At 42.0% G+C, this 72,089-nt stretch overlaps 1 protein-coding gene across 4 annotated transcripts; it reads right to left on the reverse strand.

Moving 5' to 3' along the window:
• Positions 1–3,174: 3,174 nt before the first annotated feature.
• LOC142741270 (membrane cofactor protein-like) lies at positions 3,175–58,530 on the reverse strand. Of its 4 annotated transcripts, none has more exons than XM_075850662.1 (11): positions 58,249–58,530; positions 43,825–43,915; positions 30,256–30,447; positions 28,817–28,913; positions 25,060–25,139; positions 24,063–24,245; positions 21,773–21,952; positions 16,629–16,685; positions 14,946–15,002; positions 7,755–7,781; positions 3,175–3,575 (listed from the first exon to the last, which is right to left on the reverse strand). In XM_075850662.1, the coding sequence occupies exons 2-11, from the start codon at positions 43,898–43,900 to the stop codon at positions 3,514–3,516; spliced, it is 1,011 nt and encodes a 336-aa protein (XP_075706777.1). In that variant the 5' UTR covers positions 43,901–43,915; positions 58,249–58,530; the 3' UTR covers positions 3,175–3,513. The 4 variants fall into 4 exon arrangements, with proteins under 4 accessions (XP_075706777.1, XP_075706776.1, XP_075706778.1 ...); XM_075850661.1 differs by lacking the exon at positions 58,249–58,530 and adding an exon at positions 58,150–58,242; XM_075850663.1 differs by lacking the exons at positions 14,946–15,002; positions 58,249–58,530 and adding an exon at positions 58,150–58,242.
• Between the last annotated feature and the right edge of the window lie 13,559 nt (positions 58,531–72,089).

Below are 72,089 nucleotides of genomic sequence, written 5' to 3' on the forward strand. Positions count from 1 at the left end.
GAAGAGCATCAACTCTCAAGCACTGACCTGAGCAGATTCATCACCATTAACCCCTTCCTATCCACACCTCTGATGTCTGGTGAGTTCTCAAGAGGGTGAGGGCACTATAGTTGCCAATATATATATATTTTGTCACTGTGGCTGGGGTTGTATAGGAGCACTGTGGTGGCATTGCAGTGGGGTACTGTATCTGTACCATATCGCCTAAATATTACCCATAGGAAATGTACGGTATGCTTTCAATTATGGTCTTATGGTCCAGTGCATCCTTTAGTCTGAAAAATAGAGTACTTACCGTATGGTAGTAATCTTGGTATTCGTGTAGTGTTTTTTATTCAGCAACTGTATAGAGGTATTATTCAGTCATTGTTTGGTGGTGTTATTTAGTCCCTGTATTGTGGTAATATTTAGTAACAATATGGTGGTATTATTCAGCCATGGTATGCTGGTGTTATCCAGACACAGTATTGTGTTATTATCAAGTTACGGTAAGGGGGTATTATTCAGTCACTGTAAGGTGGTAATATTTAGTCACTATATTTAATATTAATTTGGGGTAGGGCTTATCAGTGTATAGAGCACAATGTCAAAGTTTACACTTACTTATGATAGTTTGGTGTTAATGTGGTGTGAAAACCCTTTTAAGTAAAAACAAATCACTAGACTGATATTACCATATAATCGGTGGGTTCAGACTAGTAATCCCTTGTACAACAGGGCTGCAGCGTTAGGTAAAGCAGCAACCCAGCGTTGCGTAGGAGCTGTAGTATCGCTATATTCAAGTAAATTGTGCACAGTTCCTGCAGGTGGGGGTCCCAGGGGGTCTACAAAATTTAAATGAATAACTCTCCCCCTGAAACCTCCCCTTCATAAAATCCTGTGTATGCCCCTGGTGAGTATTGCCTTTGGCGACTCGTTTTCCCAGCCTCATGTGGCAAAAATTCACAACAGAGCCTACTGAGAAAGCGGATCTGCTGCGCGACCGAGTCTCACACTGAAGCGGATTGGTTTAGAATTGCTGACAGCAAGACTGTGAGCAACTTAGTGTCAATGTGAGACTGAGTCAGTATTGCCAACGGCCACACAGCAGGTGGCTGGATTACATGTGACGTCACAGTGAAACAATAAGCGGCAACAAAAAAAGAAAATCTATATATCAATATCTTTTAAACAGTGTAAAGTCTGAACAAAGCCTTGCACGGCGCTGAAATAACCATCAGCATGCGAACACATTTTGCATTAACAGCATGTGGGTTTGTGTACTTCAATATGCCAGGGCTGATTTTAAGTACCAGTATGGCCCTGGGTAACATTCTCTATTTTTCCTTTCTTCTGCGGCTTCTTCTTGTATACGTGCATTTTCTCTCTCCATGCTTGCTGAGTGGGCACTTTCTGGTGTAAATCTCAAGCTGAATGGTGACCAACCAGCACGCACACGCGCGCGTCACTCCCTTCTAATGCGTTCCGCACACAACATGATTCTTACATAGGTCAAGGCAGAGACCGTAAAAGGAATCCCCCATGCTCCCCTTCCTCTAAGTGTCTGTGGGAGACTCCTGATGTGTGAAAACAAGCGCTGCAGCTTTCCTCCGCCTCTGGATCTTCACTTTACGGTTTTATACTAGATGGATCTTTGGTGGCTGGGGAGGACTCAGAACATTTACAGAGAACAATAGCTACACTTTAAAGGTTATGTAAACCTTTGAAGACTTTTTTTTTTCACTAAAACAATGTATTATAGTGTTTAGTGCAACTTTGTAATTGGTTTTGATTAAACATTTTTTTTTACTTTGAGATACAGCTTCTCTGTACCCAGGATACAGAGTAGCTGTATCTTGCGCTGAAACCCGAATCCGTCAGGTCAGCGGGATAGACTGCTTCAGTGACAGCGGGTCCTGAGTGTCTCAGGATCCACCTGTTATCGATCACATCTAAGTTCATAACTTAGATGTGATCGATAACAGCTGGATCCTGAACCGCGGTCACCGAAGAAGTCAATCCCGCTGACCTGACTGATTCGGGTTTCAGCGCAAGAGACAGCTTTTCTGTATCCAGGATACAGAGAAGCTGTATCTCAAAGAGTAAAACATTTTAATAAACATTAATTACATAGTTGCACTAAACACTATTATACATTGTTGTAGTCTAAAAAATAAATATAGAAATAGGTCTTTAAAAAGTTTTCATAATGGGATACACTAGGAGTTAGAATAATCTGTCCATTTTATGTATATTTAGAACTCCAGTGGCTTGCTTCATGAAAGGGGGAGAGAGGAAATTTTTTATGGGGAATGAAAAAGCCAACACACCCACTATTAAGTGGCCTTAAGTATTCTAAATTAAAACCTAATAAACTTAATATCTACTTTTATCTCCTGTTATCAGTTTATGTTAGGGTGGGCAAATTCACCTACAAATTTGCTACTGGCCCCTATATCTTTGGTTTCTAATCTATTGAAGTACTATATCAAGTTCTCACTTCTGTGACTGGCCTTAAAAGTTAACAGTATTTTGTCCATTCCTTGTGTAAGGATGCATAATGTCCTTGTTAATTGTAAGAAATTAATATATTCCCATCAATGTTAATACTTTAGTGTTTCTTAATATTAAAGGGGCTTCCCATCAGAGACATTTATGACATATCCACAGGATATGTCATAAATGTCAGATAGATGCAGGTCCCAGCTCTGGGATCCGCACCTATCTCTAGAACAGGGTTCCCTTAACCCCGTTCTAGCTTTTTGTGCTCACCCTGCCACTTACGGATTGCGTGGTCGGGAGATACGGAAACTGCGTAACTCGCTGAGCTATGTGGTTTCCGTAACTCCTCTAGAACTGAATGGTAGTTACGGAAACAGAGTAGCTCGCATGCTACGCTGCTTCCCTAACTGATATTCACTACTATGGGAGTTCCGGAAACAACGTAGCTCAGCGAGTTCCGACCATGTAATCAGGAAGTGGCTGGGAATTAGCGTGAGCACAAAAAGCTAAAATGGGGTTTTGGTGGCCTCGTTCTAGAGATAGGTGCGGGTCCCAGAGTTGGGACACACATCTATCTGACATTTATGACATATCTTGTGTATAGGTCATAAATGTCCCTCATGGGAAACCCCTTTAAGACCTTATAGAATAAACCTTCAGAAAATGCACACTTTCTTTTTAGAAAAATATATCAGTTTATTATAATAAATACGTATCTTAAACTGATGAACCAAGTGGTGGAGAGCAAAAAAAAAAGCCATTCACAGTCTTCATATTCACCCAATTCAAAGTGCAAAGTTTGCAATAATAAAACTCAAGTTTAGTAATGGAAAGCTGCTGTGGGCATCCGTTTGGCTTTTCTTGCACACCGAAGAATGAGGTCAGACTTTCATGTGTATTTAATACAGCCAGGTTGTGTTAAACTATGCAGTTTAAAAGGCATATTTGGACAAATCTAATGGAGCAATGCTTCACTGCAGCATCTTCAAGCATTCAGGATGACCACGCATATAGATAGATACCTCACTTGTTTCAGAAGAGATTATTTATTACACATGCCATAACGGACATTGTAAGGATAATTATTGCGTTTCCTAAAATAAAAAGACAAAAAAAAACCACATCAGAGACTTGGAAATATTAAAAGTTGAGAGAAACAGTAGAATTTTAGATTCAGGTGTCACTAGAAAAGACGTCGCTCGACATCGGAGCCTGTCAGATCATAAAACAGAAGATATAACTTCTATTAAAGCCACACTAGTTGTGTAATCTAGGTTTAAGCTGTGAAACCATGTTAATGAATTGGTATAGTCTTTGAAATACCAAGTGAAAATTAGTTTAAAGGTCAAAAACAAGCAAAAAGTCAAATAGATACTTCTGGTATTCTCTCAATTGGCGTGGACACATTTGACTTCACACAACCCATTCATTTAATCATATCATAGGGCACATCTAGATCCCAATTGAGTTTAGCTTTATTCTATACATATAATTACCATCCGGACACAGCCAGTCTTTAAATGTGGGAGCCACATGTGATTAATAAAGATAAGTCAAGTACAACAATAGCAAAGAAAAAAAATTTGTTAAGAAATTTATTGTAACAAATCTTAAAACAGATAACATTTAGAACGATTTTAATGTACATGTATTATTCAAAGGGATTTTATTAAAATTTTATGAAATGCCAAGGTTAGATTTACAGACAAAAGGATATAATTTTCATTTGATCATAAAAGACTAAGAAAACAGTCCAAATCAGAGGTGTGTAGTCTATTGGATCTAAGTATTTAGGAAGTTACACTGACAAATGTCTTATTCCAGAAGGAACAAAGAATCTTGTAGACAAACGTGTTCAGCAAGTGACACTGCTAGCACGACTGATAATCGCAGTTGTCTGCAGTCTGTTTTCTCAAACTCTTAATGAACTAACGCTATGACGTATATACGCATAAAGAGCAAGGGCTCACTCTGGTGCCAGTGTTGTCCCGCATTAGGAATACAGTGTGCTCATCAGTTACCACTGCAGTTGGGGGCCTAACAAAGGAATAGCTAGAGGCATAACCTAAAAGAATGTCTGTCAGAAGTTTTACACTGGGTAAACTCAACATAACTAAACAAGACAACAATTAATTTTCCCAATTAGTTTCTTTAGGTATGCAAAATATTTCAAAGCACACATAGTGTAATTGTACATAGCATGGTGGCTTACATTATTCATAGCATAAGTACCTAGTACATACAGAAAAGACACGTGCACAGATGCACGCTGATGTGACGTTTCCCAGGCATGCTCACTACTCACAAAACACACCTTAAATAGTCAACGCCTCATTCGATAAGATAGCCAGATCAGAGAAGGTAAATACCGTGATGTACGACCCATGTTCATTGCTAGATATGACCAGGAGGCCAAATTAATTTAAAGTACTATTGTTAAACATAGGGACATGCTGAAGCAGGGATACCCAAAGATTTGTATACCGATAAGGTAAATCACTGGAAAACGTATTAGTAAGAGCAGATTTAAAGATTAAAAAAAGGTTTGTTTTAATACCTTTTTTTTTTTCAGAGCCAAAAAACGAGTACCGTATTTTCCCGTGTTTGTCTTGTCAGAACTGTTCCTCAATAATTAAATTATAGGAGGCAAAATAAATTACTCCAAGAAGGGAACACATATTGATTCAAGGTTTTTTTTTACATGTGTATCTATGAATGTGGTATAAATGTTGAAATGCCCATACGGTAAAGTTTATGTGGGACTAACTTCTTGCAATGTGAAATTGCGTATCAATGAAGATCAGTCGACCATCAGATTATAATGGTAGACTAACACAAAAAGAACTACTAGGAGAGGAGGTTAAGGTGATAAAATTGAAACAGAAAAAGCATGGGGAGACTACAGAATGTGTAATTTTTTTTATGATCTGGGGTGGTTAATATTGGAAGAAGTGGAAGGTCCCAATAAACAGACCAATATACATTTGTTTGGAGAAGTCGTATTCTGGATTTACACATTAGAACTGGTAGGTCTGAATGGTCTAAATGAAACATACAGATGCAGCACGTTCGTATAGGTTCTGCTCCAGGCAAGTCGGGGCAATATGTTGTGAGTGACTGGCCATGCACATAGAAATTTTCATAGAAATTTTCATATGTAGCGCAATAAAAGAAAAAGTCCATGAATGTTTTCCTATTTATGCATTAAAGGGTTAATATTTTGTGAAGTGTATCTATAATGAGGAGTTGACTATTTAAGGTGTGTTTTGTTAGTAGTGTGCATGTCTGAAAAAAAGGGAGGTCCCATGAAACGTTGCATTATCCTGCACATGTCCCTCCTGCAAGGTCTCCATATTGACTGAGGACTTATGCTATGAATAATGTAAGCCACTATTATACTCACAATTAGAGTCTGTGCGCTTTAAAATATTTTGAATACATAAAAAAAAACTAAAAAACTAAATGGGGTCACTTATTGTGGGGGTTTCCACTATACTGGTACCTTAGGGGCTCTGCAAACACATGGCGCCAAAAAAATATTCCAGAAAAACCTGAGCTCAAAAGCAACATGGTGCTCCTTTCCTTCTGAACCCAGTCGTGTGTCCATACAGCAGTTCACGACCACATATTGGGTATTGCCATATTCAGGTGAAATTTCATAACGAATTGTGGGTTCCTTTTTCTCCTATTAACCCTTGTATAAATGAAAAATTTGGGGCTAAAACAATGTTTAATTGGAAAAAAAATGCAATTTTTCATTTTCACAGACCAATGTTTATAACTTCTATGAAACACCTGTGGAGTCCAAAAGCGGACTTTTCTTGAAATTCCTTGAGGGGTGTAGTTTCCAAAATGGGGTCACTTCTTGGGCTTTTCCCACTGTGTCGATACCTCAGGAGCTCTGCAAACGCAATATGGCACCCGAAAACCCTTCAAGCAAAATCTGTGCTCAAAAAGTCAAATGGCGCTCCTTCTGTTCTGTGCCCTGCCGTGTGCCCAGGCAGCAGATAATGACCACATGTGGGGTTTTGCCATACCCGGGAGAACCAGCCTAACAATTTATGGTGGGAGTATCTTTGATAACACAAGCTGTGCACAACATATTAACCAGTAAAATGTCATAATTGTGAAAACATTTTGCAATTTTTCATGCTTTGCATGAAATTCTGGAGAACTCCTGTGGTAGTCAGGTCAAAATGACCACTACACCTCTAGATAAAATGCCTTAAGGGGTCTAGTTTCTTAAATGGGGTAATTTATTGGGGTTTCCATTGTACTGATACTTTAGAGGTTCTGCAAAAGCGAAACGGTGCCCAAAAAACACCCTAATAATTTCAAGGTCCTAAAATCCATACTGCACTTCTTAATTTCAGAGGACTGTGTTTGAGTCGAGTTTTGCACTAGGGCGACATATGGCATAATTCTACAAACTGCAGAATTAAAGTAATAAATATTGAGGTTCGTTTTGCGGTTAGCATCGTGTTACAGGAAAACAAAAATTAGAATGGAAAATCTTTTACCCAAAAAAAAAAATATGTTACCTTTAATTCCTGCGGAACACTTGAAAGGGTTAAAGTTTGTAAATGCAGTTTTAAATAATGTGAGGGGTGCAGTTTCTAAAATGTGAATTAATCCCCCAAAAAGTAGGTTTTGGAAATTTTCTTGAAAATATGAAAAATTGCTGCTAAGGTTATAATCCTCCTAAAGCCTTAAAAATAAATAAAAGGAAAATAAATTCAGAATCACTTGGATAAAAAGGGAGAATTCCAAAGTTATTGCCACATAAAGTGACACATGGAAGTTTTGTAAAATTGGGCTGTGTACTGAAGGTCAATATAGGCTGCGGAGGGAACGGGTTAATTATAAAAACAAAATGCAGTTAGTAATTCTAAAGAGAAAATGAAAACAAACCCTTTTTACCACAAGTAAAGGGGTATTTTTTTTTAGCAACTATACTAAACAATATATTTTTTTAAATTTTTTTTATTCTTTGTGCAAATGGTAAAATGTCCCTATACGTTGGATATCGCCAAGGGGTAAAAACCAATCAAAAGTAGTTCCCGGCAAGGGGAACACACAGAGTCTAATGCTATAATGTACAGTAAACTTATTTCAACACATTAAATATGCAGTCAGTTTAACAAAGTCAGTTACAATCCTCATGAATAAAATGGTCACAATGTTAAATTAAGCATTTTTGTGAAAGCACCACTAGGATCATCGAAGCACATTTTTACAAGTATACAGATTAGCAAGAACATAAAGTGTCTTACCCAAGACAGCACCATTGTTGTTTCCTTCTAAAACAAAAAACAAAACATAATTTAGTAAATAATATTAAAATATTATCCTCTATATTGCACTAAATACCAATTCACCAAACAAGAGTATAAAATTATGTATTCCTAACAGACAAAAATTCTAAGTAAAATAGTTTTAAAAAAATCTATATCTATCTATACACACACACACACACACTTATTTCCCCCCTCTTCAATATATTACACTTGGGACTCTTTCGCACGGCAGTGTTTTGGTCAGTATTTTGAAGCAAAACCAAGAAGATAAACAAAAAAAGTATGATGGAAAGATTTGCACCTCTTCCGTGTTTTGGAACCACTACTGATTTTGGCCTCCAAATACTGACGCAAAATAACGACTGGAATACTGCAGCGGGAAAGGGACCATACCAACAAATCATTTGTGTTGAAGTTGCTCTGTTTTGCAGTTCTGCGATGTGGCCAGGTGACCGCATCCCGACTGTTTCTACCCCAGATCAGTGACTTTTTGTATTCACATCATGTGGTGCTTCCCTGGTGCCCATATCGTGCCATTTACGGTTCTCTAAACCGCCCCTAAAATGAATATAGTCAGAAGTCATGTTACTTCGCTTCTTTATGCTAATACCCCTTGATGGAAAAAGTCATTGGCCATGTGACGTATCCTACAATCCTAATAGCGCTCTTTTGAATGGACTTACCAAGTGATTTACATACCTGGCTCTGTAAATCCATACAAACTAGTGCCTATTCGAAGATTTATTTGTGCACGTTTCAGCCCTGTCACTTAAGCATACAATAAAGAGCGCTTGGAAGGTTCACAAACGGAGTAGAGATCGCGATATTGGGCTACAGGAGGGGGGAACTTGGCGTGAGGGGGAGGGAAATTTGTACGGAGTCAGAAGGTGACTATAACTCAGAGGGGGGGACTAGAGTACGAGAAAAAGGGGGAATGAAGAATCATGTGAAAGGTAGTTAGGAGTAAAGCAGCGCAGTGGGACCTCTCACGTTGAGATGCAAAGTACGTTTGGCTTTTCTTTTTATAGGCGGATAACCCATTTAATACCCAAATGTAACTTAAAATGTCACTAGGTCATATAAGTTTAACTGGTAGGCTCCCTATATGCTAATTTGCAGTAGTTAGTCAACAGGGTGGAGCTAGCTTCCCTGCAGCGCTGGAATCATAGAATTAGGGAGACACCGCTATTCAGGTCACTGTCTTGACGGCAGGCGGTGCGGGTCCCCATTCTAGAGCAATGTCTTTTGGCGTTGCTGTAGAATAATCTGGTGAGCACTCCTCTAAGCAGGAGCTGTAACCAACAGCTCCTGAACTTAGAGACACCAGCTGTTTAAACCCTTGACCGCCACTGTCTGTGACCGCAGCATGATCAAAGGGGACTCTACCCTTCACCAGAAACCCGTTGACGCGACCAAAGACTAGGGGAAGCCTCTGCGGTCAGCCCTGGGGTCTTAGCAAGGAACCCAGGGCTGTCTGTTCAGTATGTCTGCTGTTGGGGCAACAGATAGTGTGCCCTAACAGCAGCCGGTGTTGTACTGACACAGTGTAATGTATTAGTAAACAGGAGTATGCTATTACATTAAAAAGTAAAAAAATAAAAAGTTGTAAATAAAAAGATTTCCCTTCATGGGTTTAAAAAAAAATAAAAAAATAATTATTTAGCATAAAATATATTTTATTGCCCATACATTAAATAAAAAACCTACACATATTAGGTACCTACATGACCGTAATAACCTAAAAAAAAAATCATTTAACAGGTTATTTAGCTTGAAATGTGAACGGGATAAAAAAAAAAGTTGAATTGCTTTTTCCTATATTCACACTGCAAAAATAAATTTTACACACACGTATGTATGTATATATATATATATATATATAAATATATATATATACACACACACACATACATACACACATATATATACAACGCTCTTTGTATAGTTATAAATTGATTGATTTTTTTTCTGGTTGGTACATAGGGCAATTGTCAATGGCTTTTAATTGAATACTTTATTTTTTAAGTCTAACCAACTGAGGGGATACATAAGCCAATGTACCTAAAATATGATCTACAGTTAGTAAACTATGTTGGAAAGTTTGTTAGGGCTGAATGACCTTTACTGTTTAGAGTCCAAATGTTTCCTGACCTGAAGCTTAGTTTGAACTATGAAATTGTAATGTCCCTAAAAAGGAAAGGAGGCAAAAGGTTATACCCATCAAAGTAACTGTTACAATACTTTAAATGGATCTTCCAAATTCCTTTTACTGTGGCTGTTTTGTGTGAGTATGTGTGTTGTAATAAATTAATGATACTCACTGGTAATTTCGGTACTCTTGGTGTAACATCGATTCTATCCCTGCTCTAAATCCATTCAAGTGCTGATATCCAGATGAGCTTGTGCTCATTCACAGCAGCCAATCTGAATTAGCAGAGCCTCAGTGTAAAGCATGGGTTTGTAGTGAAGTAGCCTGAGCCCCTGAGTTAATCAGAAATCCTTTTCATTACCCCCCCCCCCCCTTCTATGAGAGAGGCCCTTAAGGATTCTTGGGATTGTGGCTCATACCGACCTCTCTCACTCCTTAATTGTGATATTAAAATGTTAGCCAAGATTCTGGCGATGCATATGCAAAACACTAGATCTCATATTATTCATCGGGACAAGTGCCAGGGAAGGCCACTGATGTTAATCTTCGGAGACTCTTCACTAACATATCATCTAATATGGAGTTAGGCGGCACCAGAGTTGTTGACTGTTTGGATCTTGAAAAAGCCTTTGACTCGGTGGAGTGGTCCTACCAGTGGTCGGTGCTAGGCAAATTTGGATTTGGCCCCAGATTTATCTGGTGGATACAGTTGCTATACTCCCAACCTACAGCAAGTATTAAAACTAATTGTCACATTTCTCCTTCCTTTACGCTAGCTCGAGGGACTAGGCAAGGTTGCCCGCTATCTCCTTCCCTTTTAGCGCTGGCCATTGAGCCACTAGCAATTGCTATAAGAGCCTCTCCTGATATAAAGTGATTTAGGAAGGGGGAGAGGGATGAACATGTGTTCCTCTGCGCTGATGATACGCTTTTAGTCCTCAATAATCCGGGTCTATCCCTGCAGGCACTATTGTCTTTGTTCGATTTATTTTCATCCTTCTCTGGGCTCCGCGTGAATTGGTCAAAATCTTTGGTTAAGGCAATAGATGATACAGCTAGGAGTGTCGTGCTTCCTTCCCCCGATACAACGGGCAGACAAAATTACTTATCTGGGTATAGTGATCAGTTCCGCTATTGGTAATTTTATACCTGACAATGTCACTCCTCTGGTACGTCTCAGGATAGACTTTGAGAGGGAGGTGTTTCCATCTATCGGTCACAGGCAGGATTAATCTGTTCAAAATGAAGGCCCTACCTAGATTTTTGTATGTCTTCCACAATTCTCAAATATGGCTAACTTTGTCACTGTACTCCAATATTGACAAAGTTCTCAGATCTTTTACTTGGGCAGGTGGTACTCCTAGAATTGCTCTGGGTACACTGCAATTACCTACTATACAGGGTAGACTGGCCCTCCTTAACCTATATCTCTATTTTCTTGCTAGCCAACTGGCAAAGGTCTGGTGGTGGTTTACCCATAGACATTTTAATGCCTATACTGAACTGGAAGCTTCACTTCTAGGTTCCTATAAAGCCCTGGAGAATTCTATCTATAGACAGGCCCTCCTCCAGGGCACACATTTACAATTACAATGCAGACTACTCTGAAGATCAGGCAGAGATCAATGCTGCTCTTTAACTCAGAGGAGCAGTCCTGGTCGCCTAGGACACCACTCTGGTATAATCCACAGTTACAAACACTTCCTAATCCTGGTGAGTGAGCAGCTATGGGTATACAGACTTTGAAGGATGTAGTGGTGGAAATTAAAGGTAACTACTGTTACACAATTTAAGACTAAACATCAGTTCCCTTGGTCCCAATTTGCAGGATACAATGTTAGATTATGTACATCACAGGTAGAGGATTGGGTGACTCAGAAGACGTTGGCTAAACCATTATCTGTACTTTATAGACCGCTGTTGACAATATCTTCTAATAAGCTTGATAGGGCCCTGAACCGATGGTCTCAGACTCTTTGCTCTGTATCTACAGACTAACATAAATAAATGCTATCTGCTCTAACAGGCCCCTTAATATCTGCAAGAGTTCGCCTTATTCAATAGAATTTTTTTTCACCAAATCTATTACACACCTTCCAAATCATTTAGGATGGGACGTATACCTACTCCGGTCTGTCCATGTTGCCAGGGAGCGGATGGCTCCTTCCTACATATGTTCTAGGAGTGTCCAGTCATTCATACTTTCTGGACTGAAGTACTGGAATTTCTTAAGTCGGACTCCCTCATATACTTGAACCAAGGATTTGTCTTTTATTACTGGTGATAGAACTTGTATCCACTGTGGCCGTTAGGGCTCTAATGATGCTCCTCCTATTTTATGCCAAAAAACCTATACTCCTGAATTGGAAACATCTAAAAGGTTCCTACGTTGTCAGCATGGATTACGTTAGTAAACTCTGCCCTGCCACTTTTTAAGCGCACTTATGAAGCGTGTGGATGTCGTGATAAATTTGTCAAAATATGGAACTCCTAGATAGCCAACCCCCATACTAGCTTATAGACCTGACATGGACTGGGTTTATTAGGGTTCCCTCGTTCCTCCACTGAAAATCTCCCTTTGACGGATCCTATTCAGATTGTATTTTCTATCTACTGCTGATAAAGAAAGGCTGTTTGTTAGAGTTTGTTTTGTTTCGACTCATATGCATATTAACCCGTTAGTGACCGCCATTACGACTTTTCACGGCGGCCACGAATGGGCTTTATTCTGATGCATAAGCCTTTTTACGGCGCTGCATTAGAATAAATAAACAGAGCTGGGAGCTGTCAAATCTCCCTGCTCTCAGCTGCCAGATGTAGCTGGGAGTTGGGTGCGTCCCTGCTCGAACGCACGGGATCGATATCAGTATCGATCTCACCCTTTTAACCCCTCAGATGCGGTGCTCAATAGCGTGCGCCGCATCTGAGTGGTTTTGGAGAGAGGAAGGGAGCTCCCGCTCTCTCTCCCCCACTGACACCCGGTGATAAGATCGCCGAGTTTCTGTGTCTCCGATGGCAGCCGGGGGCCTAATAAAGGCCGCCAGGTCTGCCTGTAGTGAATGCCTGCTAGGTCATGCCAGAGGCATGTCCTAGCAGATGCCTGTCCGTTTTAAACGGAGAGGCAGTAATACACTGCAATACAAAAGTATTGCAGTGTATTATAATAGCGATCGGATGATCGCATAATAAAGTCCCCTAGTAGGACTAGTAAAAAAGTTTAAAAAAAAAGCTTAATAAAAAAAAAAAAAGTGGAAAAAATAAATAAATGAAAAACCCACTTTTTGGTACGGTTGTATTGCTTACTCTGTGAACCACTCAGGTTTTCTTACTTGTACCACTGTTTAATAATAAAATTACCTTTGAAAAAATAAATCCATTTAATTCTCATCAGACTTCTAGATGTCAATGCAGCGAAGTTACAATCACTTGTGATCGCTTTATTCTAAAGATTGCATGGCTAAAAAGTCACCAACGCTTGAAAGAAAAAACTAGCAAGCATAAATTACTGGAAGGTAGTAGCTTACATATAGCATTAAAGGAATGTTGTAATTGCACTCCTTATGTAACCCCATGCTATTTAACATGTGGTGGTTAACATTTTTTTTGTAATTTTCCACTAGTTATATAGTACCAACTTACTCTGCAGTGTAGTATGTATTTACAGAGAATGCATTCACTCACATAAGTCCAAGTGCTCTGCGAGAGAGACACACACACACACACACACACACACACACACACACACACACACTTTAAGGCCTCATGCACACGGCCGTGCCCGTAATCATGGCCGCGGGCCACATTTTCGGGTCGTGCTCCCATACAAAGTATGGGAGTACTGCCTGTAAAATAAGAAAAGTAGGACATGCTCCATAATTCACGGCACAGTTCTACGGCACACACACCCTTCCATAGAGATACGGAAAGGTGTCCACGGGCAATAGAACTAAACGGGTCCGTAATTGCAGACCGTATTGCGGTCGAAAATTACGGAGGTTTTTTACGGTCGTGTGCATGGGGCCTAACAAGTCTTCCCCATGCTGCAAAACACCCATAAAATCTAATTTATTCCTTGTGCTTAAATATTTGCATTTTACCTCCATTTTCCTCATCTCTCTACTTGCTATAATTATTTGGAGTGACAGTTCAACCCGGGATTAAATCAATAGGACTCTGAATTTCAGTAGAAAAACTCATCTATCAAAGTATATCAAATTATTGTTCATATATTTTGAAAAAGTTCTTCCTGTAAACGGCTGTGCATCACACTTAACGGTCGTAGACACTTTTTATGCTGAACTCAATGTTTGTTCATCTCATTTCGGGGCATTTTATGATAACAATGTATGAATTTTGCCCTTTGCATTTATAATTGAGGAACTTAGGAGCTCACTACATACAGAGTTCTTCTTTAGTTCTATAAGCGCTGTACAATACATATGTAAAACGCTCCCCTAATGGTGGCGGCCAGAATTTTGGCATTTATATCTATCGGTATGTAACAGTGAGGATATTTTAAGGTCCATAACGAGCAGAAGACCTCTGACCTTGATAAAAAAAAATTATAATATATATTTTTTTTTTTTATGAAGGTCAGAGGTCTTCTGCTCGTTATGGACCTTAAAATATCCTCACTGTTACATACTGATATATAGATAGATATATACATACATACATATATATAGAAAGTAATCAGCATAGGAATTTGGACCTTAAAACAAAATAACGTTCAAAGTTGGAGTTTAGTATAAAAACATGCAAATTTTGCTGCTAGTATTAAAATATGAAAGGGAAAACATGCAAACTTGGGAGAACATAAAAACATGCAGATGTTGCCCTTGCAGGATCTAAATCAGTAACCCTACATCTGCTAAGCAGCAGTAAAGACTACTGAACCTCAGCATATCCAATGGATAAACAGATAGAATTATTTTTGTGTTAGGATATCCAGTTGATACCCATATGACATAATTCATTCATCTCTTGTGCTTAATGATTTTTTTTTATTTGGCTTTTACCTCCATTATCCTCATCTTTCGACTTTGTAGCTGATGGTTTTCCTGTCACAGTTGTACCTATGATTAGATAAAATGACTTTGATAGCCTATGACTTTCGGTAGGAGAACCCACCCATGTTACCTTGTGCGCATATATTTCACAAAGCCCTTGCTCCAAATAGTACAGAAGAATCAAATGTGATATGAACAGTACATAAAAATCTGAGCTTTACAGGCGTGAGCTTGGAATTTACTCAGATTTTTACAAACATTTTTAAGCAGGAACCAAAGCCTGAGTATATCAATTGTAGAGCCCCAAAATTGGGAGATATCATCGTAAAGACCTCTTTCCCAGTGTAATCAGGAATATACTAAAGCTCTTCACTATGGAAAGGTATATAGATATAGAATTTGACAGTTCAACTATGTATTATTGTATGCGGTCTACTGCATTGCAAATGGATTCATTGAGCAGATGGATATTGTGTAAAAGGGGTTTTCCACTTTGACAACGGATGACCCATCCACCGTATAGGTCATCAGTATATGATCGGTACGTGTCAGACACCCGAACCGCGCACCAATTCTCCACTCCAGCTGCCTCCGTGCATTGGATGTTTGGAACAGCATGCAGTAGTTGGAGCCGGAAGCACAAGGCTCCGACCCCTGATTAGCGGTCGTTTGGCAGAACTGCAGCTCGACCACTATTCTTTGACCGGAGCTATATGCTTCCGGCAATATCGTCCGATGCCCGGAGGTAGCCGGAGTGGCGGATCAGTGCGGGGTCCGTTAGATAGGTCATCAGTTGCCAGAATGTGGAAAACCCCTTTAACAGCAGTCGATTGCAAGGTCGCACAGAAATGTTGAAGAACTTATATTCCTGATGTACTACAACTTGTACTAACTTATTCTAGCTTAAAATCACTTAGATTGGTTATTTACCAGGCAGTTAATGTTCGTTCAATTTCAGGAGTGACTTCATGAACTTTAAATAGGACCCATCTCTAGGTCATAAAAGTTGACCTGGTTTACAGATCTGAATAGCGCTGTCTCCCTGATTCCAGCACTGTTTTTCTTCTGGTTCCAGAGATCTGGCCCAAGGTTGTGTGGGCTCCCTATATGCTAATTTGCTGTAGTTAGGCAACGGGGTGGAGCTAGCTTCCCTGCCTCTGATGCTGACCAATCAGTGCGAGGCAGCTAGAGTGCATGCTCTGTTGGCTAACTGCAGAGAATTATAGAGGAAGCAAACAACAGTGGGCTAGATCTCTGGAACAGGAAGGGGGATTTCAGAGAAAAATAAAAAAAAAAACACGCTGGAATTAGGGAGACCAAGTCATTCAGGTCAGTAAACTAGTTCAACTTATATGACCTAGTGACAAGTCCTCTTTAACACAATCCATCCAATGTACATTCTTGGGTCCAATCAGAGTACAAATAAACCTGATTTTGCCAAAATCGAGAAACCGATATGGGAAAATAACAAAAACCAAATCACAGATTCATAAATGCATTCAACTGATTGAGAGGAAGCAATTACGTTGGAAGCGGATTTTCATGCAGCACTAGATCTTTATCCGTACACAAACAATAACTAAGCCCTTTGTTAATAATGTAATTTCAAATAATTTAAGTTATCGTTTAGAAAATGAGGCCAATGTGCTTTAGTCCTAATAGCCATATAAAATCACTTAGGTTGAGTTTTACCTCCAGTTTCAGTCGCTTTCTCCTTGGTTGTTGCTGGACTTGGAGTAACCACCACTCCTGATGTATAAGCATAGGTGTTAATTGGTTAGGTGAGTTTTAGTATGAAAATATCTGCTACTTTATCTTTCATTAGGTGCATGTAATAGGTTATAAACACAGACACAAAAAGCGGTTAGTTTAAGCAACTGTAGCCAAGCAGGGATTCATTTAGTAGGAAAAAAATAAATGCAGATTTTCTTTTTTAGAAACATCTACTAGTTATTTAGCATTAGGTCATCAGGGTCACTTTACCTTACAGATACAAAATAGTTATAAAACTTACAATACCACTGAGTTTTTGCTTTTTGTAACCTTTTACTTTGGTATGTTAGGTCGGCTCTTATTTTTAATTAGACATAATTTTTATTTATTTTTTCAAATAAAAATAAAATAAAAAAAAAGTGTTATGGTTTGTTTTATTTTATTTTTTTAGTTTGCTGTAAAATAACCCCAACATGGTAAATTATACAATCTCTATTGATATTTGTGGCCTTTACATTTAAGCAAAATATTAGATACAAAAGCCACGTACACCCTTTAAAAATCACTTTTGTTTTTTAAAATAAAACTGTAAAATCGATTACATCTAAGTTATGAATTTAGATGTGATCGATAGGCAGCTCGATCCTGTGTCAGAGGCACACAGGACCCGCTGACACTGAACTCATCAGTCCCGCGCTGACCTGACATACAGGTTTCAGCACTAGATACAGCTGATCTGTATACAGAAAAGAAAGCAGCTGCATCTCAAAAAGTAAAAATAATTTTTAATAAAATGGATTTTGAAAGTTGCACCAATCACACAGACATTTTTATTAAAAACAAACAAACAAAGCAACGATTTCAAAAGGTGTACATAGCTTTTAACCCCTTCACGCACCAGGACGTCCTGGTGCAGGGGGAGAAGTATGAAGCGCGCTCCATATGGTGCGGGTGTCAACTGCGTATCACAGCTGACACCTGGGACTAATGGCCAGGAACAGCGATCGCATTGTTCCTGGCAGTTTAACCCCTCAAATGCAGCCGTCAATCGCAACCGCAGCATCTGAGAAGGTGAAAAGGAGCGCAACCCCCTCCAACAGCTTATTGCTCCCCCCCCCGCAGCACGATCGCGGGGGCTGATGGTTGTCACGGCAGCCCAGGGGCCTAATCGCAGGGCTTAACAGAAGCCTGTAAAAATTACTATACACTGAAATACATTAGTATTGCTGTGTGTTGTACCAACAATCGAACGGTCGCTGATTCAAGTCCCCTAGGGGGACTAATAGAATGTGTAAAAACAAAAAAGTGAAATAAAGTTTAGTAGTGAAAAAAAATATATCAATCATATTAAAAAGTTAAAAAAAAAACCATTTCCCATTTTTTTCTCTCAAGCAATGTGAAAAAAAAAAAAAAAAAGTTGGTATCGCTGCATCTGTAAAAAAAGTCTGAACTATCACAATATAGCGTTATTTAACGTAAAAAATGTAACATTTAAAATAATGTTTTTTGGTTAACTTTGCTCGAAAAAAAAAAAAAAAGTGATCAAAAATATATATATATACACGTTATATGTACTAAAAAAATACCAATAAAAACTACAGCTTGTCCTACATAAAATAATCCCTCGCACCACTTCATGGAAAAATAAAAAAGTTATGGCTCTCAGAATGTGGTGAAACAAAACAATTTTGTAAGTAGTAAAATATAAAAAAAGCTATATAAATTTGGCATCACTAATCGAATTGAGTCACAGAATATTGTTAAGTTGTCGTTTTTACTGCACGGTGAAAGCCGTAAAAGCGAAACCAAAAAAATAATGGAGGAATCGCAGTTTTTTCCAATTTCAGCCTGCAAAGAATTTTTTTCAGTTTCCCAGTAAATAATTTGGTACTTTAAATGCTACCAATAGAAACTACAACTCCTCCTGCAAAAGATAAGCCCTCACACCACTCTATTGATGGAAAAATAAAAGTTATGGCTCTTTGAAGGTGGGGAGTGGAAAAACTAAAATTAAAAAAATGGCTCAGACCAATCTGAACCTATTTCCCATTTAGAGAAAATACAATTGATTATGTGGCAACATTCCGGACTTACTTGAGAAAAAAAAAAAGTTGATGTTACATAGTTATTTATTCATATATTTTTTTTAAAGCAGATTTTCTGAATAATAATAGTAATACTAATAACGCTACATGATTATGGATGATAAAGAAGAATAATAGTGACTATATACACTGAAAACACGTTACTACACTACTTCTTGGCTGAAAGACTATAATAAAAAGTTATTCCTTTTGAGTACAACCTAACCATAACACGAAGTGTACCAGGGACGAGCTAAAAGTATTTCAGATCTACTTCAGATTTATAAATCTAAAAGTACAAGAGAGTGAAAAAAATATTTTTGGAAGAATTAATACCATTTTCATCATCAAAGTACCATTAAATTGACAAGTTCTTCCAAGAGGTGCAATAAAAACAAAAAAAAAACAAAAAACAAAAACTATTATAAATATAATAATATATAAATAATAACATGCTCTGCCCTATTAGAAATACAAACCTAACCATGAAAAAGAATGCTTCAGATTTAGATCATGCATAATGTTGTAAAGTAGAATGGTCAACTCTTTGGTTCATCATTCCTTGCACGCTGTATAGATTTACCATCACCAAAGTAGCTCCCTAGGTTTCCTAGTCGTCTTTTGACTTTTGCAGGTGACACGGATATTTTATAAAGTGTTTATCACCTGTCAACAGGTGATTAATAGGTGTCTGGGCTTAAACAAACCAAAGGTCCAGAGAATGGGCCTGTTGTAATTCTAGTCATTATTGAAGAGAATGCTTTGAATGAATGGTAGTGATACTGGAGATACAGAGGGGGAAACAACTATTGTTCTAGTAACAGCCGACATGTCACTAGACCAGAAAAACTTGTCTTTTTCAAATCCTGTGTACAAACATTTATAGCTGCCACTATTCTGCAGTTCCCTAATTCAATGGCTACCTTTACCTGGACTGACAATATCACCGAAGGAGCTGTCAGTAGAATACAAGTGAACGCAATGACAATTTGTATGAATTTCAATATTATATGCTAAACTACTGTGTATTACGATCTAGAAGAATCGTTGTTTAAGTTGCTATACGCATATTAGATTATATATAATTTCCCTTTTTTTTTTATTGATTATTTTACCCCTGACCTCATCACATGCAGACTGACAGTAACGGATCCAAAATACCATAGGCGTAAGGAAAGTCCAAGTAATACTGGAATGAGAACTCTAGGTCAATGGTGGCTGGTCTGTGATAGAAAGGAGTGGGGACTGTAGGCACTGTAACGCACGCTTTATTTTATATACATTTGTTATAATGTGTGGATATTCCAGCCAATTGCATGCGCCGCTAATCGCTGCTGGCCGAAGTCATCCTAACTTGAGACTACCTCTCACGGGCCATCATAATTTGAAATTATCGGATGTTGGGGCCGTCGTATGTCAGGGGATCATACCTATTTTGACTATGACTATCTCGGTAAAGTAAAGCATACTGGACAATGTAATAGGTACTATGGGGCAGATTTAGTAACACTGGCGATTTATACGCCAGTCTTAATAAAGAAACTGGAGTAAGATGTTAACAAAGTTGTTGCACCTTCGGCCACCAGGAGCTGGCGTAGATATCCACTATAGTTTACTCCAGCTTCAAGTGTAAATAATAGTCGATATGTTGCGCCACAGATGACCACGCCCCTTCTGCTAAGCCCGCCCACTTTTTAGTTAACAGCACATTTCCCCATATGTATTTTAACAATGTATGTCTCTAACTGGGCACTGTATTTAGTAAATAGGTGATGTAGACACAGCCTGGGCAATATATTCTTGTAATATATTTTTACATACATAAATATGGGTGTTATTAATAAAACATTTCTTTATATACTTTATATAGCACCAACAGATTCTGCAGCACTTTACAATTGGGAAAGTAACAAACAAGTAAAATGACAATAATCTAAATAAATGAGAAACAATGAAACGAAGGAGAGACGCTCCACCCATAATGGAATGTGAGGAATGACATAAGTACTAGGTGCTAAGTTTGTCCAGGGGACCTGCCCCATATGATGGTGAAAAAAAATAGAAATAGAGCTGAATGAACCAGACACACACACATAATAAATATATCTATGTATGCAGAGTGATGTGACAGGTTTAGATAGTGGAGGACAGCGTGGAGAAACTTGTGACCAGGTTGGGTTGTGTAAGGGCCATGGACAATGCCTCCTTAAAGAGATGATTTTTTTGAGGCAAACTTAAAACTGGGAATGTTAGGAGCAGAATAAGAAAGAAAAAAAAAAAAAAAAAAAGGCCTTCCAACAGGGAGAGAGGATGTAGTAAGGGAGAATGAGAGTCGTAGGTCATTGGCTTGGCAAATAGCACAAGTGGTTTGGTAGGTGAAGAAGAGCTTTGTAGAATAGTAGGAGTGTTTTGAATTGAATTCTATTCAATTCAAATTAGGATGGAAGCTTAAGAAAATTGATGTCTTTCATTTCTAAGAAACTTAGCAGGTATGCCCCTCATGAGTAATGTAAATGTAGTTGGAATAGATATGTGGTTATTTTCTGCTGCCACCATATTTTGCATCATATAGGGTAATTGCAGATTGTCAATATATTGCTACCCCCCTCCCCGCAATAGACCCCCAGTTTATTTTCAAACCAGAAGAATAAAATGACAGATTTTGCCGGTGCTGTGAATTGTAAAACCGCTTTGTAATTTGGATACAGCCTACATTCCCATACTACTTATACCATTAGTATGCGGCACTACTAATTTTTGTAACCATATTTTGTGTGCTCCAGATTACAAGTTTTGGATTAACAGATATATGGCAATATAATTTCAGGAAGTAACATCTGATCACAAAAAGCCGTTCATGTGAAAACCAATTTCAGGTCTTAGGCAAGTTAGACAATATTCGATTCCTACAGTCAGAACAAAATCTTTCTTGCTGCATAATAAGCCCACACCATCTAAATAGGTCCTGTATGCCTAAAGAAGAGAAGTATAAGTAGTATCATGAGGTGAGAACTGTTAGGTGATGGATAAGATACTTACTGCTGCAGGTGGGTAGAGGAGGTTCCCACTCACTATTAATATTGCATGTTACAGAAGGATTTCCCGTCATAGTGTAGCCTGATGAACACGCAAATCTAACAGCAGAATTTAGGATGTATGGACCAGTAAATCCAGATAATTTTACGGCATTCTTGACATCTGGAGACGAACATTCTACCACTGCATAGCGAGAAAGAAAATACACAAAACTAAAAATCTTTAAACAAAAAGTACAAAGTTCAAATATTACTTTAGTTGAAAAAATAAATAAAAATAAAGACACAATCATGTTCAACCATTCTCAGATCAATTATACGTGATTCAATGCTAGATTATTTATAACCCTCAATTCTATTCATCATTAGAAAAACCTCTAGACCTTTTTTAAACGCGGACATTATCTGCTATTACTACCTCGTGGGGTAAGGCATTCCACAGTTTGACTACTTGAACTGTAAAGAACCCTTTCCTATATTGATGTCTAAAACGCCTTTCCCTCACACAATGAATGTCCCCTGATCATTTGAAAGAAAATAAAATCATGTGCTAGTTTTCTGTATTAAAGAGTATTTACACTTTTAAACTTTTGGTATGTCATCAAGACATATCAAAAGTTTGGATCAGTGAGAGTCCAGGTGCGGAGACCCTCACTGTTGCTGAAACGACGGTGCAGAAGAACTCAGCTGATCTGCCCTCCCTATCAGTCTGAAGACGCCTCACATAGATGTAACTCAAAAAGAAAAAAATGGAACCAAAGTGGCGCTGCTAGTGAAGGTAAATAGACTAAGCAATGTTCATAATTTAATGTGGTTAGGCAGGGTCGACAAGCTACGCGTTTCAACGTCTTCATCAGGCTAAAGATGAAGACGACGATCCGGCGTTGAAACGCGTAGCTTGTCGACCCTGCATAACCACATTAAATTATGAACCTTGCTTAGTCTATTTGCCTTCACTAGCAGCGCCACTTTGGTTCCATTTTTTTCTTTTTGAGTTACATATTCACTTGACAACAAACTTAGTTTTGTTGTGTTTTTGTGGACAAGGCAGCAGCTTGTTTTCGTCTCTACATTGCTTCCTATTGTGATACCTGCCAGTATCTACAATCCAAGGTGAGAACTTTCGATTAATTTAGGTGCTCTATTTTAATCTCTCGATTACCTGCACTATGTGTCTCCTTTTCTCTCTCTTAGCCTCACATAGATGTTCTACATGAGCAGTCTTCAAGTTGTCAAGGTGCGCATCTCACAGCCAAAGGTGCAAAGCGCTCAGCTAAGAGATTCTGCACCCTCGTTTCAGCAACGGTGGGGGCCTCAGCACCTGGACCCCCACCGATTCAAACTTTTGATATGTATCTATGACATAGCAAAAGTTTGATGAATGTGTACTTACTCTTTATAGGCTATGTACACCCTTGAAATATACATTTATATAAAAATAAAAATATACACTATCGGTGTTTGGTGCAAATTTCTAAATACTTTTTATAAAAAACTATTCTTACTTTTTGAGATACAGCTGTTCCATATCCTGTATACAGAGCTGCTGGATCGTTCGCTGCAACCCGTATCCGTCAGGTCAGCAGCGCTAACTGGTTCAGTGTCAGCGGGTCTGACACGCAGGATCGAGCGGTTACCGGTCACATCTAAGTTATGAACTTAGACATGATCGATAACAGGTGGATCCTGCGTGTCAGAGACACGCAGGACCCGCTGTCACTGAACCGGTCAGACCTGATCAGATCTCAGCGCTAGATTCAGCAGCTCTATATTCAGCAGGGGTCTCAAACACACGGCCCGTGGGCCACATGCGGCCCCAGAGGCTGTCATCTGCGGGGCGCCGTAGCTCACTTGGGAGAGGATAGAGCAGACCGAAGGAGGAATGACGTCATGAAAGAGCACAGTCCGTTAGTGGTAGGTGAGCAATGGACACACAGCCCCCTGTACATAGTGCAATTCCCCCCATGTAGATATTGCCCCACACACACACCCCTTGTATATAGTGCTACATTCCCCTCGGTCTATACCTCTCAATAGTCCCGGATTACGGGCAGTGTCCCACTATCCCAGGCGGCTGGGGATATGTCCGGCTGTCAACTGTATCTGCGTCTTCAGGACACAGATAAAGTTCAGCCCAATGCTGAAGCAAGGAACCATCAACTCCCTGCTTCAGCATTATCTCAGAGTGGAGGAGCAGGGGGAACTCCTACACTCGCCGAAGACTCCCCAGGCACAGCGCTACTTTATTTGTAGCATGTAGTAACGAAAAAAAAGCCATGTAAAACTCTTCCAACCTTTGCAGTTTGGAGGATCCGAGCTCCAGTTCCCATTGGCTGTGCAAGATAAAGTTTTTTCCCCAATAAGTGCTAATTTGTTATCATTGCATTCATAGACTACAGCTTGCAGGTATTCATACTCCTCCTGATCTGGTTGAAATGATCCATCAGTAATTGCATCAGGGGGAGGACACTTCTGAGCTGAGAAAACAAAAACAAAAAGTTTGAATAGCTTTAAATGAGTGCAATGAGTCTTTGAAATGTTCGACTCTTTTGGTCCCTTTTGCCCCGTTTAACCCTTTCATTGCCAAGGATGTATGTAATCGCTCTTCGGGCCCATGCACATGACTGTAGTTTTCATCTCTACTTGGGATGAAATTGCGGACATATTCATTTTTATTCGCAATGGACACACCTCCTTATATTCACAGACGTGTGTCCGGGGTGTAGAAACGAACGTCAAAATATAGAACATGTCCTATTCTTGTCCGCAATTGCAGCACGGACTCGCTTATAGAAGTCTATGGACGCTTCTGCAAATGCGGACGGCTACGGACGTTTATACGCAGCTGTGGGATCCGTATTTGCGGACAGTGAAAACACTTATGATCGCGTGCATGAGGTATTAATCGTAGCTTTCAAGTGATACCAAGGACAATGCTCCAAGATTAATATTCGTCTGAGCAGCACTCGTTTAAATTCTAAAATCTGGATTCTGTGTCGGTGTAGGGCAGGAGGGGTGAGCCGACTGTCATCTGTCTTCCAAGTGTACAGCCTTCCAGTGACTGGAACTTTTCTTCATGGTATCACTACCCTTCACCAATAAGAGAGGATATGTGCTTTGAAACATTTAGGGGGGGGGGGGCTTTTTGTGTACTAAAGGGGTAAAAAAAATTGCATGTAATCTCATGTAATTCTGTTCCTTTCTCTTCACTTTTTTTTTTTTTTTTTTTTAATAACTTCAAACCTGGTCATAATCCAAGACAAAAAAAATTAAAAAAAAGCGGAAAAATACCTTCGCATACGGGGACTTCATTACTCCATAATCCACTGGCCAGACAATCTCTAAAGTTTCTTCTAGATAACGTTTTGTATCTAAAATAGAATAACACAGTTAAAGAGGCTCTGTCACCAGATTCTCAAATCCCTATCTCCTATTGCATGTGATCGGCGCTGCAATGTAGATAAAAGTAACTTTTTTTAAAACCTTCATTTTTGGCCAAGTTAGGAGCTATTTTATATATATATATATATATGCAAATGAGCTTTGAAATGGACAACTGGGCGTGTTTTTTTTTCATATGTCCGACTGGGCGTGTATAGTGTTTTTAACTGGGCGTGTTTACTTGTTTTACTAGCTGGGTGTTGTGAATAGAAGTGTATGATGCTGACGAATCAGTGACCAATCAGCATCATGCACTCCTCTCCATTCATTTACACAGCACATAGTGTTCTTATTAGAACCATGTGCAGCTACATACACAAGTGTCCTGATAATGAATACACATGACATCCAGCCTGGACGTCATGTGTATTCAGAATCCTGACACTTCTGACTCTTTTCTGTGAGATTTCCAGCAAGGGAAACAAAATCTCGTTTACCTCGTAATCTCGCGAGATTATGCGTGGCTTGCTGGAATCTCACAGAAAAGATTCGGATTGATCGAACCGCTTAAACTGCGTTAGGAAAGAACTGTGCCACTTGATATCTTGTTGGCTCCTCGCATCTTTTTCCTGGCGGCCGCTTCCCGAGGGAACCGGAAGAAGGATACATGGCATGGCTGTTTTCAAGTACTGGTGCCATTTCGATCTTGCAATTGGCGATTAGATATTTTTAGCATTTCTTAGGGTGGGCGATAAACTAATAAAAAAAAAAATAAAAAAAAAATATCCTTTTTTGACTAGCAACAACATTTTAAATCACAGTTAAAATCTACCTAAAAAAATAAAAACGCTTTATCAATACTTTTATTTATAGGGGTACGTATTTCAGCCTATAACGTTTATCACATATCCACTGCAACTGGTCATGTCCTCAAGGCCAAAATTGGCCTAAACCTCAAGGGGCAAAATACCATTAACCCCTTCACGACCAGCCCACGTAGATTAACGGGCTGCAGTGCTGGGCTTTGGTCCTGCAGCCCGTTAATTCACGTGGTGCCAGAACAGCATGCACAGCGCTCTCCCTGTGCTCTGAATCTCTCAGAACACGCTGCTACTAGCAGCCTAAGTGCTGAGAGAAGACATCAGGACCGGATTGGTGTCGGTCCTGATGACGTGATCACCATGATAAATCTATCATGGTGTTCACAGCAAAGTTTGTTGCAGCAACAAACTTTCCTGCTGTTTGTTACACTGTTTCTCCTCCCTCCCTGTCAGATGGTTCTGAGACAGTGGGGGAGAAGAAGCTGTGCCGAGCAGATGCTGTGTGTCTCCTATAAAGACACAATGACTGTGAAAAACACACAAAAACACCTCCACATAGATAGTTTAGTGTAGGCAGCTAGTTATAGTTCAGGTAGATAGTACTCAGATTAGGGCAATTAATTAATTAGTTAATTTATAATCAATTAGGGCTTATAGTGTGTGTGTGTGTGTGTGTGTGTGTGTGTGTGTGTGTGTGTGTGTGTGTGTGTATACACACACACGTCCATAATATATATACATACACACACACACGTCTAGATTATATATATATATATATATATATATATATACACACACACACACACACACACACACACACGTAATATATATTATATATAGACATATATTTGAAATTTGTTAATACTAAAAATTAATAATTAGGGATGTTATATATCTATAACATCATATAGATATATACGTACATGTAATATATATGTATACATACATATACTTATATGAAGAGATTTATATATTTTACACGTCTGTAAATTCTAAATACATTGATTCATTGTTAGGCTGTGTTCACACTGAGTTTTTTTGCAGGAGGAAAATTCCTCCTGCAAAAACTGCTCCAGACGTTTTTTGCACAGTGGTTTGACAAAAACTCGTCAAAACACTGGTCGAGGTGTTTTTTTTACCCTTCTGACTGATTGAAATTGGGTTTTGGAGGCGGAAACCGCCTCAAGATAGGTCATGTCGCTTCTTTTTACCGTGATGCGGTTTTTTTGCTCACGGTAAAAAAGCTCGTCCAACGCCCATTGAAATAAATGGGAGACATTTTCGGGCGGTTTTTGACGAGTTTTGCGGAGCGGTTTCCGCTCCGAAAAACTCGTAAAAAAACTCGTGTGAACAGGGCCTTAGGGTTGTTCATAAATTTATTGATCAATGGCTTAGTGGACTTTTTCTTTGTTACTTTTATTAAAACTGTTGCAAAAAATAAGTAAAAAAATGGCACACAAGTTATATACCACTGTAGAGGCATTTGCTCTCTTGGATTCTGATAGTGAATGGGGTCACTTTTGGGGGGTTTCCGCTGTTTTGGTCCCTCCAGGGCGTTGCAAATGGGACATGGCACCGAAAACCATTATAGCAAAATTTGAGCTCCAAAACCCAAATGGCGCTCCTTCCCTTCTGAGGGCTGTAATGTGTTCAAACATAAGTTTATGACCACATATGGGGTATTGACGTAATCAGGATAAATTTCTTTACAAATGTTGGGGTACTTTTTCTCCTTTATTCCTTGCAAAAATTTAAAATGTCTATCTTTCTTCTGTAGAAATGTAGATTTTCATTTTCACAGACTAACGCCAATAAATTCAGCAAAAAAACCTGTGGGGTTAAAATGCTCACTATACAACTAGATCAATTCCTTGAGGGGTGTAGTTTCCAAAATGGGGTCACTTTTTGGGGGTTTCCACTGTTTAGGTACCACAAGACCTCTTCAAACCTGACATGGAGCCTAAAATATATTGTAATAAAAAGGAGGCTTCAAAATACACTATGTGCTCCTTTGCTTGTGAGGCCGGTGCTTCAGTCCATTACCACACTAGGGCCACATGTGGGATATTTTTAAATACTGCAGAATCTGGGCATTAAATATTGAGTTGTGTTTTTTTATGTAAAACCTTCTGTGTTACAGAAATTTTTCTATTACAAATGAATTTCTGCTAAAAAAAAAAAATTACATTTGTAAATTTCACCTCTGCTTTGCTTTAATTCCTGTGAAATACCTAAAGGGTTAAGAAACTTTCTGAATACTGTGAGGGGTGAAGTTTTTAAAATGGGGTGATTTATGGGGAGTTTCTAATATATATGGCCTTCAAAGCCACTTCAGAACTGAACTGGTCCATGTAAAAATAGGTTTTGGAAATTTCTTGAAAATGTGAGAAATTGCTTCTAAAGTTCTAAGCCTTGTAACGTCCTAGAAAAATAAAAGGATGTTCAAAAAAACGATGCAAACATAAAGTAGACATATGGGAAATGTTAACTAGTAACTATTTTGTGTGATATTAATATCTGTTTTGCAAGCAGATACATTCAAATTTAGAAAAATTCAATTTTTTGCAAACTTCCTCTAAATTTTGGTGTTTTTCACAAATAAATATTGAATTTATCGACCAAATTTTTTCACAGACGTAAAGTACAATATATGTCACGAGAAAACAATCTCAGAATCGCTTGGATAGGTAAAAGCATTCCCAAGCTATTACCACATAAAGTGACACGTCAGATTTGAAAAAAATCGCCTGCTTCCACAAGGCCAAAACAGGCTGTGTCCTGAAGGGGTTAACATTGGAACTAACATATCTTCTGCAGCTACACAATGCATACAAAACAAAACTCACCCAGGATCACAAGTATAGTTTACCCTAGATCCAAACAGTGTATCTATTATGGACACTTTTCCATTTAGTATATCACCAGGACTTCCACATGATCGTCCTTAAAAAAAATAAAATAATAATAATTATAATAATAAACACACATTATATGGGACATCACTAGTAGCAAGGAAAAAATATCTTTCTGTGAACAGAATTTAAACATTAGATAATCTTCCATAAAGACTTAGTCAATCATCTTAATCTAACAGTGGGCAATGAAGCAATGAGAACGGCCTCTATACACACATCGAGATCAAATTGCAACATGTGAATAGACCCATAGAACAATAAATGTTATACCATTTGATGAGCTATTTCAGTATACCGTCTTATTCACACGACACGGTCCGAGTGTCGGCCGATAAAAACAGCTGTTTTGCATCCGCTCCGGGCCGTGTTGCCGTTTTTAACCCGTTTTGCATCCTTTTTTTTCCCTGTCCATTTTAAAATCGGATGAATTTCATTTGTACATTTTTTGCCACACACTTCCTTCTGTAGATAATGCCACAGACCCCTTTGTAGGTAGTGCCACACAGCCCCCATTGTAGGTAGTGCCACACAGCCCCCCTTGTAGGTAGTGCCACACAGCCCCCCTTGTAGGTAGTGCCACACAGCCCCCCTTGTAGGTAGTGCCACACAGCCCCCCTTGTAGGTAGTGCCACACAGCCCCCCTTGTAGGTAGTGCCACACAGCCCCCCTGTACGCAGTGCCACACAGCCCCCCTGTACATAGTCACCCCCCATAGATGGCACCCCCCCCTACTTTCCTTTAGGGGACGGCTCCATGAGAAGTCCCTCACTTCAGTGTCGATATACGGACAGTGAAGTGAGCGACTTCTCAAGGATCGGAATCCCAGGCCACATCAGTGGGGATTCCGCTTCAGAAGTTCCTGACGTCACTGTGTCCATATATGGAAACAGTGAAGTCACAGACTTCTCCTGGAGCAGAATCCCCAATCCCCGACCACAGCGTTGCCGAAGCTGTGGCCATGGATTGGGGATTCCGCTCCTACTGGGAGCAAAAAATACCCTCCTCCTCCTCCTCCTCACATGCACTTCGCACTGTGGGGTGAAGGAGGAGAGAACGCATTCAAGTGATGGCCGTGTATTACCCGGCCCCATAGACTTCTATGGGAGCCGGGCGAACGGCCGAAAATAGGGCATGTCCCATTTTTTGACGGCCGGGTTTCCTGGGCTGACAAAAAAAAACAAAAAAACAGTCCTGTGAATAGCCCCATTAGGGGTCTATTGTTCCTACTGCGGGCGTGTGACAGCCGTTTTATGAACGGCCGTCACCCGGCCGGGAAACCCTGTCGTGTGAATAAGGTTCTAACGGTCTAACAAAAGGTTTACTTTAGCAAAAATAATAAAGAGAACTTATAAATAATAAAGAATACTCACGTTTGCAGAATGTTTCAGGAGTAGACCATGTTGAGTCACTTAAGCAAGTTAGAATATTTTTGGTTCCAGGTTCGCTTATAAATCCAGGTCGGCACTTATAGGTTACATTTGCAGCGACAGAAAAACTCTCTTGGTCAATGAATGATGTGTCCAGCTCTGCAAATTCCAGCCTGGGAGGTATCCCGCAGTCACCTAAAAAAATAGCATTACAATTATAAAAAAATAAAAATAAAAAAAAAAGCACAAAAACCCACACACTATTTATTTGTGACAATTTCACCTGTGCCAAGTAAATCATTGGAGAGAAAGTTAAAAAAACACACGGCGCAGGTCACATTTGGTAAACGTAGAGCAAGACAATATGAATTGATAACTGCTCACCTATAGGAGTTGTGCTGCAACAAACACAACAATGGTACAGATGTATAGGATGAAGCTGCAGCTGGGATAGAAGAACCGGCCACCTGAATAGGGGAACCGCTGGGTGTGTGTGTATATATATATATATATATATATATATGCAAAAAAATGGAGCTTCCAAAAAATAGCGCTGCTAACATCCAATAGAGGAGAATAAAAGTAGTTCAAAACAAGACTACATTTATTAGAACAAACATAAAACGTACTACGCGTTTCCATGCCGAACCGGCGTCTTCATCAGGTCATTGACTTACTAAGGCTGGGTTCACACTGTGCCTTTAGAACATGATTTTTTTGTTCTATAAACTGCCATGCCTCTTAATTGAAGTTCCTAAACAAGAGAGAAAAAAAAACAAAAACGGGTGAACCCAGCCATAGTGAGCCTGAAGCAGGACTGAGGATAACAGAATGGAGGAAGAAATCCACAGTTAATCATACCGTTTGATTGCTGATCATAGGACTGTGGAAAATAAAGTCCCTCTTACAGAGCTCCAGATGCCCTGCCTCCCTTTGTACAATTTTTTTTTATTTTTAAGAGCTCTTAGGAGCTTACTGAAACCATTTTTTGTTATGGAGTTCGTTAGGAGCTCTATTAAAGGGGTATTCTGGCATGCGGATCCAAATTTTTAAAGAAGGTTGCTGGGTGTGGGTGTATCTTTCTTTTTTGTGAAACAGCAACTCCAAGCATTTCCTTACCATTGTTAAAGAGGCTCTGACTTCCGGTTCCGGCGCTGCCATGTGAGGAGGGTGGAAAAGAGCTCTCCAGACTTACGAGACAACAAATCGACTGCCATAGCCAGCAAACACGCCACTGAGACCGGGAAGTGCAGCCAGCAACTGTACAGACTACAAAGGGCGAGTACCGAATACCCCTATATTGAAAATAGCATCCCGGTGCTTACCGTAGAGCCCGTGGAGCGATCCAGTAAACGGGTGGGGAGACGCAGTGATACACTGCCCGCACAGCACCAGAGGCGATAAAATAAGGAAACCCGACAAGATAAGGATCGGGAACGGTAGCTGGATCAGGGTACCGCGGTCAAAGCGTTTTGGCGCCAAAAAACCCAGGGCAGCGCAGGGAGAGAGGGAGGCTGCGCCATCTTGTGCCTGCATACAGCCCAGAGCACGCACGGCGGCAGCTCCGACAGCAAGAAAAAGCAGACGCTGGTCCAGCAGAGGCGCACACAAAAAGAAGGGCATCGTGCATTAACTACTTACCGAGCAAAATGCCGCCGATCACACAGAAAGACAAACAGGCAGCGAGTCGTCCGTCCTCAGGCCAAGAAGATTCAATGTCGGACGAGGACGGGGGGGAGGGGACCTCGACGACGATAAACTACAGAAAACTGGCCAGGGAAGTAGCCAAGCGCATCACCCCTGACATACAGGACACCCTGGCTGCTACCATATCGGCCTCCCTGAAGGCGTTGCAGAGCGATGTTGTACAACACGGCAAGCGTCTAGATGAAGCAGAGCAGAGAATCTCGATGTTAGAGGACGATGCAGCAGACACACATGGCACACTACAGGAGCTGGTAGCCGAAAAACAAAAGATGCTTGCCAAAATAGATGACCTGGAGAACAGATCGAGACGAAACAACGTTCGTGTGGTAGGGATACCAGAGTCAGTGCCGGCCACGCAATTGAAACGCATCTGTGAATATGACCTACCGAAGATACTGAACATGGAAAGTCCATGCAAAGTGGAAAGAGCACACAGAGTGGGACCTGACAGACAGAAGTCGACACAGCTCCAAGGGCAGCCGCAGAGAGCCCGACAAGTCATAGTCCGCTACCTAGATTACTCCGACAAAGAAACGCTACTGCGACTATACAAGAACAGAAAGGGCCCGGTGAAATTAAATGGAATCACAATCATGTTGTTTGGCGACTATTCAGCGGAAGTATCAAAGAAGCGCAAGTTATTTAGTAGAATCTGCACTGCGTTTCACAAGCAAGGCATGAAGTTTCAACTACAATATCCGGCGATTTTGAGGGTAATGACTCCAAGCGGCACACTACAAGTTTACACAGATCATCAGGAAGCAGAGGCCGTATACAGGGACCTGCTCATTGTTCCAGGGTCCACTGAAGCAGATGAAACCTCTACAAGAGGGAACGCACAGCAGAATGTATCGCAACTGAAGGGACAGCCACCAAAAGAAAGAAGACCGCCGCAGACCCCACGACACGGATAGGAACCACCCAAAACCAGACGCTGGTTGAGTACTCGAGTGACGGGAGTCATGAGTACTGCAGATGATGGACTTTACAAATGTTTTACTTTGCCTGACAGGGAATATATGTGATACCAAATGTTATTTTGAACTAAAATGCGGTTGCCAGTGTAGAATAGACATATGTACTAGCATGTAGCCTGGTGATGTGATGGTAATTTCTATTAAACGTGTTATGCTGCTTAGGACAAGCCCAAGAGTAGGTTAGAGGAAATCACATGGCAGAAAAAAGAGAAGTCCTGAGTAATACTGAAGAGGAGAAATGGGTTTCTCCAAGGGCAACGGGGGGAGTTAAATTGTTGGTTAACAGTTGGGGGTTAAGGTTGAGTGGTAGTCGTGTTAAGCTAATTGATTCACAATATGGGGAGCTCAGATCCCTCAGCTATGTCCTATCACAATACAACATCATATATGGGATAAGGGAATACTGTCCACTATCACAGACACATACCATAAAAGTCCTTTATGAGAGTAGTGACGTGGAATGTTAAGGGGCTCTTATCCCCACACAAGCGATCAATGGTCCTACGACATCTTGGAAAACTAAAGGCGGATCTGGCCTTACTCCAGGAAACGCACCTAGAGGAAAGAGATTTTTGTAGGATGCGCAAATTCTGGGTGGGACAGGTTTATGGTTCTCCAGCAATTAAGAAAAAAAATGGGGTTCTGATTTTAGTAAATAAAAACTTTGCTGCCACATTGCGATCGAAACAGGCAGACTCGGAGGGGCGCATGATACAAATCTTACTAGACACGCAATTGGGGGAGTTTAGTGTATATAGCATCTATGCGCCAAACACAAATAACCGCGCTTACTTTCAGAACCTGCAAACTACACTACTAGCGGACACTTGTGCACTGAAGTTAGTGGGGGGGGGGGGGGGGGACTTTAATTCAGTAAGTTGTATAGAGGAAGACAGGAAGAGAAGTGCACAGACGTCGACGCTCGCTACAGATGGCATTCTGCCGGAATTCTCACAAGCCACACAAATAACGGATAGCTGGAGGTATAGGCATCCTGACGATAGGGAATACACATACTACTCCCCATATCATAAATCCTGGTCTAGATTAGATTACATTTTCTTAAGCCGACAGCTCTTACAACGTGTAGAGCAGGTAGACATCACGGACATGATCATATCTGATCATGCGCCAGTGCGACTGCTACTGACAGATGCACATCCCAGGGGAGAATTTGTTCAGTGGAAATTCCCGGCCCACCTAGCAGAAGAGGATGACTTTCAACAGCGGATCAGGGGGTGGTGGCTAGAATACGCGACGGATAATGCGGAACACACTGCAGATCAGACGCTATTTTGGGAAACGGCTAAAGCTGTCTTGAGAGGGAGGCTCATCTCACACGTCACGTATAGGAAAAAGCAAACACCAGAAATTTAGGGAGTGTAGCGACAGCCTTAGAATGGCATATTCTGCCTTTCTAGTCAATCCAGTCACGGATAAAAAACTTAAATGGATAGAGGCCAGGGGACACTTTGAAACATGGTTGGACAATAAGGAGAAGTTTGGGAGATCACTTTATGAGGCTAAACGTTTTCGTTTTGGAAACAAAGCTGGAAGGATGCTGGCAGGAATGTCTAGAGGGTTTAGACCGCACACACATATCACCAAATTAAGGGACCACGAGGGTAGAATTCACACTGATCCTGGAAAAATGAATGCTGTGTTACAGGCTTTCTATCAACAGTTATATGCATCCACAAAAGGTACCTGGAGACACGCAGGGCAGTCAGTTTTTAACCAACCTCACCATGCCTACTTTAGACCAGGAACAATTAGCGGAATTGAATGCACCAATAACATTGGAAGAGTTGCAACAGACTATAAAATCACTACCAACTGGGAAGGCGCCGGGACCGGATGGTTACCCGGCGGAATTTTATAAAATCTTACAAGAACAAATAACCCCGACGCTATTAGCATACTTCAATTCACTATTACATGGTGGGGCCATTCCAGCAGCAGCAAATACGGCGTACATAAAGGTACTACCCAAGGCGGGAAAAGATCTGTTACTACCGGGCTCATACAGACCCATATCCTTAATAAATCAAGACCTCAAACTGGTCTCCAAAATAATGGCAGCCAGGCTAGCCCAGCTGATGCCTCTCTTGGTGGGGAAATCACCAGTGGGGTTTATTAAGGGTAGATCGGCAGTCACGAACATCAGAAAAGTTCTGGGAGTCATGGACAGGATAGTAGCTCAGCCGGAGTCACACAGCCAATCAGCGATAGTACTGCTGGATGCTGAGAAAGCGTTCGATAATGTCGAGTGGCGGTGGCTAGACATGGTCCTAGATAAATTCAACATACAAGGGGCTTTTAGGGTCTACCTGAAAACACTATATGACAACCCCACGGCTGCGGTCTGCACGCCGGGCATTAGATCAGCCACTTTTAAATTACATAAAGGCACCAGACAGGGGTGCCCATTGTCGCCGCTCCTATTTGATCTAGCATTAGAGCCATTGATACAGGTCTTGGAACATGGGCATGTATATACTGGTGTTCGAGTGGAGGTTAAAACGGCGGTTTTTGCAGATGATATTCTGCTGTTCCTGTCTCACCCGTCCAGTCATCTGCCTAAAGTCTTTGAAGTGATTCAGGAATTTGGGCAATATGCAGGCCTAAAAATTAACCCACTCAAGAGCGAACTATTAGGTTTAACACAATATAACCACGCAGCAGACGGACACCTCCAGCAACTGGGTATAAAAATTGCGAAATCACAGATAACGTATTTGGGGATACGGATAGGGCGGACCCCGGGAACCTTATATCGCTTTAATTATGAACCCATCTTCCACAAAATAAGGCTATAAATCTCCATGTTCGGTAGATGCCATCTAGTCAAAATGATATCCTTTGCGAGGCTGTTGTATCCATTGCAAACACTGCCAATTCTGCTGAAGCACAAAGATGTCAATGCCTTTAATTCCGATGTAACAAAATTCATATGGTTAAATAAGCGCCCCAGAATATCGTTGCTAAAATTGCAGGGATACCATTGGCAGGGGGGAGTGAACATACCACACTTGAGGGGATACAACATCGCTAGTCTTTTCCAGCATGTCCTGGACTGGATATATAAAACAAACCACTACTCCAATCACGACTTAGAATCAGCACTGGCAGGAAAATGGGATCTACGAGCTTTATTGCACACAAAACTTGCAAATCTCCCGCACAGTGTTAAATCTTCAGTTATATTACGTGACACTATAATGTGCTGGAAAGAGGTGAGGAAAAAGCAGGGTCTCTCTTTTCAATTGTCGAAATACTTACCCCTATGGTCGCATATACAATTCCAGGCAGGGATGTCCAGTAGCCTATTTAGGACATGGAAGCAAAATGGGGTAGCCGCAGTGAAACATCTGTTGCATGCGACGGAGCCGAGATTGAAGACATTGCTAGAATTGGGCAGTGAATATGGGATCCCACAAACGCATTTTCTGCAATATATGCAGGTTAGAACGTTATGTACAAAGCTGGTGGGAAACTTAGAAAAGGAAATTGTTGATAATCCATTTGACACACTAGTGGGAGAAGATCCACATAGGAAGTCTCTATCGATATTATATCAGACAATGAAAGATATTTATGTGCAAGTAGGGAAAAAAAATCAATTTCCATACTGGAGACGTATTTTTAAAACACCAGAGATAAATGAGCAAATACTAGAGGGGTGGAAAACAGTGAGGAAGCATGTTATAAATGAAGTGTGGAGAGAGACGCAATTCAGGCTGATACATGCAGCCATTTATGCTTTTAACATACCGCCAAGCGCCAGATCGGTTACATTCCTGTCCAAAGTGTGCCCAGCCACGCACGGATCTATATCATGGTATTTGGTTGTGTTCTGCCACTCAGGGATATTAGTTAGAAATACTAAGATACATTAGGAAGCTCTGGGAAGGATCTATACCACTGAATCCTACACTTCTGTTATTTCATTCATCAGCGTCAGTAGACACTGAAGTGGAAGGGGCCTTGCAACACATACCTCCGCTAGTACACATAATAATACTTATAGCCAAAAGGTGTATTCTGAAAAATTGGCTGGAAACTAATGCACCGACACTGGAACAACTAATTCAACAACTACAAAAATACCTATATTCAGATAGGAATGAGGCCTTGTTACACAAAGAGCGAAAAACTGCAAAATTCTTCAAAAAATGGAAACAGTTCTTGGTACAAATGTCTGTCACAGATATAGAAAAAATGATGGCGGGTTTCCAGCACACTAAATGGTACCTTTCCGAAGACATTAAGGGGACCTTGGGGAAACTGAAGGTTACAATGCCAAGGCATTAGACAGAAGCACATAGGATAGAGACATGAACAGGGATAGGAGAAGAAGAGTGAGACAAGATACTAATTAGAATACCACAGTTGTTGGGTTAAAGGTTAACAAGTTTATTGTATAATCTGCATTTGAAGTCATACTGCATTTCCAATGTAATTGATTGTGAGTTTTAATACATGTAATGATATGTATAAATATGTAATTTCAACAGGGTATGGGCAATGTCATACCTTGTTTCTTGTAAATGCACAGAAATATTTATAAGGAAAAAAGCTCAATAAAAAAAGAAGTTAAAAAAAAAAAAAAAAAAAAAGAGGCTCTGTCACCACATTATACGTGGCCTACAGTGAAGGAAATAAGTATTTGATCCCTTGCTGATTTTGTAAGTTTGCCCACTGTCAAAGACATGAACAGTCTAGAATTTTTAGACTAGATTAATTTTACCAGTGAGAGATAGATTATATTTAAAAAAAAACAGAAAATCACATTGTCAAAATTATATATATTTATTTGCATTGTGCACCGAGAAATAAGTATTTGATCCCTTTGGCAAACAAGACTTAATACTTGGTGGCAAAACCCTTGTTGGCAAGCACAGCAGTCAGACGTTTTTTGTAGTTGATGTTGAGGTTTGCACACATGTTAGATGGAATTTTGGCCCACTCCTCTTTGCAGATCATCTGTAAATCATTAAGATTTCGAGGCTGTCGCTTGGCAACTCGGATCTTCAGCTCCCTCAATAAGTTTTCGATGGGATTAAGGTCTGGAGACTGGCTAGGCCACTCCATGACCTTAATGTGCTTCTTTTTGAGCCACTCCTTTGTTGCCTTGGCTGTATGTTTCAGGTCATTGTCATGCTGGAAGACCAAGCCACGAGCCATTTTTAATGTCCTGGTGGAGGGAAGGAGGTTGTCACTCAGGATTTGACAGTACATGGCTCCATCCATTCTCCCATTGATGCGGTGAAGTAGTCCTGTGCCCATAGCAGAGAAACACCCCCAAAACATAATGTTTCCACCTCCATGCTTGACAGTGAGGACGGCGTTCTTTGGGTCATTGGCAGCATTTCTCTTCCTCCAAACACGGCGAGTTGAGTTAATGCCAAAGAGCTCAATTTTAGTCTCATCTGACCACAGCACCTTCTCCCAATCACTCTCAGAATCATCCAGATGTTCATTTACAAACTTCAGACGGGCCTGTACATGTGCCTTCTTGAGCAGGGGGACCTTGCGGGCACTGCAGGATTCTAATCCATTACGGCGTAATGTGTTACCAATGGTTTTCTTGGTGACGGTTGTCCCAGCTGCCTTGAGATCATTAACAAGTTCCCCCCGTGTAGTTTTCGGCTGAGCTCTCACCTTCCTCAGGATCAAGGATACCCCACGAGGTGAGATTTTGCATGGAGCCCCAGATCGATGTCGATTGACAGTCATTTTGTATGTCTTCGATTTCTTACTATTGCACCAACAGTTGTCTCCTTCTCACCCAGCGTCTTACTTATGGTTTTGTAGCCCATTCCAGCCTTGTGCAGGTCTATGATCTTGTCCCTGACATCCTTAGAAAGCTATTTGGTCTTGCCCATGTTGTAGAGGTTAGAGTCAGACTGATTAATTGAGTCTGTGGACAGGAGTCTTTTATACAGGTGACCATGTAAGACAGCTGTCTTTAATGCAGGCACCAAGTTGATTTGGAGCGTGTAACTGGTCTGGAGGAGGCTGAACTCTTAATGGTTGGTAGGGGATCAAATACTTATTTCTCTGTGCACAATGCAAATAAATATATATAATTTAGACTATGTGATTTTTTTTTTTTTTATATAATCTATCTCTCACTGGTAAAATTAACCTAGCCTAAAAATTCTAGACTGTTCATGTCTTTGACAGTGGGCAAACTTACAAAATCAGCAAGGGATCAAATACTTATTTCCTTCACTGTATATTGTACATGATGTCATCGGCGCTGTAATGTAGATTACAGCCGTGTTTTTTATTTAGAAAAATGATCATTTTAGACGGAGTTATGACCTATATTAGCTTTATGCTAATGAGTTTCTCAATGGACAACTGGGCGTTTTACTATATGACCAAGTGGGCGTTGTACAGAGGAGTGTATTACGCTGACCAATCAGTGACCAATAAGCGTCATACACTTCTCTCCATTAATTTACACTCCAGATAGCGATATATCTATATCGCTATGTGCAGTCACATAAACAAACTATAACGCTACTCATGTGTCATGACAATGAATATACATTACCTCCAGCCAGGACGTGATGTGTGTTCATTCTCCTGACCACTTCTGTAGCGTCTGTGTGATATACAGCACAGCACAGCGAGATCTCTCTGTGAATGACAGTTTACAGCGTAATCTCGCGAGACTACGCCTGCTGTGTTGTAAATCACAGAGACGCTACAGAAGTGGTCAGGAGAACGAATACACATCACGTTCTGGCTGGAGGTAATGTATATTCATTATCAGGACACTGCAGTAGCGTTATAGTGTGTTTATGGGCCTGCAAATCGCGATATAGATATATCGCTATCTGCAGTGTAAATGAATGGAGAGAAGTGTATGACACTGATTGGTCAGCGTCATACACTCCTCTGTACAACGCCCACTTGGTCATATAGTAAAACGCCCAGTTGTCCATTGAGAAACTCATTAGCATAAAGCTAATATAGGTCATAACTCCGTCTAAAATGATCATTTTTCTAAATAAAAAAAACACTGCAGTAATCTACATTACAGCGCCGATGACATCATGTACAATATAGGCCACTTATAATGTGGTGACAGAGCCTCTTTAAAGCCATACTGGGATTTGTAGTTTTATGCCATATAAACTTATATGGCAGAGGTTAAACTGAATTTGCAAATTATCTCTTTACAGAGCTGCATTTGCGCGAATACACATGTACTGAGCTTGGTTCTGGTGCTGTATATATGTACTATTCTGGCTTCTGGTTGATCCAATTTTGCAAGCACCTATCTTCAATCTGTGGCATGCGGGGCGGGGCATAGAAGCCAGATTGAAAGCAAAGTTAAAAATCGAATCAAGTGGTGCGGAATGATTGTGCGATGCTTCTGGTTTGTTGACGAGCCAGTTATCTCCACTTGTCGCAAACTGAGAGGGACAGAATCCTTGAACTGAGAGACCTTGATTTATCACTCTGGCATATCGCTACACGCCTAGCTCGAGATGTCGGCACTGTTCAAAGTTGCGTGTCCTGGAGGTTGAGAGAACAATAACGAACGGGAATGACAGCAGGAGGTGCACGGAGGTGAACTTCTACACGGACGGATCGTTTGATTAGGAGAATGGTGCGTAGTGATCCATTCTGTACTGTAAGTGAAATTGGAATATTGTAATGGTTTTATTTGATTATTAAAATAACATTTCTGGTGCGACCCACTGAAACACCCCCGGATACGTAGATCTTTGATGGCCAAACAGAGAACCTGTTAAACATTTTAATCCAATCCCTGCCTATGTGCTTCTCCTTAGCGCAGAAAGAGTGAGCATGACTTCAGCAGCAGCCCGTGAGTAAGGCCTCATGCACACGACCGTGCTCGTAATTACGACTCGTAATTACGAGCACGGCCGGCCACTTTTCCAAGCCGTGCTCCCATTATAAAGTATAGCAGCACGGCCCGTAAAATAAAAAAATAGAACAGGTTCTATTTTTTTAACGGCACCGGCACCTTCCCGTGAGAAAACGGGAAGGTACCCGTGGCTAACAGAAGTCTATGGGCCCATTATTTCGGGTCGTAATTACGATCCGCAATAACAGGTGTTTTTACGGTCGTGTGCATGAGGCCTTAAGAACTTCAGTTTCCATCCTGAAACCATTCTAGGGAGTTCTCCCGCTGTGCTTCTCTGGCTGCTGAAGAGCAATTAGTTAGTTCCAATTTACCCCAAGCCTCGAGATCTAAGGAATGGAATTCAAACTAACCAGCTACGGTGATCCAGAGAGTGCATGCTGTATTTACGTTGTACACTTCTCTTGATTTCAACAATGAGGGAGAGGAATGGGAGCAGCTTTCTGCTGTACTTTCAAAGCAGATTGGGTTCCTGTATTGCTCCTGCTCACATATGTTGTAATTTATTGGAGGAGGATACTTTATTTTGCAGGGGTTTGGTTAATAGGAAATAGGGACTATAATATGAGAGGTTCAGGAAACAGATTGATTTGATGTCGGGTACACTCAAAAGCAGGATAGCAATGCATACATTTAAATTGAAAGCGCAGGCAACTGAGTAGAGCAGCCAGGGAGTGAGCACAGATATTGGTTTTGCAGTAACTTTACATGCTCGACCTGCTACAGCTGTATGAACTACAGGTTGTAACATTAGGCTATACACATCACGATTTTGCCCACTGCTTGGACAGTTATGTGGGAAACTAATAAATATTTAATTAACGTATATCGAGGAGTGTTATTTTGTGCAGCATTCTTTCTAATTCTATATATATAATGCTGGACAAAATAAAACTCATCAATATACGTTAATTAAAATATTTTATCATTAAATGTTACGGATAGTCCGCAAAAAATGGGTGTTTATTTTTCTGCTCTCTGTACTGTCCAGTAGAAAAAAAAAAAACACTGTCCGGGATTTTTTTTCTCCTTCCGCCGAAAGTTTGCACTGCGTATGCACCAAAATTGGGGAAGCATAGGCTGTGGCACTTAAGCGAAGGAGGAGGGATGACTGAGTCTGCTGACCGATATGGGGGCCAGTCACATCACGAGACCAGGCAGAGCGGTGAGGGTGGAGAGAGTAAGTCTGACTCACCAATAACAGCCCCGCTTGCAGCTTTCTGTTAGTGTTGGAAAGCAGGAAGCAGGGCTGTGATTGGAGAGTCCCAGCACAAGCAGCAGTGCACCGGTCCCTTACCACGCAGCAAACGCATGTCTGCCACCAGTGATCACCAAGCGTCAGTCTCCCTCTGGCGGAAGAGGGAGCGGTTGCAGCCGGCGCTCAGGCTCGGCTCACTCAGAGTCCTTAGCTAGAAGTCCCCCTGAGTCTCCTCTCCAGCGTGGTGTTCACTGCTCCTCAGTTTAACTTCTCTGAGAGACTGTCTGAGTCCTCCTTCTCCTGCACTGGCTGGCTTGGCTCCTAACAACTATGGATGATTCTGAACTTCTTTTGTTCTGACCATGGGTTCTTTATAGCTCAGATGCCCGTCTTAGTTGGAACTTGCCTTGTTACCAAGGGTGCATTATAGTTCAGTTGCCTTTCTTGGGTCCAGGTAATAAAAACACATCTGAACAGACTGAGATTACGGACTTTGTTATTGTGAAAAATTATTAGTTATTTTATTAATTACATCTTTGGACCGTGTTATCAGTTAACTGGTTCCCGACCGCTGGCTGTAGTTTTACGGCCAGCGGTCAGGGTCCTTAAAACCCGAGCCATAGACTTTTTACGGCTCGGGTTTTAACTTGCTGCCCGCGCGATCGGGCAGCTGAATGTCGGGTCTCCGGCTGTCAGTGACTGCCGGGGACCCTGAGGAGAGGATAGAAGCAGCTATCGCTGCTTCTGTCATTTCCGATGCCTTTTTACACAGCGCTCAATGAACGCTGTGTATAGGAATAGAGCCAGCAGCAACGGCGCGGTCTCTATTCCTCCCAGTGATCATGTGACTGGTCACATGATCTCCGGGTGCCGTTAGTGGCAGACTGCTGCTGGGTCTAACTAGACCCAGCACAGCCCTATTAGTGACAATCGTCACTATGAGAGGGCTGATTTCCCCTGTAACTGGGGCTGCTGTCTTTTTTGACCTTTGGGGGACAGACCAATAAATAAAAAAATTGTAAAAGTAAAGTGCAAAAAAAAATTAAATAATAAATACACATAAAATACCCACCCCAAAAAAAACGTTCCCCCCGTCAATCATTGTTGTAACACTAGCGCTGACCCAATTACCCTAATATAGACATGTAATATATAAAAATTTACGGTAGACAATGACGATCACAAATAAAAGCTCTATTTTAGGGTAAAACTATGTTATTACCAAAAAAAAAAAATAGCTGAAACTTAAAAAAGCTTATTTTTTTTACTATTATTTTCAAACTTTATGAACAAAAATTCTAAAATAGCAAAAAAGGTGTATATAAAAACGATAAAAAAAGAAACCTGCATTGTCTACGGGAAAAAACCGTCGCAAAAATCACGTAGTTAGCCCAACAAATAAAAAAGTTCTAGCCATTTAACTAACACGTGCTAAAAAGGGCTAAACGGTGTCTGGTCCTGAAGGCGCAAAATAGCCCGGTCATTAACTGGTTAAAGGTGTTACTTATGCTATTTCTCACTAACTCTTTCATTATGTAATATGGCCGTAAAAATGTCGGTCCGTCTGTGATTTTTAGTTGTCCAAAAAGAACTGCCGTGAAAGGTGGCAACCGTGACCGGAATACCTCTTAAAGCTATGAGCTATGCCAATTTATTTAAAATGTAAAATCCGGGCTTGCCAGTAAAATATAATATCATACTTTTATTAATAAGAACGCATGAAATGTTTTTACTACTATACATTCTGGCTTTACAATTTTGCTGTACTTTTTTTTTCTTACCATGACTACGACCAAAGAAGGCTGGAAACAATAAGATCACCCAGTAGTATTCCATGGAGTTTTTCTTCGAAGACATAGAAATGCAGAAATACTACAAAAAAAAAAGAAGAAAAGAAGAGCATTATATAAAAAGATGATCAGATAAACACAATATCCTTGATCCGTACACGTTTTTCCTTCACACTTGCTCCCTTTCTGTTGTTGTTTAAAGGCAAGAACTATTAATCGGGATCTCTAGAACTTTAATATTGATGGCGAACCGAAGTCCCAGGGAACCCCTTTAAACCCTATGGAAGTAGTAAGGCCTCATTCACACGACAGGGTCCGAGTGTCGGCTGGGAAAATCGTCCGTTTTTGGCCGATTTTCCCGGCCGGTTTGCATCCGGTTTGTATCCGTTCCGATTCCGTTCCGGGCAGAGTTGCCGTTTTTACCGGCCGATTTGGACCAGATTTTTTCCCTGTCCGTTTTAAAATCGGATGAATTTCATTTAAATTTGTTGCCACACACAGCCCTTTGTAGATAATGCCACAGCCCCCCTGGTAGGTAATGCCACCCAGCCCCCTGTAGATGATGCCACCCAGCCCAGTGCAGGCGATGCCACCCAGCCCCCTGTAGGTAATGCCACCCAGCCCCCTGTAGGTAATGCCACCCAGCCCCCTGTAGGTAATGCCACACAGCCCCCTGTAGGTAATGCCACACAGCCCCCTGTAGGTAATGCCACACAGCCCCCTGTAGGTAATGCCACACAGCCCCCTGTAGGTAATGCCACACAGCCCCCTGTAGGTAATGCCACACAGCCCCCTGTAGGTAATGCCACACAGCCCCCTGTAGGTAATGCCACACAGCCCCCTGTAGGTAATGCCAGACAGCCCCCTGTAGGTAATGCCACACAGCCCCCCCCTTCCAGGAGAAGTCACTGACTTCAATGTCCATATATGGACAGTGTAGTCACTGACTTCTCCTGAAGAGGAATTCCCTGCCACAGGTCGGGAATTCCGCTTCAGAAGTGAGTGACATCACTGTGTCCATATTTGGACAGTGTAGTCACTCACTTCTCCTGTAGTGGAATCCCCGGCCATAGAGTCGGGGATTCCGCTGCAGAAGTGAGTGACTTTGCTGTGTCCATATATGGACAGTGTAGTCACGCACTTCTCCTGTAGCGGAATCCCGGAATCCCCAATCAATGGCCGGGGATTGGGGATTCCGACTCCTACAGCGGGCAATAAAAGACCCTCCTCCTCACATGCACTCTGCACTGTGAGGAGGAGAGAGAGTGCGCGAGCGACGGTAGACCCGGCCATCAGTCGGGACACATTCCGGTGATGGCCGTGTATTACCCGGCCCCATAGACTTCTATGGGAGCCGGGCACCCGGCCGAAAATAGAGCATGTCCTATTTTTTGACGCCCGGTTTTCCCGGCCGTCAAAAAATCGGTCGTGTGACTAGCCCCATTAGGGGTCTATTATTCCTAATGCAGCCGAGTGCCGGCCGATTTATGAACGGCCGGCACCCGGCCGGGAAACCCTGTCGTGTGAATCCCGCCTAATGGCATATTACTTGCCAACTTTTACAAAATAAGAGATATATATTTTTCACAACCCGACTGGAGACAGCTCATGGACTTGCACATTATTTTTATTTTCGATCTAGAAATAAATGTTTTATCTAGTAAACCACTTTGCCATACCTTCCTAAAACTAGGTGATGCACTTTATCCAAGTTTACCCTTAAAGGGAACCTGTCACCAGCATTTCACCTATTGAACTTTACTTCTCCCTCACTGGTCGCTGCTATCAAAAGTTCATTGCCGTTATCCCCTTTCCTAAACTCCTCCTCCGACTGTAAATAACGGTCTGCAAACGTTTCGCGCCTTTTATCGTAATAATCCGGTGTCCCTTTGTGCGCACACACCAGAAGAGGACATCAATGCACAACCGCGGGATGTTGTGTGCTGGGGGAAGGCGAGGAGCTGTCAATCAAAAGTAAGAAGGTGAGGTAAACTCGGAAAGACTTGAGGAATGAAGATTTGACTCTTCAAAACGAAGATTTGACTCTTTTCTGCTCATTAGCATACGGTGTGGGAACACTAAAAAGCTAAATACTAAAGCTACAGAGCCGACTAAGAAGATAATTATAGGTTATATAGAAATTATTTTTCACCCCCTACCACCAGGTATAGTCGGTTTAATAGGTGAAATGCTGGTGACAGGTTCCCTTTAAGACAAGTTCACACGTAGCAGAAAAGCTGCAATGCGGCTGCAGAAAAGCTGCAATGCGGCTGCAAAAAATCGCAACTCAGAAATTAAAAATCTTATACCCAGAATTCTGTGCTTCTTTGTCCAGGCTGCAAGGGTCACATGGGATGAAACGTCATCCGAGGAGGCCGGCCGGACTGCAGAGGGATGCATCGCCATGGCTACATAAGTACGAAACAGTTTTTTTTTTATGTGCAGTTTTATGCAGTGGACATTCTAGCCGAAAAACTGCACAACAATATGGTGCGTTTTTTTAGATAGAATTCCCAGTGGTGCCTAGGGTGGATACGCGATGTGCTTTTACGCAGTGTATCCGCTCTGTGTGAACATAGCCTTAGAATTACATTTTTTTTTTTTAACTACTTTGAAACAAATCAGCAATGAGAAAAGTCACTGATTAGACTCCTGATGAATGAGGCAAAAACGCTAATTTATTGTAAATTTCTGACCAATCTAATCATGTAACCAAATTCCAAGAATAGTATAAAAATAATAATGCTATACTGTTTATAGTAGTACTGAATCCAAAGCTTACAATGAACAGCAGACCCATTCACCACCAGCTGGATATGCTTTTAGCGCTAGAAGCAGCAGAGGTAAATCCTGTCACAGCGTCTCTCCCACTTTCTCCTCACTGTGTTCTGCTATGTGTGAAACCAGCCTAACCCTTTAGGGTATGTTCACACGACAGCGTCCGTAACGGCTGAAATTACGGGGATGTTTTCAGGAGGAAACATCCCCGTAATTTCAGCCGTAACGGCATGTGCAGGCGCTTGAACGGCGCGTCCATTACGGACGTAATTGGCGCTGCTTTTCATTGGAGTCAATGAATAACGGCTCCAATTACGCCCCAAGAAGTGACAGGTCACTTCTTTGACGCGGGCGTCTATTTACGCGCCGTCATTTGGCAGCGGCGCATAAATATACGCCTCGTGTGAACAGACAAACGTCAGCCCATTGCTTTCAATGGGCAGATGTTTGTCAACGCTATTGAGGCGAATTTTTCGAACGTAATTCGGGGCAAAAACGCCCGAATTAGTGTGTGTGAACATACCCTTACAAACAGCTGTCTCTTCATTTTCCTCTAGCAGATTAACACTTTAGTTGCATGCTCCTCCTCTAGTTGGGCAGCATAATACACAGGAAAATCGTATTACATGGCCCGATTTGCATTTTGATGATCTGTCATTCATTAGGAATTAATTCACCAAATTTGAGATTCGCTTTTGGCTAATTGCCAAGAAAAAAAAAAAAGGGGGAATCGATTCTCCTACTGTATAGACCATAAAATCGATAAAACCGCAAATTGATGCGCTCACCCAGAATCTTGACCAGACCTGAGCACAAGTCCTCACTTTGTTAATTAGATGCTTTATAGAATCGCTGCCCCTCTTTCTACAGTTGGTACATTCCAGAGGAGGATATCTCATAGAGCAGTCAGAATCTCACCAGCGCTTTACCTCACTGCTGTAATGAAAGCAGAATCTGTATCTTGTAATACGGAGGGAAATTCTCTGTTCTCTTCATTGATTTCAATGGGAGATCAGATGCTGAAAGAGCATGCCGCTTTTCTTAAAGGGACTCTGTCATCACATTATAAGTGCCCTATCTCCTACATAAGGAGATGGGCGCTGTAATGTAGGTGACAGTGATGCTTTTTATTTAAAAAAACGATCTTTTTTCACAAAGTTAGGAGCGATTTAAGTTTATGCTAATGAGCTTTCTTAATGCCCAAGTGGGCGTACTTTTACTTTCGACCAAGTGGGCGTTGTACAGAACGCTGACCAATCGGCATCATGCACTACTCTCCATTCATTTACACTGCACTAGCGATATAGTTATATCACTATGTGCAGCTACATACACAAACCCTTTGAGGCAGATATTCCTCTCCCTGCACGCCGATTATCGCGCCATTTTTCGCCCGCGGCCATTGAGCGCCGTGGGCATAAAACAGCGAGAAGTACGCTTTCTCCTGCCTCCCATTGAAGTCAATGGGAGGTCAGAGGCGGAAGCGCCCGAAGATAGGGCATGTCGCTTCTTTTTCCCGCGAGGCAGTTTTACTGCTCGCGGGAAAAAGACGCCGACGCCTCCCATTGAAATCAATGGGAGGCGCTCTCGGGCCATTTCTGCCGAGTTTTGCGACGCGGTTTCCGCGTCAAAAAACTCGGCAAAATACCCTGTGTGAACATAGCCTAAAAGGGAGAGGGAGGAGCACAAGATTACAGATTTTACTAGAAAGTACCAAGATTTTTGTGCCTGTCGTGCAGCCTTAGGAACCCTCTATTATATTATTACATGTAATCGAGACTAATCACTTCATGTTTCAATATGATTCTCCAATATTAGAAAAATTAGAGGAGCGTTTAGGACTAGAAAGTTATTATACGGATTATGACATGCAGGAAAACATTATGCCTTCTCAGTTTGCACACTATGAGAAGATACAACTCACAAGTCTTACATACTGTACATCATTACAGCACCGTCTATGGGCACACCATGCTCAAAGCCTTTAGCGTAGAGCCTAGAAGCTAAAGTAAAAAAGTGTCTCATCAACTGATAAAATGTTTAGCACAGTACTTCTAATGCACATACAGCAATTCTCTATTATATTACATGTTTTTTCATGGATCTAATTTCACAAAAATCATAGAAGCTTGTTCCTATTAAGAGTCAATGCACACAATGCGGATTACATTGAGTTTCGCCACGTGTATTTGCGTGTGGCAAAACCACAGCGTAATACAGTACCAGCATAGTCGATGAGCTTCCAGGGAATCTCACGTCCACGCTGCGGTAATTATCGGGATGTAAATTGACCCGTGGTGCGTATTTTCAAAACCGCGGCATTCCCAGTTTATCCCGCTTGTGAATTCTATCTCCCTAGTTCTGGAGAAATACTCCGAAAAAAAAAGCTGCAATGTATGCAGAAAAAAATAAAATAAAAATCTAACACATTCAGGTGCGTTTTTTTTCATGCCAATTTCTTGCGGTTTTGCTGCAAAATCCGCAACGTGTGCATGTAGCCTTAAAGAAGAAGTGACTTAGGGCTCATTCAAACGAACGTGAATAACATCCGTGTGCTGCGCTGGAAAATCACACACAGCACATGGACCCATTGATTTCAGTGGAGCCGTTCACACATGCAGGAGCTTTCACGCGAGTGTCCGTTACGTAATACTTACTGCATGTCCTATATTGGTGCGTTTTTCACGCAGCCATCGCCCATTGAAATCAATGGGTGCATGAAAATCTCGCATAGCACACGGATGCACATCCGTGTGCTGTGCGTGATTTACGCATCAATTTCAATTGAAAATATTTTTTTTTTTAAATAAATAGATGTGCTTTGCAAGTGCATGAACCTCGCAAATCACGGATGCAATAACGCAACACACACGTTTTTCACGCGCATGAATCGGATACGTTCGTGTGAATGTAGCCTCACACTATGTGGACAAAAGTAATGGGACACACCTATTACCATTGAATTCAGGTGTTTCATTCAGTCCCATTGCCACATATTGTGTATAAAACCCAGTACCTAGCCATGCAGTCGTCTTTACAAACATGTGTGAATGAATGGGTATTCTACAGAGCTCACCGAATTCCAGCGTGATACTGTAATAGGACGCCACCGTTGTAACTAGTCATTTTGTAAAATGTCTTCCCTTCCAGATATTCCACGATCATTTAGGAGCAATATTATTGTAAAGTGGAATTGTTTAGGAACCACAGCAACCACGTAAAGTTACAGAGTGGGGGTCGCCGAGTGCGAAGGCGCAAAGTGCATAAAATTCACCAGCGCTCTGCTGACTTAACTGCAGAGATCGGTACCTCCTCTGGCATGAACATTAGCACAAAACCTGTGCCCCGGGAGCTTCGTGGCATTCAAGCCTTACCATCACCAAGCACAATGCCAAGCGTCAGATGGAGTGGTGTAGACCTCACCGCCACTGAACTCTGGGGCAGTGGAAACGTGTTCTCTGGAGCGACGAATCAACCTTTTCTATCTGGCAGTCTGATGGACAAGTCTGGGTTTGCCGAATGTATTGTGCCAACGATAAAGTTTGGTTGAGGAGGGATAATGCTATGGCGTTGTTTTTCAGGAGTTGCCAATGAAAGTAAATCTTAATGTCTCAGCATATCAAGACATTTAAGACAATTGTAGGATTCCAACTTTGTGGGAATAGTTTGGGGAAGACCATTTTCTGTTCCAGCATGATTGTGCCCCAGTGAAAAAGCAAACGTCCATAAAGGCATAGTTGGGCGAGTTTTGTGTGGAAGAACTTGACTGGCCGGCAGAGAGCCCTGACCTCTACTTTTTCGAACACCTTTGGGATGAACTAGAGACTGTGAACCGGGCCATCTCGTCCAACAACAGTGTCCGACCTCACAAATGCTCTTCCGGATGAATGGGCAAAAATTCCCACAGAAACACTCAAAAATCTTGTAGAAAGCCATCCCAGTAGAGTGGAAGTGGTTTTAGCTACAAAAAGGGGGAGGGACAACAAGTCCATATTAATGCCTATAGATTTAGAATGGGATGTCATAAAAGCTCCTGTAGGTATAATGTGTAGGTGTCCCAATACTTTTCTCCATATAGTGTACCAAATAACTCGGATTAAAAATTCTGCAACGTTTCCCCCCTATAAATTTTGATTTTGGCAAAAATGTAGAAAACAAAACCAAAAAAACTGTTCCACTGCAATTTTCTTAATTTTTTTAAACCATACACCGATCATAAATAATGTCATACATTTATTGTACAGGTTATTACAGACGTGGCGATACCAAATTTGCGTGTATTATTTTATATGTTTTGGGAGTTATATTTTGAATAGTTTATTTATTGGAAAAAATTTGTATGTGTATTTTTTTTACAATTTTTTTTTTTATTTAACAAAACTTTTTTTAATCCCATAGAGGGATTTTTAATTTTAATTTTTGAACTTTAATGTACTGGCATATTTCTATATGCCAGTACATTAGGCTGTGAACGGATTGTACACAGGCAGTTGTTAGGACATACCTAAGTATACCCTAACAGGGAATATGGTCAGACAGCCCTGGGGGCCTTCAATGGACCCTGGGCTGTCTGCTCATACCAGGTATAGCCATCGATCGCGTCACAGGAGATTTCTGTGACGCGACCAAACGGGAGATCCCCTTCTCACTATAGCTTTGAATACCCGCGATCAGGGGTTAACGGCGGAGAGAAGAGGTTTCTCTTCTCTCCGCCGATAGAGCGGGGCGGCGGCTGTGTATTACAGCCATTGCCCCGCTCACTGTGGCGCGCGGACACTGGCTGTCACACAGGACGAGGATACTCGTCCTGATGCGCCAAGTACCCGCTGCTCAGGACGAGCATTCTCGTCCGGTGTTGGCAACCAGTTAAAGCCATCTACTGTTCCTGCTGTGACCAGCTCCTGTGGTAGACTATTCCATAGATTCACAGTAAAGAAGGCTTGTCACCTCTGCAGGTTTTTTTCTCCAGACAGGGGGGTTTTACATGGAACAGGATTTCACCATATTTCTTGTATGTGCCATTAATATATTTATATAAGTTAATCATGTCCCCCCTTAGTCGTCTTTTTTCAAGGCTAAAAAGTTTTCTTTCTTTTAATCTTTCCTCATAACTTAGATTCTCCATGCCCCTTATTAGTTTAGTTGCTTTTCTTTGTATTTTTTCCAACTCCAGGGCATCCTTTCTATGAACTGGAGCCCAGAACTGAACTGCATATTCTAGATGAGGCCGCACTAAGGCCTCCCACACACAAGCGTGTTTGGTCCGTTATATACGGTCCATATGTCGGCCGAATTTCCTGGACCGAACACACTGCAGGGAGCCGGGCTCCTAACATCAGTTATCTATGACGCTAGGAGTCACTGACTCGCTGCGGGACAACTGTCCCATACTGTAATCGTGTGTTCAGTACAGGACAGTAGTTCCGCGGAGAGACAGTGACACCTAGCATCATAGATAACTACGATGCTAGTAGCCCGGCTCCCTGAAGTGTGTTCGGTCCGGGAAATGCGGCCGGCGTACGGACCATATATCACGGACCGAACGCGCTTGTGTGTGAGGCTCCTAATGCTTTGTAAAGTGGTAATATTATATCCCTGTCACGCAAGACCATGCCTCTTGGGCTATGTTCACATGGGGCGTATACACTGCGTAATAGCACGCAGCGTAAACGCCCTGTGCGCCGCAAGGAATTCCAGACGAAAAAGTGAACCAAACTGTGGTGCAGTTTTTTGCCCGGAATGTCCGCTGCAGAAAACTGCAGCACGTAACCGACCTGCTAGCAGGCCGGCCTCCTGGGATCACGTCTCATATGATTGGCTGCAGCGGCAGTCACATGGGATGAAGAGTCGTCCCAGGAGACCGGCTCTCTGACATCATACAGGCCAGCCTCCCGGGATGATGTTTCATCCCATATGACCGCCGCCACAGCCTGTGATTAGCTGCGGCGGTCACATGGGATGAAACGTCATCCCAGGGGGCTGCGCTGGAAGGAGGAACACAGACTTCTGGGTAAGTATAACTTTTTTTTTCTGAATTGCATATTTTTGCGGCGGAATCGCTGCAAACTTGCCTCAAATAAATGCAGCAACTGCTATTTGTTGCAAGAAATAAGCAGCGTTTAAGCAAATACAACAGACATGATGCAGAATAAAATTCCGCACTGCAGGTCAATTTCGGAGCATTTTTTCCGCTCAATATTTACACAGCGTGTGGATTAAATTTGTTTATAGACTGCGCTCTTGATTCCGCAAAAAAAACAAAAACAAAAAAAGAACGGAAACCTTACGAAACGGAGACATACGGAAACCATTAGAAACGCAAGCATTACAATTGAAATCAACGATAATGCAAACGGAAAGCTATGGTCTCCGTTCATGGGTTCCCCTGACGGAAATTTCTGACGGAACCCCGACGCAGGTGTAAACGAAGCCTTATACACCGAACAGTTAAGGTGGGGCTTTATTTTAGATCTTTTTATTATAATAGAGGGTTTAACTCACAAAGAACAATGGCATAAATCATTGTTGACGGTCACTAGATTAGGCCACCACACAAGAAAGCAAAGATTGAACAATTGGAAAATATCCAGAACGGTTTGGAGTGCCAGATATTTTCTATTTGTTTATTCTGTAAGCATTTTAATATTTAAAGTAGAAATTGGCAGAAATGGCAGCTGCACTTTAGGTCCCTCACTTGTACAGCGGCTTCACTTATCACAGAGAAACTACTGACAGGTGACTGACATGACGGGGAAGCTGTTGGGCCTCAACAATATGGTGGGATTTCCTTTATACGAATGAATAGAAGCCATTGGCAAACTATGTGCTACATGTCCTCTTATCAAAATATATCAACTTGGCACTGTTTTCATTCCGCCCCATCTGCAAATATAAAAGTCATGTAATATAGTGATGTGTATTGATTTACCCGGTACTGTATTTCACGGGACGTCACTCCGTATAAGACCGCCGTGGGGTTAAGCGATCTGTACTCTAACAACCCATACCCTACAGAGTCTACTGTAGAAACCAGAGGTCCGTCTCCCAATGCAAGTTTATAAGACCCACATAGAGCCTCTCATAGACTCGCATTGAGAGCCTGACTTCTGGTCCCTACAGCAGACGCTGTAGGATACAGGGAGTCCGAATGGAGATCACGTGACCACACGGCAGACCAGAACGGAGTGGCGCCCCATGAAATACAGCACCAGGGGATTACCATGATAATTTCTTGTGCACGCTTACGGCTCAAAGGAGGGATTAATCCACGACATTCAATTACAAAGCTGGGACTACATGGCAACTCTATGTTGCATGCAAGCTGCACGATGAAGAAAAGTGTCAGCGACCTGCTGATGCATTAAGCTTACATGACTATTTTATGGTGCAATGTGTTTGCGATTTGCATGGGATTCAGATTTTCCACATGCAAAAGACACACCCAAAAAATAATTCACCCCGGACATGTCACGAATGAGTTGCATGGCACTTGCACTGAACTCTATGTCGGAAAAGTTGCACATGCAGTCACAGCAGGTCATGTGTAGTGACACAACCACATTCACAAGCATTACTTGCGATGTTGCAATGTGACCTCGTGTCGCCCCAAAACTCTTGTTTCCCTTTGAAGACGTCAAACAACGTTCTGACAGCGAGTCTTCTGTTCTGAAAACTTTCTCCTTGCCGCTCGAGTAAAATTACCCTCCCGTACCAGCTCACACACTCCTTAGAAGAATTATTTTTTTAAGATGATGTTTTGGCAAAATTGCTGCAAAAACGCTGTGGTTACCGCAAAAATAGTAAATGTAATTTAAAACTTGCTTTATTCTTCCCTGGAAAGGTGGTGGATTTCACCCTTGCCATTACACAAAGGGTGAAATCCATGTTAAAATTGTATAAGTACAAGATTTCCCTACGGCAAACACGGCCCATACCAATACAGTACTACTCTCACACATGTGTAGTAAGATGATTTAACCCAGGGGTCTCAAACGCGGCCGGGTAAGTGGGCCGCATATATAAAAAATTGGGAAGTTGACGGCCGCATTACTTTCAAATTTGATACAATACTAAATTATTGTTAAATAATTCGTTATTTGAACTACTATAACACTATATTACTAGAATAATAATACTACATTACTATAATAATACCGCTAGGTTTAAAATTTGAGATATTTCTCCACGTGCTTATTTCAACAATCCAGCTGCCGAGTGCCCTCGGTGGATGCTGCCGCAGTGCCCTCGGTGGATAATGCCACACACCCCTAGATAATGCCAGTGTCCTCTTCAGATACTGCCACACACCCACTTGTAGATAATGCCACAGTGCCCTCTGTAGAGGCTGCCGCAGTGCCCTCTGTAGAGGCTGCCGCAGTGATGTCAGGGGCTTGCCCAGAGCTTGAGTCCCAGAGCAGAGCCGCTTCTGGCACTCTGCCTGAGATTCCAGCTCTGCTCCTGACATCACTGTCCATATATGGACAGAGATGTCAGGGGCAACCCCAGAGCTGGAGTCCCAGGCAGAGCGATAGTAGGCTCTTCCTGGGACTCCAGCTGTGCTCCTGACATCACTGGGACTCCTGCTCTGGGGAAGCCCCTGACATCATTGTCGATGTATGGACAGCGATGTCAGAGGTTTCCCCAGAGTCCCGGAGCAGAGCCGATAATAGCGCTCTGCCCGGGACTCCGCTCTGGGGAAGACCCTGACACACTGTCCACATATGGGCAGCGATATCAGGGAATTCCGCAGCGTCCCGGAGCAGAGCCGACACCAGCGCTCTGCACGGGACTCCGGCTCTGGGGAAGCCCCAGACATCGCTGTTCATATGTGGACAGCGATGTCAGGGAATTCCACAGAGTCCAGGAGCAGAGCCGACACCAGCGCTCTGCTCCGCTCTGGGGAAGACCCTGACACACTGTCCATATATGGGCAGTGATGTCACGGAATTGCACAGAGTCCCGGACCAGAGCCTGTACTAGCGCTCTGCCCGGGACTCCGGCTCTGGGGAAGCCCCAGACATCGCTGTTCATATGTGGACAGCGATGTCAGGGAATTCCAGAGTCTTGGAGCAGAGCCGATATTAGCGGGCCGCAGATGACAGCCCCAGGGGCCGCATGCGGCCCGCGGGCCGCGTGCTTGAGACCCCTGATTTAACCCCTTGATGCCACGCGCCGTAGATATACAGCTATGGTGCTATGTAATTAGTAGTAAGCGCCTTAATTATATCATATATTATAGCGGATTGATGCAAATGCCGGGATTGGCGATAACTTCAATCCTGGATGTTTAACCCGGCATGGCACCCTCTGTCACCCCATCAGCACCCCCTCACAAGGTGCCAATGGGATTCCATGAGAACCAGGGGGCCTAATGAAACCCCCCAGATCTGCAATTTTTGTACTCTTAGTAGGTTGCCTGTCAATTTGACCTTGACAGGCATAATAATCTGCAATACAGAATTATTGCAGTGTGTTATATTAAAGATCCTATGATTAAGTCCCCTAGTTAAATAAAATGTTAAGAGTTTTAAAATAACATAAAAAAAATTAAATAAAAACAGCAATTCAGGAATTTTTTATCAATTGTGTATTTTTTTTTTTTGTTTTTGTTTTTTTAAAAAGTCCCTTTTCATTTCCATGGTGTGCCAAGACAAAGTTACTGCCAACTGTTATAATGCCACAATGTTGTGTCAGTGACACATTGAGCAACTCATGTATTTCTATAGGCACAAACGTCCGTGATAAGGCGGCCTATATCTTCGGTAAGAATAATGTGACATTTACACTGACGTCTATGAGGCTGGATTCATACACAGCATTCAGGTCAGATAAAATAAATAAAAACAAGCCCTCACATCGCTACGTCTATGGAAAAATAAAAAAAAGTTATGGCATTTGAAATGAGACGATCAAACAATGAAAAAAAATCTCAGTCATTAAAGGGTTTATCCAGATTATTAAAATTGATGACCTGTCTTTTGGATAGGACATCAATATAAGGGCCTGTTCACATCAGCATTTGCTTTCCGTTCCGGGGTTCCGTCGGAGGTTTACGTCGGGTGAACCCCACAACGGAAAGTCAAACTGAAACCACAGCTTCCGTCACCATTGATATCAATGTCAGACCTGGTGCTATTTTCCAATAATTTTCGGAAAAGAAAAGTGCTGTTAAAATGTTAATAATGTTCAGCACTACCGTGAAACCCATCCACTTTTTTATTGTATTTTTATTTTATTTTTTTAACTCATATGCGTCGTAAAAAGTGGAGCCCAGGCTTCATAAATATGGCGTTCGGCTGTTGTCTTCTTCAGATAGCGCCTTTTATATGTCCTGTTTGGGAATACGCATGTAATATATCCTGTGCCCATAGTTGGAACCCCCTGTATTTGTCAGAGAAAGAAAGTCGCTGCGTAGAGCACTGTAGACCTAGGATAGGAAGGGTTTGTCCAAATCCACCGTCCGCCTGTGGCATAGCGCCACCAGTGGTCACAGAAGGTGTAACTTCCCATGGATTCATATACATATAAGCGTTTACCACACACAAAAAAACTTCCGCATGTGGGCAGCCTTATGTATAAGCCTGCGCTGGGTAGAATTAATTATTGCATTTCAGCCCCAGTTATTAGAAAATGGGCATCCCCTTTAAGTCATTGATAGTGATGCTGGCCAGAGATCTAGGTGGGGGAGACAGTTTCTACAATAACACCGGGTGCATAAAGCCAGGCTACTATAAGGCGGAGTTCACACAACGTTTTTTTATGGCAGAAAATTCTGCCTCCAAATTCCGTTTGGAATTTTGAGGCAGAATTTGATCTACCTGCACGCCGTTTACCGCGATTTTCGCTCACACCCATTGAGCTCCACGGGCAAAAACACCACGAAATACACTTTCTCTGCCTCCCATTGACGTCAATGGGAGGTCAGAGGCGTAAACGCCCGAAGATAGGGCAGTAAGAAACGCTCGCCGGACAAAAACACCTCCTCCTCCCATTTCAATGAGAGGCATTTTCGGAAGTTTTTTTGGCACATTTTCCGATGCGGTTTCTGCGTAAAAAAAAAAACTCTGTGTGAACAGGGTCTAAGTGAATATACATAAACTTCCCTCCACTGTTTATAACCAGAAACCAAAACAGAGAAGCCCCATCATTCTGAGAAATATCCAACCACTGGCCAAAACCAAAAAACTTATCCTTTCCCCAACCAATGCTATAAAACACAGTACAATAGCATACAATACAATCTACAACACAGTACAATACAATCTACAACACTACACTAGCATACAACATAGTATAATAAACTAGCATACTATACAACATAGTACCATAGCATACAATACAACAACACAGTACAATACAATCTACAACACTACACTAGCACACAACATAGTAGAATACACTAGCATACTATACAACATATTAACCATAGCATACAATATTACACACTACAATATAGTACAGTAGCATACCATACAACATAGTACAATCTAGAACAGTACAATAGCATACCATACAACAAAATATAGCAGAGTACAATACCATGTAATGCAGCACCAGAGCAGCTGTCTGCCACAGATGTATAATGCTCGGCGATAGGTGTTGATTATATATGTAGTAGTAACTCGAGTCACCGCTCACCTCAGAATACACTCCTGTCAGGGAAACTTCTCCGCTACAGGGAAGTCAAAGCCACGCCCCCATGCGGTTTGTTATATGCAATTATGGACACGCCCTCACTCACACCCTTACGGCAAGGCGTGTGACCAATGACTAAGCTTGGCCGCGATCCCACACTGCTAAAACCAAATCTTGGACTACATGAAAATGGCTTCCGGTCCTGTGGCCCGCCCATAACTGGCAGCTTTTCGTGTTTATTGCGTTGTAACTGAATCGCTGTTCATTTCTGTGAAAAACACAATAAACAAAACGGAAACGTAAAGGCAATGAGATCTGCTACATCATGTCATAGTCAACGTGGCTCGGATAATGACTGCCGTTCTATTTTTTTCTGTTTGTTTTTCATATTAGTCCGTTTTTGTGACAATCATGCAAATGTATTTTTTTTTCATAAATTTGGTTTCTTTATTTTTAACAAAACGAATTACAATTTTGTTTTAAATGCATTGTTTATTTTGTTTTTTAAGTCCGGTTTTATATGGATACCAATGGTTGTCTAGTTTTAACCCCTTAGGCTGCATTCAGACATCTGTGGGCCGTTATACGGCCGCTAATGACGGATGTGTGAAACACGGACCGCACACGGGTGGCTTTCGTGTCCAGTCTGTTGTTTCACTGACCAAATAAATGAAAAGGCAGAGACTGTTCTGTCAAAAACGGACAGGAGTAGCACCTGTCCTATTTTTGACGAAACGGCCGCACGGTTCCGTTAAAACAACGGAAGTGTGCATGGCCCTATTCAAATGAATGTGTCAGGGTGCTGTAAGTTAAAAAAAAACGCATAGCACCCTGACGAACAAAACTGAAGTGGTCACGAGGATCGCATACACAATTTTGATGCAGTTTTTGGGTCAGTTCTTTAAGCCAAACACAGGAGTGGACTCAAAAGAAACGAGATGCATCAGTTTTTCTTTTATACCCTTCGTTCCTATTGGATCCACATCCGACTTTGGCTCAAAAAACTGAACGAAAAACAGCATCAAAACACTTCATCAAAATTATATGTGTGATCCTGGCCTAAAGGGGTTTTCCCATAATCAATATTTATCACCTATTCACAGGATAGGAGATAAAGATCAGATCGGTGGGGGTCCCACTGATCACAAGAATGGAATTACAGTGACGTTCCTGGCAGCCCCAGAGGATATGGTGCAGATGCTCAACTACCGCTCCATTCATGCCTATGGGGCTGTCGAGCGCCATCTTCGGCCGCCCCATAGATATTAATGGAGCAGTGGTCGAGCATGTCCTACAGTTCCAATCATATGTGACTCCCAGGAATGACAAGGTAAGCCCATGATACCCCTTTAACCCCTCAATGACATGGCCATTTTTAGTTTTTTCATTTTCTTTTTTCCTCCCCACCTACCAAAAGTCACAACTTTTTAACCGGTTCAGGACCGGGCTATTTTGATCCTTCAGGACCAGACACCATGTAGCCCTTTTTAACACTCGTTAGTTAAACGGCTATAACTTTTTTATTTGTTGGGCTAGCGACGTGATGTTTGCGTTGTTTTTTTCGTAGACAATGCAGGTTTATTTTTTTTATAATTTTTATACACATCCTTTTTGCTATTTTAGAATTTTTAGGCTTAAATTTTGAAGATAATAGTAAAAAAATAAGCTTTTTTACTTTTTAGCTATTTTTTTATGGTAATAACATAGTTTTACCCTAAAATAGACCTTTTATTTGTGATCGTCAATGTCTAGCGTTACGACAATGATTGGCAGGGGAAAGTTTTTTTTTGGGGTGGATATTTCATGTGTATTTAATATTTATTTTTTTTGCACTTTATTTTACTTTTATTTTTATATTACTATGGTCTGTCCCTCAAAGGTCAGAAAAGATCTTGGGGGACTTTTTTTTTTCTTTCTTGTTTTACACTATGTTTTTCCACTGTAACTGGGGCTGCCACATACAGTATAATGCCCCCTATAGCTGTCCCATACAGTATAATGCCCTCCATACAGTATAATGCCTCCTCAGCAGCCACCATATCAGCCCCCCTCCCATGCTCAATATAATACCCCCATATTTAACTAATAGAAAAATAATACAATTATTACTTGCCTATCCCTGTTCTCCTCCTCTGCATTGAGTTAACTAAGGATGCAGATACAGTTGGAAGCAGGACCAGTGGCAACAGTGCCCCTATAGCTACGCCACTGGTGAGGGCTTATGTTTTGCGGGACAAGCTGTAGTTTTTATTAGTACCATTGTGGGGTACATGCGACTTTTTGATCAATTTTTTATTCCTTTTTTTGGGGAGCTAAGGTGACCAAAAAACAGCAATTTGGATGTTTTAATATTTTTTTTTGACGGCGTTCACCGAACTGGGTAAATAACGTTATATTGTAATAGTTTGGACTTTTACGGACGTAGCAATACTAATTATGTTAACTTTTTTTTTTTTTACATTAATTTTGGGAAAAAATGGGTATATGTTTTTTTTCCTAACTTTTTAATATTTTTTTTATAATATTAAAAAATATACTAACTTTTAAAAATTTTTTTAGAATTCCCCCTAGTTGGCTTGAACTAGTGATCGTTGGAACGCTTATATGATATCGTGATTCTTACAGTCAGTACAAAGATGGCAGACCTTAGGGCCTTCATTAGGCGCCCAGGCTGTCATGACAACCAGCGACACTCTGCAATTGCGTTGCAGGGGGGCTGAGGATATGACGTAGGGGGCCACCCCCTTCATTGTAACACTTTAGATGCTGGGGTCGCGATTGAGGGAGTTAGACGGGCAGATTCAAGGTACGAATGTACGCAGCGTATTCAGGGCGGACACACTGCGTTAAGCTGCGCAGCGTATCCGCCCTGAACACTGCAGGGATTGCCGTAAAAAAAAAAAAATCTTACCTAGAACTCTCCACTTCTTCCTGAAGTTGCATCCCATGTGACTGCTGCAGCCAATCACAAGCTGCAGCATCACATAGCCTGCAACATCATATTAGGAGGCCGGACTACGCACAGAAGAGAGGGAGGGGTAAGTATGAACTTTTTTTTTTTCAGTGCTGCATTCCGCAGTGGAAATCACAATGTGGTGTGTTTTTTTGGACGCAGAGCGCTGCGGGTTCCGGGTCGGATACGCTGCATGGTTTTTACGCACCATGTCCTACCCTTGGGAACCCGGCCCAAGCCAGAAAAAAACACACATTGTCCTCTAGCATATTTTTTGTACACAAGTCTTATGCAGTGCTGTGGCAAGTGAGAGCAACCAGGATATATGCTGGGGGGGGGGGGGGGGTGCCAACAAGCCCCTCTGCCCTGGCCACAATATTTAGATACACGGGATGGGGGCAGCACAATGAACCTTTACTTTGGGTGTAGGAAAGCCCATCTACGGCTCTGCTCTCATGCCCTTCCCTATCCCCCTCTCCTGCTAGTAGAGAATAGCTCTGGAAACTCCTGGCTTGTGAGTGACTTTTGGGTAACTTACACTTATGCATTATGGCAGTGATTTCCAACAACATCATCATGGGGAAACCCCGGCAAAGATTTCCCAACCCCCACATTATAGAATTGTATTCATCCTAAATTATGCTGTGTCATGGAAATCTTTCCTCTCCGTTATTATGTGACTGGGAATTCCTAGCTTGTGCACTACTTTCACATAACAGAGAAATGTCATAAGACAATGGTCGCAAAGCAATACAGTCATATGTTATTTTCAGTCAAGTATTACTGCGAATCGTGGACAGCTTTAGTGTTACCCTGTGGAAAAGAAATTTGCAAGCATGTTCGGATTTTTTGCGATGGTGGCAATGTTCCAACTTTTGCTTCTCTAAGGCTGGGTTCACACGACCTATTTTCAGGCGTAAACGAGGCGTATTATGCCTCGTTTTACGCCTGAAAATAGGGCTACAATACGTCGGCAAACATCTGCCCATTCATTTGAATGGGTTTGCCGACGTATTGTGCAGACGACCTGTAATTTACGCGTCGTCGTTTGACAGCTGTCAAACGACGACGCGTAAATTGACTGCTTCGGCAAAGAAGTGCAGGGCACTTCTTTGCCACGTAATTTGAGCCGTTCTTCATTGAACTCAATGAAGAGCAGCTCAAGATATACGAGCGTCACAGACGCCTCGTATATTACGAGGAGGAGCATTTACGGCTGAAACGACGCAGCTGTTTTCTTCTGAAAACAGGCTGTCATTTCAGCCATAAAAGCCAGCTAGCGTGTGCACATACCCTTAGGGAAACATTCTCGGGCATTGTCGTAATTCTTCGCTTTTGCGGCATTGCCATAATATCTCTCCTTTAAGACTGGACAATTATGACCTAAATCAAAATCACGATTAATTGAACATGTAACCTCGATTACGATTAATAAACTATTATTTAGGCTTACACCCCTTTTTGCCTACCAAGCAGCCTATTTGCATCCTTCAGGGAGCTACAGTGGCGCTATCTATACTGGAAGGGGGGGTTGCTATCTACAGGGGGGCACTATAGCAAAGCAGGGAGGTATCTCTCTGCTCTGCTGTCTACTAGCACCACTGTAGCTCCCTGAAGGAGCGGAATCCCCGTGTGGCCGGGGATTCCGCTCCTGGAGCGCTGCTTGATGTTTCTGTCCATATAGGGACAGTGACATCAGGGGAAACTCCTGAAGCGGAATCCCCGGTCACAGCGTTGCAGACTCTATGACCGGGGTTTCCACTCCAGGAGAAGCCAATGATGTTATGGACACGGCTTAAGCCATCTGCAACGCTGTGACCGGGGATTCCGCTTCAGGAGTTTTCCCTGATGTCACTGTCCCTATATGGACAGAGGCATCAAGCAGCACTCCAGGAGCGGAATCCCCACTCCTTCAGGGAGCTACAGTGGCGCTATCTATACTGGAAGGGGGGGGGGGTTGCTATCTATAGGGGGGCTGTGTGGCACTACCTACAAAAAAGGACAACTGTGAAGGAGCACACAAAATACCCAGCTTTCCCCGGTATAAAAAAAAAGGTGTGTAAATAAACTAAGATATAACTTTTATTTAATATAGCTAAAAGGATTAATCCTTTACTCAGACCAAATAAAAGTTATATTTTAGTTTATTTCCACACATTTATTTGATAGCTGGGAAAGCTGGGTATTTTGTGTGCTCCTGCACAGTTGTCCTTTTTTGAATGTCTGTTGCCCGCCAGCTGTCAGGGTCATTTCGTAATCCTTGCACTACCTACAAGGGGGCTGTGGGCAGTGTGGCACTACCTACCAGGGGGCTGTGTGGGAATACCAACCAGGGGGCTGTGGGCTGTGTGGCACTACCAACCAGGGGGCTGTGGGCTGTGTGGCACTACCAACCAGGGGGCTGTGGGGCACTACCAACCAGGGGGCTGTGTGGCACTACCTACCAGGGGGCTGTGGGCTGTGTGGCTCTACCAACCAGGGGGCCTCGGTTGTGTGGCACTACCAACCAGGGGGCTGTGGGCTGTGTGGCACTACCAACCAGGGGGCTGTGGGCTGTGTGGCACTACCAGCCAAGGGGCTTTGGGGCACTACCAACCAGGAGGCTATGGGGCACTACCAACCAGTGGGCTGTGTGGCACTACCAACCAGGGGGCTGTGTGGCACTCCCTACCAGGGGTCTTTGCGACACTTTCTACCAGGGGGCTGTGCGGCACTCCCTACAGGGGGCTGTGCGGCACTCCCTACAGGGGGCTGTGTGGCACTCCCTACAGGGGGCTGTGTGGCGCACTCTACAGGGGGCTGTGTAGCGCTTTCTACAAGGGGGCTGTGTGGCGCTATCTACAAGGGTGCTGTGTGGCGCTACCTACAAGGGGGCTGTCTGGCGCTACCTACAAGGGGGCTGTCTGGCGCTACCCACAAGGGGGCTGTGTGGTGCTAGCTATAAGGGGCTGTGTGGTGCTACCCACAAGGGGGCTGTGTGGCGCTACCCACAAGGGGGCTGTGTGGCGCTACCTACAAGGGGCTGTGTGGCGCTATCTACAAGGGGGCTGTCTGGCGCTACCTACAAGGGGCTGTGTGGTGCTACCTACAAGGGGCTGTGTGGCGTTACCTACAAGGGGTTGTGTGGCACTACCTACAAGGGGCTGTGTGGCGCTACCTACAGGGGGAATCTGTGAGTGGGGGGCTGATGGTCATTTTACTGTGAATGGGAGGGCTGATGGTCATTTTACTGTGAGTGGGGGGCAGATGGTCATTTTACTGTGAGTGGGGGGCTGATGGTCTTCATGTGGTTTCCACCTCTGACCTCCAATTGAAATTAATAGGAGGCAGAAAATACCTGCGGCGCCCGTTTGGAGCTTTTTTTCCTGCGTCTTTTGCATTCGCTTCAACAGCTTAAGAAAAAACACAAAAAAAAGGTCACACAACGCTGTCAGCTGCTGAAGGAATTTTGAGGCAGATTTTTTTTGCCTTACAAAAAAGGTGTGTGAACATGCCCTACGAGTGGAGTGCTTGTTCTTAGCCGTTTTCTGTCTTTCTCAAAACAATTTTTGGTAGGGGGGGCCTGAGGAAATTTTGTTTTTCCAGTGCTGCCTCGAGTTCGAAAAGGTTGGGAAACTCTGAACTAGGCTACAGGGTCCCTTCATGGAGCAGCTCAGTTCGTCGTGGGAACGGGGCCTAGGTGAGTACAATTTTTGTTTTTGTTTGGGGGCACTGTCTACAAGGGGGAGGTGCGGGGACTGTATGGCACGATCTACAAGGGGGAGGTGGGGGACTGTATGGCACTGTCTACAAGGGGTAGGTGGGGGACTGTATGGCACTGTCTACAAGGGGGAGATGTGGGGGGCTGTATGGCACGATATACAAAAAGGAGTTGGGGGATTATGGCACTGCCAACAGGGAGGCTGTATGGCAAAATCTACAGGGGGGCACTATACTGTGTGCGGGCCACTAAGCGGACATTATACTGTGTAGGGGTACTACAGATGGCATAATACTGTGGGCACAATTAGAGGACAAAATACTGTGTCCTTGAAGGGGTTGTAATATATTATATTATTAAATATTATTATTATAATGTATGGGGGCACTAAAGGGGCATTATAATTTTTTTATGGGGCATTTTTTTTAATGATGCGGTGGGGCGCCGAAAGATCATTTTGCACAGGGCACCATCTATCCTAGGGCAGGCCCTGGGCGCCGGTATGGGTTTCCTTTGAAGTGGCTCAGTTTGCGCCATATTCTTGGGGCGCACTGATGTGGATGGTTTCGCCCCTGCCGACTACTTTGAAGAATCTTTCTCTCCTCTCCCATCATTCATTATTATTATGGTGTTCAGTTAGATTTAGACATGGTTTGCAATCTCGTATCATACTTGGTGGTCTTGCCCTCGAGTGTCGACTTTCTGGACATATGTCTGTACTTTAACCTCCAATGTCTGTCAGTTTACCGCCCCGAAACGACTACCCACGTGTCTATTGGGGGCTATTCCTCCCAGAATGTCAAATTACAAATTTAAACTTGCCCAGTTTATCTTCCTGGCAGCTCGAATTTATATAGCCTCAAAGTGGCATACAGTAGATCTTGATTTCGCTATGGTTATCAATAGAGTTAGTCGTATTGCTATTTTTGAAAAGTTAGAAACTATGAGAACTGACTCACTTCACCTTTATCGTGCGGTGTGGGACCCGTGGCTTTCCTCCCCTCATTCGACTGACTTTCAGTATACCAATACATTATATGTGGTTTCCTAAAGAGATACTTTGCTCTTTCTACATTTATGTGACTAATATGTGCATTTTAATTTAATGGCTCTGATGTTTGGTTTCTATATTCCTGCCCTATGTCCCTCCACATCCCTTTTCCGCCATATCCGTATCCCCATTTGGTGCAATTGCTCTTCACTATATCCTCCTTTTTTTTCTTGATTAATTGTATATCTAGTATCTAACCATATATACCAAAAACTAAAGAGGAAACTCCAATGATGAGATGTAATCTGTGGGGTTACTCAGCAGCAAATGTTCAGTTCCCCTGCTGCGTCACCACAGGGAAAATTAAGTCATTGCACTTTTTGTATTGGCTTTCGGAAGGGGCTGATTCTCCTTGCATAAATCCAGACTTTAGGGCAATTCTCGCTAGAAAAAAGTATGCAAAATAGCTCACCTCCAGAAGAAAGAAAAACGTTCCCAAATCAATGGTCTGCTTTATGCATGAATGTGTCCAGAGGCAGAGATGCTCGTTGTAGCCGCTCTCAGCTTTGGGTAATAGATAAGAGTTCTAAACAGGGCATCCCAACTTATTATCTTAAAATGTACTAAATGAGTATTTAAAATTGAGTTTTCAAAACTATTAAAGTTAGCGTGTATTCACATGACATTATCTCAAAATTGCAGCATACAAACTCTGTGTTTACGTAGAATCGTGGCAAAAAAGCCACAAAACCTGCACGTGTGAAAGAGGATGAATTCACATGGCCCTGTCCGGACCGTAAGATACGGACCGTATGTCGGCCGTATTTCCCTGGCCGAACACAGTTCGGGGTGTCCGGGCTCCTAGCATCATAGTTATCTATGAAGCTAGGAGTCCCTGCCTCTCCGCGGTACTACTGTTCCGTACTGTAATCATATTTTCAGAGACATATCTTTAAGACAGTATTCCCGCAGGGAGGCAGGATAACTATGATGCTAGGAGCCCGGCACCCTGAACTGTGTTTGGTCTGGGAAATATGGCCGACCGTATATCACTGACCAATCACGGCCTTGTGAATCCGGCCTAACTGTTATTGTAAGCATATAACAGCTGAATCAAAGTCTATGGTGACCTACAGATTTTTTTCTTCAGACTATAAGCATGTATCACAGGCGCCCAGTAACAGCTTTGTTTTTATGGCGGCCAACAAGCCTTTTACCATTGAACAAATTTTGGATGATCTAGGTGCATGTTTGTTGCTCAGTAATGCTGACCTACCATGCAGAAAAGCTTGAAAAACTTCTTTTTATTTGGGCCATTTAAGTGGGAAGGTAATTTCGACCTTCATGTATTTGCTTACATTTTTAGAATGCTTTATATTACTTTGGTTTAGATCAAGTATTTATTTTGTTTCCTAGTTACGTTTTAAAGGCTATGGACACCTTAGCCTTATTTTTTTTTAAATAGAACATTTACAATTGGTTTTATATTTTGGACTGTTTGTCTGCTACAGCTTGTATGCCTTACAATCTAATTTAAGCAGCTGGATGTTCACTGCTCAGTCCGTCACATGAGCTTACTGTCAGGTCTGTATCCAGCAGGGCCGTCCCTAGCCTTTTTAAGGCCCCGGGCAAGGGTTAATTGTGGGGCCCCCACTGCACTTGACAAAAGTCACTAATGTTGTGAGAATGTACAGCATAGGCAAATAAAGAACTATATGAGAGGCATGAAACGTTTACCTTTCACTGTGCTCTGTTAAAAAATAAACCAGTAAAAAAATAATAAAAGAAACAGCTTGGGATGCTGCCAGTTACTATTCTAGTCCCAGCGCTACACAGCGCGGACACATTTCCACTAGAATAGGTGGACCAACAGCATGGGGTCAGCTTGTTTTAAGGCAAAACAGCCACCAGGATTCCAGTGGGTGGTCCTTATCACTGATTGACAGTTAACTCTGTATTCACACTGATATAGGGAAGGTTATCAATCACTGAGTAGGACCGCCTACTGGACTCCTAAGCCCAGAATGAGCAGAGGTTCAAATGAATAAATTCTAAGTTCTACTGAATTTTTTGCTACAAAAATATATAGAAATCTACGTGGCTCCTCCTGCTCTATAACATGCTGCCTGCAGATTGGTTTCCATTTTCAACATGACAGGTTCCCTTCAATATTTAGAACATAATGTACATTATAGCTTTGATGACATTAACTTTTTGTTTTTCTTGTTTCTTTGAGTAACTGAAGCTGTCGTAATAGGAAACCATGTGGTTAAAGTATTTCCCGAAGTGAGCAATCTCCCAACGGTGCAATCACAAGTGGTTCTCAAGATCAACTAAGTGACTCTCATTTACAATTAGTGACAATATAGGGCTGTATATACATTGATCTCTTTATATGTGGCACGTTCTTAGGGTATATTCACATGGCAGAGAGACGCACTGTTATCACAAAAACTAATTTAAATAACCTCTTTTGCAGTGGTTTTGTTGCAGTTACTTTCATTACTGACTTATACATTGTGTTTTGCCTAGTGCAGAGCTTCGGGGTTGTGCATGACACCGGTATTCATAGAGATCATCGAAGGAATGCCTGTGTCATACACGGCTCCCTCAGGTGATTTCTTTACATTTGAATTGCTGGACTTGCATGTGACTCACAGTTGTCATTCTTCCATGGTGGTGGGATATTATCATGTAGCTGTGCATCATGGCCTCTTGTTATAATGATAATAGAAGAAGAGACATTAGTTGAATGCAGCGTTAACAACGACTGTCAGGCTAGAATTAGGTCCTTTGCTATTTCAGCCTGTATAGGTGATAGCGTCTTTAGAATATTTAGCAGTAAACTGGAAGGTGATTTTTGCAGCCATATCTGAGAGCAGCATATGACTGGGGAGAGAAGCTGAGCCCTGTGATATATAGGCTTATATGATATTAAGAATTATATTATTTTCTGACATTAATTTCTGAAGATATAGCAGAGTAAATCCTGACAGGACTCCTAGAAGAGACATTGAGAGTCCTGCTTACATTGCCCACACAGGCTCATTGACATCCTTCTCTGTACACACACACACACACACACACACACACACACACACACACACACACACACACACACACACACACACACACGGATACAGGGAAAGCTGTCAGTCACCCTCTGTGGGCAGGACACAACAGCTGGGACTGTATGTATGACACTTAATCCAACAAATATAAGGGCTAGGCTGTTGTCTTCCTTTTAAACGTGGGTTGACTTGGGGTCAGCCACAGCTTTTATTATCAATTTAAATATTTTAACATAAACATCAATATATACTTAACTTTTTAGGTAAACACCCATATGCCGGCCTACCAACATAAGTGGGCATGTAGGTAATTCACCTTATAAAATCGCCAGCTGTGACAAATGAACAAAATCACAAATTGTACATGCAAAATGAACAAGAAGTGAGCTCAACCTGAGAGAGAATATAAGGAACAAGTAATATTAGTAGAAAATATTCATAAGCCCACAGCAATGTAAAACTCACTACTGCTGCCGCTTCCATACCCCTCCTCTTGCCCTATCACCCCTTATCTTTGTTATTGCTTTTTTTTTAAAAGACCTACAAACTTGCCCTGAAACAAACCGGGCGCGGGCTTCAGCAGGTTTTATGTGTAAAAGGGGGTGGGGGAAGCACACTAATCCCACCCCTGGGCGTATATTATGGCCAATGCCCTGCAACCTCTATTAACCCGTGCTGCGCTGTAACTAACAAAACTATCCCTAGCTGCCATCCAGGAAAAATTAACCCCTAATGTTCCAACAATCGCGGGCCCGGCCGCTATACGCCTGTGGGTCCACTAAAATAACTGCAAGGTGGCACTACAGTGTGGTACTCTAGTGACCCTAATGTGAAGACGTCTGGGATTTTGTGAAGGAACCAGTCAGTCTCCAAACACGTTTGTTAGGGGAAGTATGTTAAATTGTATGGGACACAGGCATTGCCGACGGGAGCTAGACTTCCGGCGGAGTCGAGAAAGCATCGCCGGTGTCATGACAATGACACTCGCAGCGTCGTATGTCATGGCAACGGCGCCTTCCTTCACAGGACGACGGAATGAAGTTCCGTCAGACTGGGGAGGGATTATGGAGGCAGAGCGACGAGGGGGTCACAACGTCAGGGGGAGCAGAACGCGGAAGCAGGGAGGAGAGAGAGGCGCGAAAACAGGAGACAGGAATGGAAGAGAAACGCTGCTGAGGTGACGGAGGAAAGTCACCTCAGGGAAAAAGAAGCTGACTGGCATAGCACCTAATGCTGTAGCCTGGAGAGACACTGCAAGTAGTGTGTTGAGGATCCACACCAGGAGACGCCCTGAGCTAACATATAACAGAGCTCAGTATCATTCCATTCTCTTGGCTAGCTAAGCCCTAATGGCGCTGAGGTGAAATCGCTAATATATGCATAGTGCATAGAGACTACTGGTCACACTTGAGAAGATAGCACTCTCTGGAACAATCTTTACTCCGATCCGTTACTAATGATTATATAGGATTTAACCTGTGTCCCTGTGACGACCAGAAAAGTGAATTATTTACTGTTGAATAAGGAATCCTGGATAAAGTTGTTGAAGAGTACTAAACAGAAGATTGGGAGTAAGTAAACTAAAAGGGACAAGGAGGCAATTGGACTAAGGATATAATAGTGCAGGTTGACTGAATAACTTCTGCCTTGCACCATAATATCTTGGTTGCAATTCTAGGCACGCCTGATCAGTGTAGGCCGCCGCTGAGGGCGGGAGAGAATATACCGTGAAATGTAGCGGTAGTGCCGCAAGGACCCATGGTGGTGCTGGAAGGTTCGGATAGTTCACTTGATACCCACGGCGCAACTAGAAGGACCGAAGTGTAACTCCTGTCCTCTGGTGTTCTGACAGTAGCAGGTAGCTGCCGCAGTGACTGTCAGAGGCGCATAAACGGCCAAGCGGAGTAACGTGGTTACAGGCACAACCTCTCTCAGGGAGACTCTAGCGGGATCGACCCCAACGTCAGTGAGTTTGCTTGCTCCCGAAACCAAAGAAGCTTTGTTGTATCGTTGTGATTTAAGTAAAGAGTTATTGCCGGAGAAGTTGTTGGCTCTGTTATTCGGTGAATCAGACCACCCTGCACTTTGCTCAAAAATAAATACTATTTTGTTTAATACACCATCGGGGCCTCCCGAATCTAAAACCTTTTCGTTTTTCTTCCTACATTTGCAGTAACTTGCAGGAATAGAGTTTTAGTTCTTTATATGTACAGTACCTGGTTTCCTGCTCGGCTGCTTCATTTTGCCCTAGCAGTGTTTTTGTTTGGTTGATCACATCTGAGACCGTTCATTATTGGTAAATAAGGAGTGTTGCTATGTGTGGGCTCCCAAGAGGGAGGTTTCTGTACTTGCTGCTGTCTTGTGTGTAATTTATATTGTGTTTATACACCTTTGGCAAATCTGTTCTAAGAAAAATAATACAATGTACTATAATTTTATATTGTAGAATATTAACTGCATTAAATGTTTGTCTTCACAAAATGAATTACATTAATAGTTTGTTAATTTGCAATATATGAAAACACAAAAAAATTAGACAGTCTTCTACCCTGTAATCCTCCCTCTCCACCCCATCAAGCAATAACAAAAACAAACAAACATTTCCAACATCTCTAGGCCATGTCCCGTTTGACCACATTAGCCCCTTTACTAAAATAATATTTTTTTCGTAGGAAAGTACCAACTTAAAGGGGTTCTCCGGGTGGACATTTTTAGACACAGGCTATTGGAAATAGTAATTATCTACTTCATTACAAGAGAGTTTACCCCCCTTCTTCATTATTTAAAGGGAATGTGTTGCCAGAAAAACATGTTTTTTTTAAAAAAATTAAACATTTAGTGTGTGGGTGATTAAACATTGTTCAAATTTTTTTTATTTTTTTGCACGAGTCCAGGAAATATTATAAATTATTTCTAATTTATAATACTACCCATTTTTGGTCACTAGATGGAGCTGTTCCCAAAATTGCAGCATTGCAACATTGGGTTAAAAGCCCTCGCTCTAGTGAGCTCTCAGCATCCCCCCCTCCTTTATCCTGGCTAGTGCCGGGATAAACGAGGGGTTTGAACGGTGTAACCTCCTACACTGTGTGTCGCCATTTTTTGAGCTAACCCACAGTGTAGTAGGTT

Source organism: Rhinoderma darwinii, chromosome 2, assembly GCF_050947455.1.
Source record: "Rhinoderma darwinii isolate aRhiDar2 chromosome 2, aRhiDar2.hap1, whole genome shotgun sequence".
Taxonomy (NCBI): Eukaryota; Metazoa; Chordata; class Amphibia; order Anura; family Rhinodermatidae; genus Rhinoderma; species Rhinoderma darwinii.

What these genes read in the sequence shown, in the direction of transcription:
- LOC142741270 (XM_075850661.1), bottom strand. An exon ending in GAAAGCGACTGAAACTGGAG is followed by an intron (nt 15,003 to 16,628) that starts GTAAAACTCAAC and finishes ATCTAATCATAG; the next exon opens with GTACAACTGTGACAGGAAAA. An exon ending in CAACAATGGTGCTGTCTTGG is followed by an intron (nt 3,576 to 7,754) that starts GTAAGACACTTT and finishes TTTTTATTTTAG; the next exon opens with GAAACGCAATAATTATCCTT.